Here is a 72,089-nt window from a genome sequence, read left to right as displayed (position 1 = left end):
GACGTCACAAAGAGGTGGGAAGGGAGTTTGAGGGAGGATTTTGTGGCATGTGGTCGTATATGTCACGTCTGGTTAAATATCAGCAGTTGAATCCCGCTCGAATCTCTTTCGAGCGAGACGAAATCTATATTTTGCGAAGTCTCACGTCAAAAAAAAAGTGGGTTTGTATGGAAAGAAAGAGTCGCAACAGGTCATTTCAAAAGTCCGAAGACGGTTCGTAGCTATAGTTTCAACCTTTTCCTTGGAAAACGCATCGTTGATTTTCCATTTCTTCACGATCTCTGGTTACGCGTCAAAGCAAAGCATGGATAACATTGTGCGGTATCACAGCTCGTTTCAAAATCCACCTTTTCATGTTCCCTACTGAGAAAAGACGTGTTCCTTTAGAAAAAAAAAATTGTAGATCTTTCAGAATTCATGGAAATTAGGTTTTTTTTAAAAAATCTATTTGGACAAAACTAGTCTTCTTTATCAGAACAGAATAGTGAAAAAAAAAACCTTTCGGAGGTGTCGAATTATTTTCTCAGCATTTTAAGTCCCCTTTGAATACACATACACTCACATAGGCTACAAATACACAGAATCCATCACACACTTGGACAGACGTCGCATTTTGACGAATGACATTTGATCGACTGTTGTGAAAGGCAATTCATTCGCACGACAAGTCAACATGTCGCGCTACAGCGAACATTTTCTTTATATGCGTCCACGAACTCCAGTGGTTGCTAGGCGACATGTCTACATCATTTGAGCTACTGTGTGGTGTCGCTTCCAGGGAGACTAGGGTCGGGGGCCGGGAATGGTTGTGCTAAAATATTAGGAATATTATCTTGTAACAGTTTCCTTTTTATTGGTAATTTGTAATTTGTGTGTGTATGTGTTTTGGTGGTAGGCGAAAATGGTTACTGTATTGAAAAGATGTTTTCGGGTTTTTTTTTTTATCATTTGATCATTGATGTCTTTCATGGAAGGTAGATAAAGAAATACAGTTATTGTGGTATCGAGAGGTGGAAAACGCAGAGGGAAAGATGACACAAAATTCAATCTCCACGACGCAGAATAAATTTTCAATGCGATTATAGTTATATCACTTTATTTACGCCACTTGCGTATAGTAATCGCTGATATCAAAACACGAATGTATTTTCCATAGCTAACACGATTAACCCCACCTGCGCGCCAAAACTGTGGCCTTGCTGATGGACAACCGTACCCGACGCGTTGCCATGCGAACATTCAACAACGGAACGTCACGCTCCTAAATATTCCGTTTCAACAGACGTCATAACGCCCTACGAAGTGTACATCCCCAAGCATACCTGAAGGTCGTTTGGCATGCAAACCCACGTCAACTTTAATTGATGTGGATTAGACTGTACATAACCATTTCTGACTACTTGATCTAGATATAGATTAATGGTTTATTCAACTGTAATTGTTTTTTCCTCCATTTTGCAGCACCCCCATCATAAGAATTCGCACCAGTAGTATGACCAGTAAACTAATATTGACAGACACAATCTAACATGATTATTTCACACCCAATATACATTTTAACAGCATAGCACCACGTAAATCGATGATAACGTTTCACCACCTTTCTTTCTCCCTGAATGATATTTTAAGATGAAGCACAGGCCGTTCAACCCAAATCGCAAAAGCAATCACTTATAAATGTTTGATATTCAAAAAACAAACAAACAAACAAAACCAGATATTCATTAGTAACTGCTTGAAGCACGTTTTGTCGAATAATCAAAGCATTGAATTTGTCATGATGCATTCCCATCTTCTTGAAAGAATTTTCTGGAACTCATCCACGATCGAATGATAAATGAATATTTTTGGAGAATGATAAGATTCGGCATAAATAATATTTTGCGTCCAGTTTAAGGTTTGCTGTTTATATGCTACAAACTCAACAAATGCAAAGTAGTAGGGTCTTACCATAATATATCATTTCCCGCGAAACTTACCACACAAATTATGTTAGCTTGAACTAACCTGATAATCAAATAAATATTTACCGAACACGATACTTCTCTACGACAACTGAAAGCATACAAAGTCAGATTTGTCAAGACAAAATTTTTCCCCTATAGAAATACCACCACTTGATTAAAACCCACTGTTCATGCGCATGCGCCATTATCACGTGATAACATTTGTGCGCTCATTGACTGGTATTTGATTAACCCATGTTAGTATGACGGATGTTTTACGTGGGGTTCTCGCGTAATTAGACTGAAGAGGAGACGAACATATCGTCGGCGACCATCCGAACCGTCGTATCTGTCAGCGGCGTGCGAGAACACGTTTTCGAGAAAAACGCGTTTGAAGTTTGGTGGTCCTTTGAAGTCTAGTGTAAAGAAATTTCTTGCTTTTATTCCCGATCTTTTTATATGAAAAGAAAGGCAAATTCAAGACGATTCGTATAATATATGTATTTAAAATCATGTATGAATAAAACTAATGCTACGTTCACAAAAAGAAAGGCCTCCGCACAGGAAGAGTCGAAAAACAGGTATACGACGGTTCGGAGATCGCACTCTCAGTACGCGCGGTCATCCGAACTGACGTATCGGGGTGATACGTCAGTTTGCTGAACGCGCGTACCGAAAGTGCGATCTCCGAACCGACGTATCCTATTCTTATAACACGCGCGTCTATGCGATATGCATGGTTACGTGGTATTTATCTGTAAAACGAGTGATTTCGTGCATATTTTTGTGTGAATGCAACTATTCTGTGTCATAATTTCATAAGATGTAGTACAAATATGTCCAAGGTCTAGTTTTGGCATGCATGATGAAACACTGGTAGGGGAGGGGGAGATTCCTCTGCAGATTTTTTGTTTGTTTTGTTTTGTTTTGTTTTTTTTTGACATGAATTACGCTTCAGGCATCAGACGAGAGTTCCTTTGATGTAAAAAACAAACAAACAAACAGACAGACAAACAAACAATCAAAAAACCCACTCCATGTTTAGGACACATTATCTTTGATCAGTTTGTATCTAATTTGTATCACGCAAAAAGTGGTTATACATGTATTGTGAGAGAGGTGGGGCCTATGAAATTACTGCTTTTTCATTGCAGCCTGCCTCTTCTTTTTCCTCTCATTTCATCTTCTCACTGCTCTCCTCCACCTCTTCTCTTTCCCTTGCAATGCTTTAACCCTCTCTCCCACTCTCCAATACTGTAAACAAAAACCAAAATCACACATCCAAGCCTTGCTATTCTTTGTGATAATTCATGCCGCAATCATGACTGCAATGACCTAACTTTCATTCTTTCTAAGCTGCCATGATGAATACTGTACATTTTAACCCATGAATAAAGATTTTCTTTTATAGCTTACATGCATGGCAGACATAATTCATGATCATTCAGTTGGGTAAAACTCAATTATCAGCTTGCTCATCAGAAATAACATGCAAAAAATTTACTTAGCCACACGTCTGTCTCACATTATTGTTTTTTTTAATATAATTATACATGTATATACGTTCAGGACTCTGAAACAGATGCAAATTAATTTTCTACGCAGAAACAACCACACACATAAACATGGATTGTACTTGTTCACACAAATAATAAAAGGTGTATTGTCCTACAGACTTAAATGATATTCAAGTAGTACTATGAATATCATTTCACTTCCAATTATATATGCTGACATTTTAGTGTGCATAATATTATGATTTCCTCACGATACGAGATCACAGTACATAGAAGAGAAAAACAAAACAAAACAAAGAAAGTGAGTTTTGAGACAAGGCTGCATTAAAATGCAGCAATATTTATTTCAAAATCAATCCATATCTCACATCCAAAAAGAAAAGAAAAGGAATGAACATGTCCTTAAATACAATGGTAAAATTTCATTAAAAATTTTTGAATTTACAGAATGATCAAGATGTCTGTGGTAAAATAGATATTGATTTAAATTCATTGATAATGAACATGTCCTTTAATACAATGGTTACATTTCCTCGAACATTTTTAAATGTACAAATCAAAATGTCTTTGGTTAAATAGATATTGATCTAAATCAATTGTTAAACCGATTTTAACATGAGAAACTTGTACACAATACAGTTTATATTGAAAAACATTCTGAAACATTCATCAGATGGAAATGGCTTACAGCAGAAGGCCAACTTCCTCCTAATATTAGTGAATCTCTAATAACTCAGGTCTTAGGGCTAAAAAAAAAAAGTACATTGTATGATTTGAGTTGTTATTATGTGCATGTTTGTGATTGTACTTTCATTTCGATATAACGGTAATATCTACGCAACGGTCCTACAGAAATCAAATCACATTTGGAAGGAGGAATAAAGCTGTTACATGTACATCTTTCACATGAAAAAATATGACAATTATTGTTAAAGAAATATCAAAGCTTATTATGATATCATAGAATATTTAATAGCTATAGAATAGACAAATCATAACATGGCGAATTGTGGTGGGGAGATAGCGCGGAGTGATAAATTATCAAAAATTTGAATACATAGACTAAATTGCTTTTGCATGCACAAACAACTGTAGGCACCATAGGCAAGCAATAATTAGTGAGAAGTTGGTCAGAGCTGACATTTTGCTGGGATGGATCTGATGGTGCTTCATTGTTCAATTCTGGTACAAAGTGTGTATTGGTATCTCTTGAATGCAGTCCATGTCCTTGGTGATGCCAACTGGAAATGAAGAAAACAAAAAGGAAAACAAGATACATATGGTGCATAAATATTACATTTGTTTTATCATATTTATCAAAAGACTGAATTTATCATTTCTTTGAAAGGACAAGATGTCATCCAGCTTACAACTCATGGTGGATCCATGCGAAGACATATGGGGTGTAAGATGCCCTTATTGTTTTTGTTTTTTTGAACAAAATATCAACAGAGAAAACTGGAGGACGTGCGTGTGGTCCCCCCCCCCCCCGACACACACTTTACAGAATTCCTGGACCCACCACTGACAACTGCACAAAAAAAAAATAATAATGGTACATATTAGCCAGGATGCTACATTCTATGCTTGTGTATAGTTGATGTCATTCTTTTTATTTGTTATTATATGACAGCAATAGCATCATTTATTCCGGATTACTAATGGTTATTCCAACAAGATTGAGTCAGCAATATCTGGTTGGGTTTCCCGATTAGATTAAGTGCTTTACAAACACTCACCAGTGAGAAGTTGCAGGTCAGAGATGACATTCTGCGGGATGGATCTGACGGTGCTTCATTGTTCAATACTAGCATTGGTATCTCTTGAATGCAGTCCATGTCCTTGGTGATGCCAACTGGAAATGAAGAAACAAAAAGAAAAACAAATGCATATGGTGCACAAACATTTTATTTGTTTCCATCATATTTATTGAAAGATTGACTTTATAATTTCTTTTACTAAGATTAACCTTTTAATACCACAATTTTCAGAAAGCCCTATTTAAATGTCCACAAACAAGAGGGGTTTTTTTGCCCATCAGCAGAGATCGGACAGACTGGTGATCTGCATTAATGCAAAAGTAGTCAAACGGTACATGCATCCTCATTTGAGAATTGCTCATAGATTAATTATCACTCTGCTTGGAAGGTCCAGGTACAATTTGCAGACAAGCTACATTCTCCAGTTGTGTGTTAGCCATTTGCTACACTATGACAAGAAGGATAACATGTCATCCAGATTGCAACCAGTGGTTGATTCATGTGGGGCACATCAGGTGTAAGATGCCCTTTATTTTTGTCTTTTTTTTAACAAAAGAAATAAACAGAAAAACTGGAGGACGTGCGTGTGGTCCCCCCCCCCCCCCCCCCAACTTTCACAGAATTCCTGGACCCACCCCTGACAACACAAACACTGGTACATGGTAGCCAGGATGCTACATTCTTTGCTTGTGTGTAGTTTATGTCATCCTTTTTAATTGCTATTAAAGTGTATAAGACAGCAATAGCATCATTTAATCTTAATTACTGATGGATATTCCAACAAGATTAATGCAGCAATATCTGGTTGGGTTTCCCAACAAGATTAAGGCTTTACAAATACTCACCAGTGAGAAGTTGGTCAGAGCTGACATTGCTTCGTTGTTCAATTCTGGTACTGGTATCTCGTGAATGCAGTCCATGTCCTTGGTGATGCCAACTGGAAATGGAGAAAACAAAAAGAAAAAGAAAATACACATGGTGCATAACTATTACATTTTTTTAAAAATCATATTTATTGAAAGAGGTATTGACTTTATCATTTCTTTCAAAGGACAAAATGTCATCCAGATTACAACCCATGGTGGACCCATGCGGGGACACATAGGGTTTAAGATGCCCTCCCCCCTTTTTTTAACAAAAAAATTAACAGAGAAAAACTGGAGGACATGCGTGTGGTCCCCCCCCCCCCCCAATTTGCAGAATTCCTGGACCCATCCCTGAAAACTGCAAAAAATACTGGTACATGGGAGCCAGGATGCTACATTCTATGCTTGTGTATAGTTGATGTCATTCTTTTTATTTGCTATTATATGGCAACAATAGCGTCATTTAATCCGGATTACTAAGGGATATTCCAACAGGATTGATTCAGCAATATCTGGTTGGGTTTCCCAACAAGGTTAAGGCTGTACTAACACTCACCATTGAGAAGTTGGTCAGAGCTGACATTCTGCTGGGGTGAATCTGACGGTGCTCCTTCATTGTTCAATACTAGCATTGGTATCTCAGGAAGGCAGCTGATGTCTTTTTTTATGCCAACTGTAAATGAGGAAAACAAAATATACATAGCCTATGTTTATTTTATTGTTTCTATCAGGGTTTTTTTAAGATTGAATTTATCTTTTTTATATTAAGATTAACCTTTTAATACCACAATTTTCAGAAAGCCCTATTTAAATGTCCACAAACAAGAGGGGTTTTTTTTGCCCATCAGCAGAGATCGGACAGACTGGTGATCTGCATTAATGCAAAAGTAGTCAAACGGTACATGCATCCTCATTTGAGAATTGCTCATAGATTAATTATCACTCTGCTTGGAAGGTCCAGGTACAATTTGCAGACAAGCTACATTCTCCAGTTGTGTGTTAGCCATTTGCTACACTATGACAAGAAGGATAACATGTCATCCAGATTGCAACCAGTGGTTGATTCATGTGGGGCACATCAGGTGTAAGATACCCTTTATTTTTGTCTTTGTTTTAAATAAAAGAAATGAACAGAAAAACTGGAGGACATGCGTGTGGTCCCCCCCCCCCCCCCCCAACACTTCACAGAATTCCTGGACCCAACCCTGACAACTGCAAAAAACACTGGCACATCGTAGCCAGGATACTACATTCTTTGCTTGTGTGTAGTTTATGTCATCCTTTTTAATTGCTATTAAAGTGTATAAGACAGCAATAGCATCATTTAATCTTAATCACTATTATGGATATTCCAACAAGATTAATGCAGCAATATCTGGTTGGGTTTCCCAACAAGATTAAGGCTTTACAAACACTCACCTGTGAGAAGTTGGTCATAGCTGACATTTTGCTGGGATGGATCTCCTGGTGCTTCGTTGTTCAATTCTGGTATTGGTATCTCGTGAATGCAGTCCATGTCCTTGGTGATGCCAACTGGAAATGAAGAAAACAAAAAGAAAAAGAAAATACACATGGTGCATAAATATTGCATTTTTTAAAAATCATATTTATTGAAAGATTATCTTTATCATTTCTTTGTCATCCAGATTACAACCCATGGTGGATCCGCGCAGGGACACATGGGGTTTAGGATGCCCTTTTTTTAAACAAAAAATAAACAGAGAAAAACTGGAGGATGTCCATGTGTTCCCCCCCCCCCCCCCCACCAATTTACAGAATTCCTTGACCCACCCCTGAAAACTGCAAAAAATACTGGTACATGGTAGCCAGGATGCTACAGTCTTTGCTTGTGTATAGTTGATGTCATTCTTTTTATTTGCTATTATATGACAGCAATAGCATAATTTAATCCGGATTACTAATTGATATTCCAACAAGATTGATTCAACCATATCTGCTTGGGTTTCTGAACAAGATTAAGGCTTTACAAACACTCACCATTGAGAAGTTGGTCAGAGCTGACATTCTGCTGGGATGGATCTAACGGTTCTCCTTCACTGTTCAATACTAGCATTGGTATCTCTAGAATGCAGCTGATGTCCTTTTTGATGCCAACTGTAAATGAGGAAAACAAAATATACATAGTGCATACATTTTACACTGTTACTATCCTATTTTTTTTAAGATGATTTTTTTAAAATTAAGATTAACCTTTTAATACCACATTTTCAGATAGCCCTATGTAAATGTCCACAAACAAGAGTTTTAATTTTGCCCATCAGCAGAGATCTGACAGACTGTGGTGATCTGCATTAAATGCAAAAGCAGTCAAGCGGTACATGCATCCTCTTTCCACAGTCAATTGCATGTGCTTATGAAGAATACAAAAACATTGGAAGTGAGGCACAAAAATAGCATTTGCTGATAGGCTTACAAACTCTTTTGTTACGTATAGGGCACCCGAATGGGGTCAGTAAGCCAAAATTCTTTAAACTCAGCCTTGCTGGCTACACACATAGATTTTCAGTTTTGCAGCAAAACAAGGCATTATGAAATTGGAAAAAGTAACTAACACAAAATACAAGCAGATGTGACACAGAAAAAGAAAAGAAACTGATAGAAGGTCTAATTTGTTCATTAAAGTTTTTTTTTTTGTAGGCATAACACAAATAAACATGAATTAAGGCTACACAAGTACACGCTCATGTCTTTATTGTGAAAACTTGGTATACCAGGTTGTGCTGTCTATGAGTTGACACCATGAAAACCTTATATACCAGGCACTACTTCATTGCATTCATACAGTATGGAGTAAGCTACTTCTAACATTGCAGCACAGTTATGAAGTTATTAGAGGCATTGAATAAACACACACACACTATATACTGTCCATACTTTCTACTACAAGTATGTATTCGTTTGTGTGCGCACAATCTTACCTAATATCGCCAGGTAAATGTTGTCATCGTCGTCATAATCAGAAGTATCATCTTCGTCACTGCTGTCTGCGGTTCTTGTGTTTCCATCATCGCTACTGCTTTCAGAATTCTTTCCCCCATACACAGCAGTAACTGTGCCTTTCCACAGTTTCCTGTGCCATCGCATTGACACACAAACTCCAAGTCGTGGGAAGCATGCCCTTCCTGAATTTCAGCTGATCAACAGCTACGGTATTCCTTGTACCATCTTTGTCCCAAAGGAGTTCAACATCTGTTGGTTTCCCTGAGGACAAAGAGCTGTAACAAACAAAAACAAAAACATTCACTACAAGTGTATCAAAAATATATTTTTTAATTTTAGCAGAAATGTTTTACCTCAAGCCTATCTAGTGGTCTATTTTTACATTGATCATAAAAATGCAAAAGCACAATTCAACTCATATTATAAACGGATAGAGGGCGAAGATCCCCTGTGCTTATGGCACTGCAAAACTACTCTCTAGAATGTGTGGGCACCTATAGCCTAGCTAGGCTAGATCTGACAATTGGAACATTGCATTAAGACCTCAATTTATATATTTTAATTGTAGAACATCAACGTATTACTATTAGATATCACAGGAGGGGCTTACTCAAGTACTGCCCTCTGGCCTGTATACACTAAAGCCTTCATTGCAGTGATTTCAATATTATGCCCGGAGACTTGGCACTCACAGCGACATAAAAATGCATGCGATAAAAATTCATACTCAGTACCGGTACCGTACAAAGCATTTGCAGTTGGCTAGATCTCTGAACAACACACATGTATTTATGGGCCAGCATAATTTAATCCTACTCCTAGAGTCCTAGGAATCCTAGTATCAGATGAATTTACAAACGTTGGTAATTTATAGTCGTTCATTTTACTATAGCCAGTATAGCCTATACTAGGCCCTTCTACTACTAGATCCTTGGCTTACATTGGCAAATTCACATGAGATACATTACACTTAGATTTGGGTGTTTTTCTTTGTGTGTGTTTGCAAGCTTGGGGCTCAATCGGCCATAAAAATATAAGTAAGTAGAACCTATCATCAGAACTCTCGGGTCCTACACTCAATGATGAACCAGCGATTAGCGGCTCTAAATTGTTGGCTGTGACTACGTAACTTAATTGTTAGACTCGTCTAGTAATCTCGTACTTGCGTAGTAGTATAGTCGTACTTTTTGTGGTAATTCCCAAACAACTCACCCTGAAGTGTTAACAGTTTGGCATTGCCCACACCCACTACGTATGAGGTCCATATATGGACCATAAGCACATAAAGCCAACTCAATGAGATCATTGTGAACGTTGTTTTCTTCTAGATTAGTAAGGATCTATGATTTTAAACCCTACTAGAGTATCCCTTTGTACCCACATATTTATCTATACACAGGACTACACCTAACAACATGACATTCGGTTTGGGGAAACCCACGACAATCTGCGTATTTATCTTGACAAGTGACAATCTTATGGATAGAACTTGCTCGGGTCTGTTCATTTTAATTGAAATCGCATGATTTCATAGCTACTCATAATAAAACTCACCGGTCCTGGGGAGGGCCCAGTTGACGCTCCATCGTCTGCTTCTGCCAGTTCTGGCTGATCCGGGGCGATACGACACCTTCTCTGAACGCGACTCGAAGTTTCGCGTCCACCCGAACCGACGTATAGCGATACGTCGGTTCGGATGAACGCCTTCAGCCAATTCGCGTTCAGGCAAAATGACGTATATAAAATTTCTCTGTTAAAAACACAAAATCCGGTTCCAAAATTTTGTGAGTAGAAAGAGTGTGTGCTGGGCTTTCTTAAAATGGCAAAATCTGAAATTCGAAAAATTTACCGAATTTTGACATATACGACGGTTCGGATGGTCGTCGACGATATCAACTCACACCAAACTCACTTGTTAAAGGCATTATTTACCATTTGCAGATGAACCCCCCCCCCCCAAAAAAAAAAACAGCTTTAGTGCTTTTAAATAGTCCTCAGAAGTGAGTTAGGGATAGAAATAACCAATGTTAAATGTTAATCAGTATAATCAATACAAATATGTGAACAAAAGTTATAATTAAATTGCTTCTAGAATAAACCGTCTGCAGTTATGGTTTATCGAGTAAAATAGTGATATTTACTTATATCTATTGCAAAATCGTTATATGGTATGATGTGTTGCCATACAACTGACTTATACATATGCATCAAACATGTGATATTTCGAGCAGTTTTTAAGATTACTACTCCCATTGGTAACAATATCTTGAAGCAAATGCTCGACGGCTAAACCGAACAAGGAATGAAGCGTTAGTATAATACTTCAACTTGTGTCTTACCACAGCATTATAACTTATCAAACCTATGGGCTATTCGACTCCAATACCATTTTGCGACTGGACATTGATAATCAAGATTATGAGATAGTGGATCGTTCTTGATGTTTTCCACGTGTTCTCCCCCCCCCCCCCATACCTGAAATTGATCTAGCAATGTGACATTACAAACAATGCTAAAGTCTGAGAGTCCCATAATTTGAGACACGTACAACGGAAATGTTATACACTGCACAAGCAAACAAAATTATGTACGTGAACTTGGGCCTGAAAGATTATAGAATGAAGCTTCACTGGTGATAGCTGTTAGTTTGTTGGTGATGCTGAAAAAACAAACAAACTACAAACTGGCTACCAAGAACAAATTGATGGAGAAAGTAATCTAGAAGTAGAATAATTATAACATGAGACAGGGGCGGATCCATTAATTCTGTAAAGGGGGGCGCAACCAATATTTCTGGTGCCACTTCCGGGTTTCATTTCATTTTTTTCTTTTTATTTCTTTTGTTTTCAACGAAAAATAAAGGGGGCGTGCACCGGTTGCGCCCCCCCCCCCTGGATCCGCCACTGTGAGAGATTATGACATTTTGCTGCAAAGCAGAAGATGCTAACCTGAGGCAAGGGATTTCAATCCTTACCTCCCCAACAGATTTTCAAACCCTTCAAATTATGGAACAGTCTTATGTTCCCCTCCCAAACCAGTCAATATCACAAAAATATTCTTCCCTAGAACTCTCTCTTGGCTACCATCAAAGCTTGAAATCATTCTTGCCCACGATAATTACATGCATTGTCGATAGTGTAGTGGCGGTTATTGCATTTGTTTCTTCTCTCCAACAAAAATTTGCGCATTACCAGTGACTTTGTTTAAACGCTTCAAAATCATCGCTTATGCTATGATTTGTCTGAAATTGCAATTCATGGAAATTTACTCCAATGCAAACTGAACATTTTTTTTTCACTAGGAATTTTGTCGATGAATTAGACTTACGAGCGCTGAAAACTGATTTTACGTTATAGACGTCTTCTTATTATGATAGATAGTTAAAGATACAAAAGTGGTCGTGATTTCAGTATGCATATATAGAAAACTGAGGAGTTGATAACCTATACCCACAAAATAAAGAATACGATTCCAACTTTACTCGTTTGTAAACAATTGCCTTATTTCCGAAAGCAAAAATAAGACTTACATATCATTTGTTTTATTATACAGGGATAAGATGTTATGCTTTCATTTTAACATAATGAAGCGGAAGAGACAATGAACGTGAACCCTTAGAGGAAAATGACCGCTTTACTTGGCTACAAGTATGGTAGCTTTTGGGAAATTTGGTACTTTTAGAAGCACGTCATGACGAGCATGAGTATAATTATACATAAGTATAATTATTGTCTATCATCATTCTTCCAGCTTCTTCCAGAATCCCTAAATACTCAGCCTTTTGATGATACTTCGAGGCTAAGAAATGAGACAAACGACAGCAAGAAGTAGTAAGAAAACGAATTTGTGCACCTTCGCTGATACTAATATGATAGTCTTGTCATTTCAGTCATTTGCTGTAGATTTTCTAATGATGAAACCCGTAACCGTGTCAACTGCCTATACCATTCACTGAAATTCAGGTTTACGGCTCAGGCGACGGGAGGCGAGGTACTCTCGAAAATCTTGGCGAGTCTTCGCAACTTCCGGGTCGTTCTCGGGCTCCTTGCCCTGGTCGAAGAGGTGCGCCATGGACTTCACGAGCGAATTCGCCTTCCTTACTGGCTTCTCCTTCGGAGGAGGGGAAGATGGAGGACCGTGGAGCAGTTGGTCAACGCGGTGTTCGAGCTCAATCGCCTCTTCCTCGAGCACAGTCAGGCTGTCGGCAAGGGTCTGGACCTCACCAACCGTGTTGAGTTGCTGGTCACCAATAGCATCGATACAGCTCACTTTCACTTTCAATTGCTCGGCCATTTGAGTGAGACACTCGATCATGTCCCAAAGATCTTGTTCCGCTACCGCGATCCGATGTCTGGGACAAAAGATACGTTATGATAGAAATGTATATACGTATGCATCGTGTATATTGCCTTGATATCCATCGTTTTTGTAACGGTAAATGCTTTTACACTGTAACCAAAGTAATCAACATGGGGATCAATGTCAAAACTGCAAGTTTTAGATATAACCACAAAATGCACTTTTCTTAAAGCTACAAATATACTCCACATGCATGACTAAGCCCTATGCGACTCTATTTCACTGCTTGAAGTAAATCATAATTCATTATTGTCCTGCATCATTTTACTGAATCGGAGATTATACGTTGATACTTATATGAATGGAAACAGTGTTATTTGTATATTATTTATTTGTGTTCCAATCTACCAACTATTGAAAAAGATACATCAAATTTGAAGAAAATTGCACTATATTGCTCTTTTGATTTTGCCTTTTTATTGTGAAGTATAGACACGAGAATAGTTAAATTGAAAATCGCACATAATTGCAATCTACAGGGGCTTCAAAAATATTGTCTGTTCGGATTCTATTCTCTTGATTATGTTAATGTTATAATCATTGTTCTGTGACGTCACAGTTACATCGCACAGTCATCATACTTAAAAGAGCGACTTTCTGTTGAGATAGAAACATTTATATTTGTCTTGATTAATGTTGTATATAACATAGAAGAGTCATTTCCCAGTAGGAGATAGCATAACGTGGAATAACATGGACTAAAATAGCTTTCCGATTCCTTTTTTTTTCTTGATTTTCTCTGCACATTTCGCTTCATTTCCTCATCTTCTTTTTTCTGTTTGCATAAGTGAAAGTTGTAGGCTTATGGGTTTTTGTTTGCATTTCGCTTGGAATGTGTTCACAGTAATTTCCTTTCCTTTTTACTCTTTTTCCACAACACTTTTGCCTCCTGATTAACTGAGATTCTAATTATCATTTTACTACTTTCTTCATTTTCAATCAATTTAGCCAGCTGTTCGTGTCCGTTCGCTATCTTGTTTCTACAGTATGCCATGCTTTATTCCAGTTACTGAAATAATGATGATATTCTCATTAGCGTCTTTGGAAATCGTGTTTCTTTGAAAATAACTGATATCAATTCTCAAAACAAAAATGAAATTTGTCGTGGCGTATCAAGCCATGGAGCGATCAAAGAATAATAAAAAAATGAAACAATCAAACGTATACACTTTCTTGCTGTATAAGAATCATGCACGCTTGGCACAGTATGACGCCCAAACTGACTATTTTTTATTTTGCTCCAACTGAGGACACCAACGTATGTGTGTGTGTGTTTGTGTGCGTGCGTGCGTGCGTGCATGTGTGTTTTGGTAGAAGGAGAAAGAAAGAAATAACAAATTACTGTTTTCGTACTTTTGCTTCTATACTGTACCTGAGTTCCACCCATTCATTCCTGAAGTTCAGAAGATCCACACGCGACAGCGGCAAAGCGCCCCCTACCTCCGCGTCTTGCTCAGTCCTGGACTCTCGGTATTTGATGTACCTTTCGGTCAGATTTCTATTGGTCTTCTGTTTTTTTAAAATCATTAATATAATTTGTATGGGGTGACAGTGGAAGAAATTGGAGGAAGAAATATTGTAAATGCATCAATGTTCATGATCCTCATATCCAGACCGTTTTATTATTCTAGTTTTTAAGCATCTTCAACAATTTCATGATTCTTGACATTCATTGAAAAGCTTTTCCAGTTCAGCTATAGTACGTTCCGAAGAATACTATAATTCCATGTACATCATTGTCATGTTCTTTTCTGTTCTTTTTTTTTTTTACCCTGCATAGGTGAGAAATTCTAAGTTGTTTGGATTTATTTTTTTCCTTCAATGCTAAAATGATGCTATTCATTAAAAAAAAATGATATCCTTCAAACGCCATAATGTATGTAGTGCCTTTAGGTCTATCTGATATTAAAGGAATCTAAGGTATTATGCAAAATGTCAAAGCGCTGAAGTACTCTACACAGCTGTTAGAAGCACAGCGGGTTGACTGACTAATGATTGATTATATATTCTATCTATCCATCTATCTACTAGTATCTATCTAAGCATCTATCTATCCATCTATCTATCTATTTATCTATCTATAAGGTATTATTCATTCAGTCATTCATTAATAATCTGTCTGCAGCTGATCTGGTTATATATTGCGCCACTGACACATGTTGCTACGCCACAAGCGGTTTGCAATTACACTACAAGAATTAAATTAAAAAAATGGAGAAGAGCGTTAGGGAAAGTGAACGAAACGCTACGAAAGTAAAGATGTCACGCTAACCTTAGATTCCACATATGCCTTAGGAAGTGATGTGGAACGCTGAAATTTGCAGAGAATGAACAAGAAATAAGGCGTTACAAAAGCTATTAATAAGAGATCAAAGGTTTGTCATGGAAAGCAGATTAAAGGGAAAGAATCCAAAATTTATATGTGCATTGAGTAAACGCAGGAATGTTAGTAAAACACATCAGGAAGTTTGAGGATAATCGGACAATCCGTTAAAAGGTTTTAGTTTGTGAAGTTTTGGTTGCCGCCGCCTGGATGAGAAGACTACAACACTTCGTGACGTTACTGCAGAATAACAATAAAGAATTCCCCAACATTTCTTCGTTATTTCTTTTAAGTACACAGTTCTTTGACTTTTTACTGACATTATGACGAGTAATATTATCCCCCCTGCTTTCTGAAAGATGGTCAAGTGCAAAGTGCAAATGTGTTGAATTCTTTACATCGTTTTACATAGTTGTCCTCCGATGACGTCACAAACTGTCTCCTCATTTTGCGATGATAGCACAGAAACTTTAAAATTCATTATTTTTTAACGGATTGTCCGATTACAAATCATCAAATCTCACTAATGTGTTCTACCAATAGTGTTGCATTCACTCAAATCCACATAAAAACATTGAAAGTAAAAGTATAGAAAGTAAAAATACAAAAGTTTCTCATGGCACATCCGGATCAATTCAAGAATTCTTGTAGGTAAGAGGGGAACTACTGAGAATCAACACTGAATTTGAAGAAATAAAACATCGGAGGTGTAATGACAGACTATCAAAACAGTAGGCCCTAATGTTCAGTTTACGGTCCTCGTCATTGGTGCTCGCGTAGAAAGGTCATGAACGAAATTTCTCTTTTTTTTTCATTGACCTTATGTTCTTTATTATATTATGCGGTCGACTTCGTCATAAACCCACTGCTCTCGGAAAACCTATTGTGCCATGAACATAATCAGACGTAGATAACAAAAGATTACGGAAGATTAAACTATCAGAAAAGGATGACAAGCCTGAAATTTTGTCTGGATAATTCAAAGTTTCTCCCTTTGTAAGCAATAGGTAGGTATTTACCTTTTTGCAAGCTATGCTTCCAAGTTGAGTTAAGATTTCATTCGATCATGGTACATGTATAATTCCGGAGTTAAATTGTTCCTTATTTTTTCTCTTTCCCAGTGCATATGTCTTGAAATCCCCCCTATATTTACCACTAATATTTGAATAGACTGACATCATAGTTCCTGTAAATCACACAACTTAATTCTTAAACAAGAATTTCTGCCAACCTTTGATTCCATGTATACATCCCTGAGACGTGTTCTTGGAGGCTAAAAATATGCAGAGAACAAGAAGCATAGAATGAATATGGAACTGGCAACTACACGGACGCAAAGATTAGATAAAAGCGTTGCCCTCTACGGGAGCGCGTGATGATGCTCGTAACTGTGAACTCTTGCTGTATCAGCTTCTACAAGACTGTGTTTGAATTTGAACTACTTGTTGATATGATTCTAATTGATTATAACAGATTATCATCATTATCACTTATTTCTTGAATAACACTTGCGACTGAAACATAGTTATGTTAACATCATTATTTGAAATAAGGACATGCGTGGTCTACAGTAACACAACATTCCCACCCTTCCCCTACTCCTTTTCCCATGTGTGAACGTTAATGGAAAATGCATCTATCATAGTGGTTAACAAGCAATTAATCGTCAGTGACAAAAAAGAAAGAAAGAAGAAGAAGTAGAAACAACCGATCGTTGTTGCGTGCAGTGCAGCCTACATGTACTCGCTAATATAAGAAGCAGTTATTGAGCAAGAAGAAAAAGTGAAATGAATATCTAGGGATTCTTGCGTAAAGGCTACTACTCTGACAGCGCACCAATTTCTTTTTCGGCTTGGGTTCTTTTTTCTTCTCGCTACAGCACCATTTGAAAAAGTCGTGTATCTGCTTCGTAGAGGGCAGCAGATTGAACGGTGGCGGCAGTGTGACCTCGTCCTCTTGAGAAATGTAAGACAGCCACACCTGAGATCTGGAGAACTTCCATTCCTTGTCGGCATTGGACTGTTTTTTGAAAGAAAGCGAGGAGGAAAGATTTAAGTCCAATGCAACTTCAACACTAATTTGACAAACAGTGGGAAATCAAACAAATTAGTATGCGCATGCATTTGTGAGACCTACAAAGAAGCGAGGATGAAAAATGCAAGTTCAATGCCACTTCATGCTCAACACTATTTTGACAAACAGGAGGAAAATCAAACAAAAAGATTAGTTAATTCATGCATTTGCGAGACCTACATAGTAGTAGTTTGAAAATTTAAACAATTTTGAACTGTCAATTTGAAGTCAACGTTCCCTTTAAAGGAAACGATGATTCCAAACTTCATTTACGCTGAACCATCCCAGCTCCAAGATGCTGACCACACTTGGGGATAGAGCATTTTTATTTGCTGCTCCCAAACTGTGGAATCAACTATACCAAACTCACTGCAATCAGCGACCCCTCAACGTCTTCAATAAACATAAAAAAAATTACTTGTTCTATTTATTGAGATTTGACTCTTTCCTTTAATTCAGTGCCTATCTGGCACGCGGAACTTGTGTTATAAATGTAGATGATTATTGTCATTAATATAACTATTGATTATACTACAAACATTATCATTATTACCAATATTACTATAATTATGATTATTTCGATTTCAGAGTATATGGTTTTATGTGATCTTTTTGTCTCTCTTTGTCCTTCAGTTATATGACTTGGGATTGTACTGGTTGATGCCTAAAACGTTATGCTAATCTACTCCCTCCCCTTCTCACTTCAGCCAGAGATTTGATCAAAAGACTTTGTCCTCCTTAAATCCATACTTATCATTTTTTGTTTTTGTTTTGTAAGTATCAAGAGAACGGCAAACAAACTTTTCCTTTGTATAATCTTTGATGTACAAGGATAATTTGTTGTTGTTTTAAAGAAAGAAAGAAAGAAGAGAGAGAGAAAACAAGGACAATGCTTAGAAGTAAATTGTACACAATTACCTCATGGGTGTTCTATATATATAAATCTCAACACTATTCATAATTCATGCGACAGAGTTCGATGACCGCAAAAGGTTTATTTTGGCATAAGATGTTGTTTATTCTCATTGCACTTTTTACTCATTTTTTTTCTCCATTTCTATTCATTTAATTTATTTACTCATTTATTTTTTCTTTGCGGGGGGGGGGGGGGGGGGGGAGGGGGAACGTGGGCGTGGTTCAGCTGTCAATTGGATGTAAGCTGTACCGAACAGGCAACCGGTATCAGGAAATGCATTTTCCAGGTTTAAAGAAAAAAAAAGAGAAGCACATAGAATTTTTGGAAAGACGGTGGTCGATGTTGACTCTCACCTCCACGTCGGCATAGCGTGACGACATCACGGCGATGAGGAGATTGAGCAAGACGACGACCGAGATGATCATGTAGCCGACGAAGAGGAAAGCGAACACGTAGCTCATGTAGTGGTCGTCTGGCTGCAGGTCGAGGCTGAGCTGGGGGATTGATACAAGCCCGAAGATTGTCCAAAAGAGCTGGACAATACTTCTGTCCACGCTGCAAGAAATAGCACACACCAGGGAACTTTTCTTCTGTGTATTCAGTTGACCACTGATATTCAAGCTGCACATGGTTTAAGAATTGAGGTTTATGGTGTACATAATAATTATACTTCTTCTAACACTTCATAAGATGTGCATTTTAGATGACACAATACTTGCATCACCTAACAATCCTAACATTGATTTTTGTGAATGACTTTCGCAAATGCAAGCCCCCTCTCACAAGAAGTTATCGATGCAACGTTATTATGACAAAGCCTCACTAATTTGATGCGAAGAATTCGAGATGATTTTTCTTGATTTTTCATTCGTTTTATAGCGGGAAATGAAGTGAGCACTATAGGCCGTGTTCTGGCCAATGGGATACTGTAGGGGGGCTATGCCGTCGTCACCTCATCTAACACTAATCCCGCGAGCACTCCCGAGTCATACAGCCCACGAGACCGACACCAAGCAAATAAGGTCCAGGAGCTCGACATTAGGCAAAGAAGGCCCACGAGACCGATCTGGCACTAAGCAAATAAGGCCCACAAGCTCGACACTATCCAAAAAAGGCCCACGAGACTGACACTGCGCAACTTAATTATATAATAATTATGCATTTTTCTTTTTTATGCTACCTAACTTCCTTCATCTAATTTTACGCAGCTTACCAGTGCTAGTCATGACGTAACAGAGGTTCACTTATTGTGATGTAAACTTGAGAAGCGATTAAAAATCCCAAATGTCTATCTTTGTTTCATTTCTTCTAAATTTACCTCCTGTTGTCATTTGTATTTGATTTGATTTTTGGATTATTTTTTTTTCAATTTTGAAAGCTCATTATGCCTAAACTTTTGGGTACGTCATTTTTTTTCTTCTTTTTTGTGAAACGAGCAGGAGTTAAATGGAAGTCAGAGGATGATGTCGAGTTAAGGACAAATCTTACGAGTAGGAGAATGTTGAGCGTGGGCACTCCGATACGGGGATACCCTTCACTTTACAGTCAAAGGCTGTCATTTCCCAAACGCTGCGGTACACGAACGTGATACCAAGACCAAACGCCAGCACGATGTAGATGTACATAAGACTGATGCGTATGACGTCGACCACCATGTCGACCACGGCTTTGGCGATGACGTAGATGGGGAGGCTGTTCGTGGTCAGGATGTAAAAGGTGCGAATGGTGCAGATAGTGACAACGAGGGAGTAAAGAGCGTTGGACACGACTCTTGGGTCATCCCACTGGGCAGTGACCCACTCCGGACCGAACTGCGTTGTCGGGAGCGTTGTTGGGGTCGAATTCGCAGTCCCCTGGTTGTAGTCAACGTTGCTGGAGCTGGTGGCATTAGTGGCGGGTACAATGAGTGAGGCCTCATAACGCTGAATGGTCATGTGTGTATAGTTGTCCTGATTTGTGGAAAAGATAACGCAGGATACTTGAAAAAGTTCATCGGAAATATCATGAAGCGCACAATGCAAATTATTATGCAGGTAAACGAAGTCACGAAAATGCTGAAAGTGAATAAAGTGCCAGCTAGGCACTTCCAGTGCTGGGTGTTACTTGAACAAACTGATAGAATGGATCATTTGAGGAGTAAATATCATGACTTGCATTCGGGGTAGTAATACTTACACATTCCCCACAATATTCTAAATTACACCAAAACCTTACCAGTACTTTACTAGTACATCATTTTCCCTAGTGATATCTATTCACTTCCATTCAAAAAACTATATTTTTCACATTTTCACATTATATTCATGTATGTGTGTGCGTGTGTGTGTCCTAATTATGTCCTAATGATGTCCTATCATTGATAACTTTCAGTTACTGAGTAGTAGAATAAAATTTTGTATTTACAAATTGAAATGTCACTTGAATCATCTATATTCTTTTGCAGTACTTCGCAAGGTTCTCCCAAAGGTAATAGCCCAATTTGGACTTGAGCCGTTCGTCTATTCAGGTACATGTACATTGTAGCTGTTTAGTGGCCCGGGGCCACTAAAAATTAATATCGGGCCTCTAAATTTTTCACAATTAATTCTTATGTTTCCTTGCATTTCGGGCCACCAAAATTTCAATTTGAGAGATGTAGAGGCCCGAACGGGTCACTAGAGAAAAAAAAAGTTACTGTCGAGCCCTGTATGTAAACATTATATATAATTATATGTATATTGTATATATATATATATATATATATATATATATACATGTATGTATAAATACATGTATATATAATTTATATATTGAGAACAACAGAAACAAAAATAAAGCGAAAAAAAATTAATGGTTTAATACTCACAATAAGTAGCGAAATCCAGATGGTATAGAGGGTAGTGAAACAGGTCTTGACAAGCAAACTGTCCATAAGAGACATCGGAAAGGAAAGAAACTTTTCCGGGCCCTTCCGGTAGATCATTCTCACGTGTCTGCCTGAGATTCCTGTAGGTATAGAACCATTCCGGTGGGCCAACGAAATGATTATCGGCATTCGGTGAGGAAATGCGACATCATTAGTGCCAATACCCTTCACATATAATTTATGGAGAATAAGCATTCTGTTATGATATCGGGTTGTGGATCTTATGTTCGTTTTTGCTTCTTATTTTTGGATTTACAGAGGAGATTTTGTGGTTATTTAGAAATACACACAAAAATAATTTTCGCGTTATCACCAAAGTTATACAAATAAGCTCATTGTCCTTCATATTACTGATATGAATGTGACATATTAATGGAAATAATGGTGATGGTAAATGGTATATGGTAATGGTAATGGTAATGGTAATGGTAATGGTAATGGTTTACTAAAAATTCATTTGCAGCCAGATGGCTGAAGAGCAGAAAACTTGCTTACATTTCCATCCGATAATAACTTACGTAATCATACTTCAATTCAAATACAAAACTATGCAATCATCATTATATTAAAAAAAATAAAATGACATATAGCGAACAAAATTTCAAAATGACTTAATCGTACTTGATTTTCCTTCACTTTCACTTGAAAGTCTGCCAAAAAGGAATGTATATACCAAGGCAAATGATGAAGGTGACCATTTGACACCAGAATGACACGAAAGGCGAGGAGCGATCCTCAACAGACAGGAAGATGACAAACGCCATCAACGTCAGATCTGAGCCAAGGTGCATAAACACGCTGATGTGGCTGGCCAAGGGATACATAGAACCGAAACAACGATCAAAAATAGAAATTAAATCATCAGTTAAACTTCAAAAAAATCAGATATCTTATGAATAAGTATATAATACGTATGTTCTACATTATATTCATTTATGTATTTGTTCGTCCATGCATATACATTAATTTATGTATTTGTTCGTCCATGTACTCATCTCTATCAAACAAATCAATAGTAATCAACCAGAAATTACGTACATACCGGGTATGAGAATCGATACTCAATGAATATAAATTATTTCTTATACATTATTTCTAACGATATCATTATTTTGTAATATAATGATGGTCATAAAAATCGTATCATTAGTGTTATATTGGCATTCGGTAAACAGGTGTACCATGTCTCAAATAATCTTCGTTTATACTGAAAGCTGTTTGAAGACACAAAACATAATTATGAAACACAAACTCCAGAAAGAAATACGAAAATAATATGCAGCTGATCCAATTCGGGGAAAAAAAAAGTGTTGTCCACAACACTCACAAGAAAATATGTCATGTTTTGCTTTAAATAACATAGTAGTACTCTAGCAGCAATCCAGAAGTAAACAACCAAAATCATCGCCATACTTGCAGGCTGTGAATGTGTGTTAAACTATTAAACCCCTTCTTACGAGTTTCTATCACTATAATTAGTGTATACTTACGGGATTTTGAGAAACCGATGTATGACTCCCGCTGGATAGATCAGATACAATAGGGAGAACACAGGATAACAAACAAGCGCCATCAGCGTCAGGAGCCACAGAGTCGGCCTTTTCATTCCGTCCAGCTCTGCGTAGTAATCTTGGCTCAGCGCGTTTTGCGTGAAAGGGTGTGTGACGAACTGTCGCAGCAACAACAGTTGTGTTGATGAATGAATGTTACTCGTTCTTTCTTCTTACAAGAAAAGATGGAATCTAGTATATTATGAAGCACAGTTAATAAGTATATTTTCTAACATTGACATTAATGACGTTTTAACTAAATTACATTATTGACATTGCATTGTTAATATCACAACCAGCTCATTATTGTGACGCTATTATAAAAAAAGCTAAACAAAACATAACAAAAAGGAAATGAGAAAAAAAAAAATCATTTTCAAATGAGACTTGAATTGCTTATGATAAAAGCACTGATGTCAATTTGCTTGGTTTTTGCTTCCTTTTTGTTTCTACTGTTTGGGAGCTGACTGCAAACATGACTTGAAATTCTCGCTGACAATTATAGCATTCAGTTCATACATCAATAGATGCGAACAAAATAGGTATTTACATCTCGAGCTGGGGGGGGGGGGGAGGGGTGGGGTGGTGGTGATATAATTCCTGGAGCAGCTGTTCCAAATCCTCAAAAGCCAGTTGATGTTGGCATTATCTAATCATAAGCACTTCCTGTCTAATAAGAACAATGCTTCAGTAAATGCATACGTTGATTGAATGTGTGATGTGGCTGCTTAGGTACAGCAAAATTCTGTTTACTGATACAACGATATTTGTTGTTGTTGTTGTTGCAGCAAGCCACGCCTCCACTCACCGGTTTCTGGTCAGCTGACACGCCTTGACGTATCTTAGCAACGGGATCTTCTGTCTGTTCATTTCGCGAAGTCCTATGCAAAGTTTGAAGCTTGGAAAATAAAATAAAAAGTACAAAGTAAGCAGTAGGGCTAAGTCATCCTAGTTATGCAACACTTATCAAGAATCGCAAAAGTATAAAGATGGTAAATGTTTGTTTTATTTAGTGAATCAATTCAATTCAATTCAATTCAATTCAAATGAAATGAAATTTTCAATAGCACATTTTTTTTCTTTGTTGATTATGTTCAAGGAAAACAAAAAGTACCATGTATTACAACAATGCTAAACACGACAAATTGACAGACTGAAGAAAACTCGCACCTCACTGGTATACACATACGTAAACTGTGAAACTGAATGAAACTGAAATTGGTGGGTATGGGAACACTCAGAAAGTTCCATCTGAACTTGTACCAAATCTTGAGTTTAGAGCAATATGTATATTTCGGATAACAAAAGTTATTATCATTCTGTCATATCGCATGGTTAAAACTCTATTAAGCCTTAAGGCATGCATTCAACCGAAAGATCGTCTTCGCTAGTTGGAACACTTGAGATTTTACTTTTCTGTTGTAAAAGAATTTACATTTTCGTAAGCGTCTGAGATTTATAAAGATCATTATGGATGTGTGTGTACATAATCTATGTTTCTGTAGAATGTATGTCCCGAATGTAATTTGTGCATGAAATGAAATGATGTTCTTACGTCCGAAGCCTTATTCGATTGAGCCATGAATTCCTGAGAGAAGTTTTCCACTTGTTCCGCCAGCGCCCAGAATTCCTTGTTTTGGGCTTCCCAGTGGTTTCCAAGATGGCGCAGTCGTTGGGACAGCTCGAAGGCGAAGCACGTCGGGTCGATGAAAGCTTGAGCTATGTACGCCTCGCTGGCCAGCGCTCGGTACTTGTTCATCACGCAGATACTCTCTGTGAGGTCGGAGAGGTCCTCTTCTTGTTGTGGCTGGCTCAGAGTGGCGCCCTCTTCGACCAGAATCTAGTATAGAATAAGAATAATAATACTGTAATAATAATAATAACAAATTCTTATATAGCGCATTTTAGACTTGAAAATAATTTCAAAGCGCTTTACAAACAAACAAATTATACCATAATACAAAATATAGCAACAAAAATTACAATTTACCAAACACAATGTATTACTCAACAATTACTATTTCTTAAATGTACATAAAAGGTCGTAGTTGCCAGTACTACTGAAAAAATGACTTCAAATTAACAGTCATAGGCTACTTTGTAAAGATAAGTTTTGAGTTTTTGTTTGAAATTGTCTATTGGCATCTGTCTTCTCAGTGGGTCTGGCAGAGAATTCTATAGAATAATGAATTACAAAGACTGACCGTTTCTGCAATTTTCTTTTTCTACCCGCTCACAGCCAGGTAACGAACCATTTCATTCACCCCCTCCCTCCAATTAAGTTTCTTAGGTAGAAATTCACTTATTTTTTGCAAGGTAGGGCAAGATTTGAGGTTGTTCAGAGCAGCTTCTGCGAACAAAGCATGCATGCATAGAATTTAAATACATAGCCGAAACAGTCTATTACATTGTGTATCGTTGTCTATCATGAATCGTGATAGATTGAATTGCATCACGTGACATTCATCATTTTTTTTTCTTTTATAAAAGAAAAAAAAATGGTTGGGGATCCAATGTTGTCGAATCCGTTGTGTGTGCTCTTGCATGCACTCTTCACTACACGCACATTTTCACCGGGGAAAAAACATACAGTGGTATAGTTTGTGATTTAGTTTAATACAAAAAAAAAAAAAAAATCCCGGACAGTAGTGTCTACAATGTCGTCATTTATCATTCAGAGGTCCCTGTCATAAGATTAGCCCCAGCTCTATACAAGAAAATAATTTTTCGCACTCGTAGGGATAGTCTGGGGGTAATCTGTGTAACTTACGGTCACCACTGGGAGTAAGTAGGCAGACTTAGTGGTATTATAGACGAGCCCCTGGATCCGGGCCCTGGATTCAGAGGCTCGGCAGAGCAGATCTATACGCAACCATTAATTTTGTCCGATTTCCTCCATCACGTAGATTTGAGTCACCCACCTGCACTACAGCAAAGTTGTTCCTGTGTGCTGCGGCCATGAGCGGGGTGATGTCGTGATGGTAGTCGTCGTTCTCGCAGCGGCACAGGAGAGCAGCAAGAAAAAGGGTCTGATCGGTGAAAAGTCAGCGCATGTAACAAGGAAACAAAACAAAACACACCCGATAAAAAAGATGAAAACATATAGGTACTTTCTTTCTTTCTTTCCTTTTCGTGAAAATGTAATGAAGATGTCTGATGGACATCGGAATCATAATTTGAACATGATAGAGATATTCTATCAGTTCTCGTTACACTCGATGTGTTTGGGGAAAAAAAAAGTTCCCTAGTGGTACGTGTAATAAATTATATCACACTTAAATGAGAGAGTAAACTAATCGAGTTCCAACAATACCATACCTTATTATACATTATAAGTATGATGGTAAAAATACCATTGCTCAGTTTGTATCTCATCTGTACATGAATAGGTCAGACACATTCCTAATTTACAAAGAGTACACAATAGACAGTTGTCACAAGAGTGAAGGGTTGATTAATTGCAGGGAATGCGTTACAAGGCAAATAACGATATTGGCCTTTGGTCCCCCACCACCGTTTGATAGTGCTAATAATGATTCATTCAAGTGGTACAGTGAGTCAAAAGCTAGGCACGTATTGTTATTGTTTTTTGGCAATTTCTCTATATACCCATCGTGATAACTTATCAGAATGTACGGACACAGTAGGAGACGAGGAAGGAGAGGAGAGAAAGGTCTGGTGGTGGAGGAGGAGGAGGAGGAGGGGAAGGGAAGAAGAGGAGGATGAGGAGGAAGAGGAGGAGGAGGAAGAGGAGGAGGAAGAAGAAGAGGAGGAGGAAGAGGAGGAGGAGGAGGAAGAGGAGGAGGAGGAGGAGATAGAAGAGGAGGAGGAGGAGGAAGAGGAGGAGGAGGAGGAAGAGGAGGAGAAAGGAGGAGGAAGGAGAGGAGGAGGAGGAGGAAAAGGTTTGGAGGAAGAGGACGCTGTCAGAAAGTGAAAAAGCGCCATCTATCGTCTGTCTCCAACCTTCGGCAAGCTCTGTTTGAGATGTTTGATGATGATGCGCACAATGTCTTCAAGACATGCATCGGCTGCTCGTAGCAGGGCGTCTCCGAGAGGTATTTCATGTTCTATGAACGTCGATACCATTCCTGAGCAGAAGAAAAGAAGGGCAATATTTTTGGTACATCATTGTATTGACTCAAAGCATCACATTATCATAACGCTGTGTGAGTGTGATTTTCTGTGATCTGTAGGGCCTAGAGACAATAAAATTAGTTAGCGATTCATGCCTAAAACGAAAACTAATACGAGGAGAGACTGGGTGCAAGTATGATACTTTGTAAGCGAACTTTGAATCGATGACAAAACACTCTTTATCACTAAATCTTCAGAGGCCTATGACTTGTTAATATGCTTTCTGACTTATCGTATTCCACAACATCTAAATCATAAATTTGTATTACAGACAAAGTCATCACAAGTTGTTTAAATTCGGTATAGCTACATGCGATGACGATACGCATAACGGTTCAGAATGAAAGAGATGAATGAGTAGTTGCGTGAAAACGAGCAAACAGAAATAAACAAAAGAAAACAAAATTGCACCAGAACTTCATTGTTCCACTCCGTGACAGCGCAGTTCGTTTTTTTTTTTCTCGGTATACTGATGAGACCTCATTGTTAGCAATGCAGTCCATCTGTAACATCCATATCCCTCCGAACTAACCTAACTAATCCGAAACAAAAACCCTGAACAAATCCCTACACTATAAGTCGCTGTCATGCAGGAAGACAGGAAGGACAGAGAGACGCAATGATATTGAACAATGATGTTGACGATGATGATGGTGATAACGATGGTAATGAAAATGATCAGTGATTATTGTGACAATAGTGCAATGATGATATAAGTGATAATGATATTGATGCTGAGAATATTAATTACAATGAAAATATGAAAGGTAAAGTTTCCATTTGAGTTTATATTCATTTGTTTTAATGTTCGAGTCTTCGAGATGTTCGAGATTGCAGTCTATTCGTTTTATTCGTGTTTACTTCATATTCTAAAGAAAACAATTCTATTTTTGTTGTTGTTAGTGTTGCTGTTTTCCCCGCCCTTGGTTCATATATAATACCAAAGATAACCCCTTTTACGCTTACTTGGTTGGTTAATTTTGGAGAAAATGGTTGGTATCAAATAGTATATTTATTATTTACCGCACACCCCGACTTGAATGGCATGGGCGTAGACCGATCGCCGTTCCGAGTCTCGGAAGTCCCATTCCTCACCGAAACCATCCTTCTGGGCCAACAGGGTCTGGACCTGGAGCAGGTCTAACGACTGGATCGCTGTGAACAACTCGAGTCTGCGATAAGAGACGGACGACATTCTCATATACGTGACTGCTTATGATAGACAATTATGATATACTTCAAACTGCAGCACACCAGGTCTTCAACTGGGCCATCAGAGTCCAAGCTCATTCCATGTCTTCTCATTTCATTCAGTTCAGACAGAATGACATCACAGTGACTCAATGGTGAGAGTAGAAATGGTCATCTACGAGCATTAATCCACGATGTGAAATTCCAAGCAACGCCTTCCAGATATACTGGATTTTGTCCGCAGGCATGTCCGATGAACGTGAGAGATAACAACTCGCGCATTGGTGTCGGTTTTTGAGCAGGTGTTGGTTCACCGCGTGAACTTCGTGTATTACAAAAGGTACCACCTGATTTCTGCTTTTCGCACTGAATTCACGATTTCAGCTCGTGTTGTTTACACATTCTCCTTGTTAGATCATTTCCAAGTGAACGCACAGACTGAAAAGTCAATAGTAGTGTTTCAAAGAATGTGCATTCATTAAAAAAATGGTATTATCTTTCTTTTGTTAGCAACCTGCGAACTGTGTGAACGATCGTGCCGTTGAGTGCGAGATACACATTGTAACCCTCTCAGTCGCTCGCAAATGCGTTCGATTCTGTATCATTTGGGACAGACAAAAACAGTAATGGTGTAAAGAAAATGACATTTTGACCCCAGCAACAATTTCATTCCGAAGAATTGGATTTCAAGTGACTTGATTACGAGTGACAAAGAATTAGAATGAATTAGCAGGTTTGTAACTATTATGTCTACAGAGTATCTTTATTTATTTTCGCAGTTTTTTTTTTTTTAAATTTAGTGTAGAAGACATTAGGACCAGCGAGGTCCTACAAACAAAATAAGCAGTTGATAAGGTAACCACCACCTCTACATTCTTTCCAAATTGGGGTGTAGGGTGCCATTTGTATTTTTCCTTTTACATTTTGCGTGAAAATGGAATTGAGTTAGGAAAAAAACACATCTTTTTTGGGGGGTCGCCTTTAATGTAACAGCTGCATTATTTCACAATTGGAAGCATTGCTCTTACAATAAAGTACCATTCAGAAAAGTGACGTTACACTGTCTCGAAATCGACACAAGATGACAATACGAATATGGAATTTTCAATTTCGCACGAAGTTGGCCCGAACTTGGTGAAAAGCTAATCAAGAGCCGAAGCAAATACGATGCCTATAGAACGTTACACGATTGGGGTTATCCCACAAGACCGACACCAACGAGTCATTCAGCCCACGAGTTCGACATTGAAAACAGGTCTATAAGTCATACAGCTCACGAGTCATACAGCTCACGAGTCATACAGCCCATGAGTTCGACACTAGGAAAAAAACAGCCAACGAGTTCGACAGATACATCACGGTCTCGTGAGCCTCGTTGGGTTAGTGTCGAACTAATGCGCTGTATGACTCGTGCGCTGTACAACTCATGGGCTGTATGACTTGTGAGCTGTATGACTCGTGGGTTGTATGACTCGTGGGTGTCGGTTTCGTGACGTGCACCCACATGATTACGTCAGAACTACATTAGAAGCCTAAACGGAGATTTGAATCTACAATCATTTTAATGAACATCGCAAGATCTTTGGGCTTTTTATTTGGGTTGCCAAAGATCTTGCCGCCGCTCACGATGGCTGCCGAAGTCTGTGGCACTCCATTTGCGATCATACGGTGGCTTAAGATGACCTCATGTATGACCCGAAGTTTATACGATCAAAGCCGAAGTTTATCGTTGCTCAATTTCAGGACAATGTGATATCTGCATTAACTTACTATCGCACCTTTGCCGAGTCTACTCATCTTATCGAAATTTAGTCAAAAATTCGGAATCTCCTGTGTAGTCCATTGCACTGTTGTATACATTGTTTTTGCAACTTACGCACGCAAAGAGTATACACATATCTACATTTTAAACTAGAGGAAGGAGAAGAAAAGGAGTAAATAAAAAGGAGAGAAAGCAGATTTAGGAAAGAAAGAATGATTGATGATGATGTTACCGCAGCTGATGATGATGGCGGCGATGAATTTTAGCAGTCTATCACGTAGAATAATTACCTGAATTGCGTTTAATGAATAATAATATTGTAGCCATGATGGCTACTAATACATACATACATAAAGAAAGTAGGGATAGAAAGTAAAAGAAAACAAAACACTGCAGTCGCTTTCCTAGTCACCCCGTGACGTCAACATGCTCAGTTTTTCCCCTTCTTGGAGTATATGAAATCCTTCATTTTGCTTCCAGCTGAACTGCTTTTTTTTTTTTTTGAAAATTCTCCTCTTCCAAGAAAAGTCTTTTTGTCTTAGCATGGACCCTTTAGGAATATTTATGAGTTTGATTTTGGCTACTTTTCTGCTGGTGGTGGTCAGTTCAGTTCCATGCACTCTCCATCCCCAAAGCACCACACCAAATCACGGGGACTGCCGTGTTTTTGCCCTCTGATCCCCAAACATGAATGACCCTCTTAGCTATAGAAGGTCATTCTCCTGCCAGAATTGTTCTCTCTTATTTTAGTATTGCTCAGTGGAGTGGGTCAGACGGGAATTCCAAAGACAAATCCAGGGACATCGACCCAGAACACGTTGGATGTCATAAGGACACTAGCATTCATTCGGTTTGTTATCCAAGAAACAATCAAGTCTTGACTAGTGGTTACAGAGTGAAGCTAACAAACCAATCCAATACAGTATTTATCCGCCTGTGTATAATATTGGTCGCCCCTTGAGACAGTTTTGGGTGTAGGGGTTAGATGCATTTCATAATATCATGTATTCCATTTCATAATCATATTATCATGGGCGTTGTTCATTATGGTCTGTGAGTGATGATGAAAGGGACATTTTCCATAAACATAACGTGAGTTCAGTGATTGCAAAGATATGACAATACATTAATGACGTTTTCAAAAGTTATATATATATATATATATACATATATATATATATATATATATATATATATATATATATATATGTATAAACATACACATAATATTTCAAGTTTTTATTTAATCCACGTACCGCAATTGCTGAACAAAAGACTTTTATACACAACAGTTAATGCCATAATGATCATTGATGCCACCGTATGGAGGGGAATGATACAAAGATAATGTAAAGAAAATTTTACAAAACTATTTTTTAATCGCTTGAATCTGCATAATCCTCGACTAATTATTGCTGACATAAGTTAAGGGTAATGCCCCGCCTTTTTAAGGAGCTAATATCATATGATGAGCATGCTCCTTCATATCGGCAGAAAATGAACGTGGAATTGCTTTTGTGTTATCCCGATATCGCTCCCCACTACGACATCCCACATTTTTGTACCTTGTTCGTTTATCCAGCGTTGATGGCATATGCTTTTATTAAAGGGAACGCAAACCCAAAGAACAATGTGGATTGAATAAAAGCATTCTACAATACACATTAGTAGAACGCATCAGCGAAAGTTTGAGGAAAATCGGACGATCGATGCAAAAGTTATGAATTTTTAAAGTTTTGATGTCGGAAGCGCTGGATGAGGAGACTACTAGAGGTTATGACGTATGAGTGGACAACAATATGAAGAAAATATAAAAGGAATTCCACAAAAATTTACTTTTCTAGCAAACTGAAAGAGTACTTGACAAACCACTTTCAGAAAGCAGGAGGAATAATTGCTACCCCTAACATATTATGTCAGTATCAAGTTGATGGAATGTGTAATTTCCATGAAAAATGATTTTTTATTAAATTCCCTTTATGTTTTCTTTACTCCACTCATACGTCATAACCTCTAGTAGTCTCCTTACCCAGCAGTTCCAACACCAAAACTTTAAAAATTCATAACTTTTGCATCGATTGCCCGATTTTCCTCAAACTTTCACTGATGTGTTTTACTATATATGTTACTGCATTCACTCAACCCTCATTGCTCTTTGAGTTTACGTTCCCTTTAATGTTTATTATTGGGAGCAGTGATTTCAAACGTGTTCGAGTTGGCACATTTTGATGCCTGTGTGCAGGTCAGTTGTATCACAAAACATCCTACCATATAAATAATTTCGCAATAAAGCCTAAAAAATAAGGAAATAATTGTATAGAGATATAACTATTTTTCTCAGTAACCATAACTGCAGACGTCTTATTATTGTTCACATCTTGTATATTTAATAATACTCAACATTGATTATACTGACTACCATGGTTGTTTCTATCCCTGACTCATATCTTAAAACTATTTTGAAGAATCTCTATACAGCTGAGTTTTTCTTTCATTTGTGTATATATTCATTTATAGTGTATATACCAAAGTAGGCTTTAGAATTATGCAAATCATGTTGTACTCCGGAAACCAATGATAGCTTGGTCACAGTAATGGTTCACATTTTAGTATTTTTTTTTCTTCTTGTTCTTTGTTTATCACATAGGCATACCCCGATTTTCTTATCTGGCACCATTACATCATCTGGTCTTATCTTCTATCCGTTCTCCGTTTCTTTTTCACAAACACTGATTACTCGGGGCTTACAGCCAAACAAGCAAGCTTTCATGTATAGGTCCCGTCATACTTCTCTTTGATCAACCCCATTTCGATTTCGATGTCATTACATAATAACCTGTGTTATCACCATGTATATTGTTTGTGTTCTGCACATTGTTTACAAGGTAAAAGAACTTGTTTGATATCTGTTATAATGTCCATAAATGAGAAGTATGGAAATAAAAAATGAATTGAATTGAATTGAAAATTTGCGATTGGTAAATAATGCCCTTAACCAGCAATTTGAAGATGCATAATTTTTAAACTGATTGTCTGATTTTTCTCAAATCATACTTCACTGATGCGTTCTATATACTATAATACTGCATGTATTTCTACATTCATTGAATTCACCCTTAATATGTTTGGGGTATAAATAAGGTCCCCTTTGATTATTTGTATTCCCCCCCCCCCCTCTCTCTCTCTCTCTCTCCTGCTCTCTGAGTGTTATACGCAGCTATTTTAGTCCCCATGACGTCATCAACGTCTCATTCTAGATGGATACAGGCAATGTTTATGTTTTGTTGAATCATTTTTGGAATGGAATTCTTAAAAACTACATAAGCATAGGAAAGATACGTTCACATCCCATTTTGTTTGACGTCTGTATTTAGACCAAAATAACCGTATAGGAATGATACCCAAATGTATTTATGGATTGAGTGAATGCAGCAATGATAATTATAAAAGAACACATCGTTGAGGTTTGAGGGAAATCGGACAATCCATTCCAAAGTTTCATATGTTTTAAATTTTAGTGCCACCATCGCTATGCGGATGAGAAAACTAAAATAGTTTTACAGTGACGTCACAAAAATATCTTAAAGACAATTCATTATTATAGGTTGCATTTCTATAGCATGATAAAAGAGCACTTCACTTTCCTCTTTCAAACAGCGGGGGAATAATATTATAACCCTTAACGTATATATGCCAGTAATAATTCGACGGAATTCATTATGATTACCTTTCATCAAGAAAATTAAAGTGGAATTATCTCTATAGGCCCTATTTTCTTCTATCATTTTCCTGAAGTGACGTCACGAACCTTTGAACGGATTGTCCGATTTTCTTAAAACTTTACTGATGTGTTCTAGTAATATTGATGCATTCACTCAATGCACATAATATTGGGTATTATTCCCCTACAATCTCATTTCATACAAGGTGTTGGAATAGCTGCAACTCGTGCTATAATATGCAGCAACTTCTTGTAGCAACAGCCAATAACGAAGCGAGATTCTTAAAAGGGTACACTTTTTTTCAATTCAATTCAGTGAAGGTTTATCGACAATAAAAACGAACATGCAGCTAAATAGCTGAAATTGTTCATTTTACAATTAAAACAGAAATACAACATTGTAAACAATAAATATATATATTTGTTGAAATTGGCTATCAATATGAATAATAATATAAATAATATGACGGAAACACTGTATACAAACAGATAAAACATTAATATTTCAGCCCGGCCTCAAATCCCTGAATTTTGACCTAAGACCCTAAAGTTCCCATGGAAATTATCGACAAACAGTACATGCGTAAATATTTTCTTTTTTGCTGATTAAAACCCTTGACCTCTTTACCCTCAATAAAAATGCATGTATTAAAATTATCGATAATGGTGTACAAATACTGAAAAATATTGCACATTTATAGAATCAAATGATTGTAAAAATCATTGAGTAACTGAACTGAGCACGGAATAATTAAATTTCTGAACAATAAAATAATTAAGCTTAATTATAGATACACATCATAAACAAAATCATATGAATGTAAACAAACTCAAGGGCGCCGTTATGGCACAACATGTGGTTCTCCAAACAAGTCTACAGCACATCTCAAAATATATAACACTTGCCATTGCAGCAAGAGTTGCTATCATTGCAACTTTTCATGAAATGGATTAAGATTTGATTTGATTTGATTTGATTTGATTTGAGTTATTCACAAAATGCATACATACATGCATACATTATTCACAAGATGATTGATATTACAATGGAACTGTATGGAATTTCTGACTTCCAGCAAACGGTGAATTTCATCAAAATCAATCACTTTCACGGAAGCAAAAGGCTGGCGAAACAAACTCAATTGCCGCAGATGGCGTTCTTCCTTTCTGCCCTGTCGTCTCAACAAAAACACAAGTGGGAAGCTTGCACGCGCACGTATGGCAAGCCTTTTTTACATTTAAAGTTAATTTCTGATATCACAAATTCCATTTTGTGATATCATAAAATCAAATTTTTGATATCAAGAATTCAATTTATGATATCAAGAATCAAATTTGTGATATCACAAATTCCCATAAGTGTAGCACATGAACTTAATTTGTGATATCAAGAAATCGAATTTGTGATATCACAAAATCCATTCTTGATATCACAAATTCAATTTGTGATATCAGAAATTCGAATTAGTGATATCTAAAATTCAATTTGAGATATCACTAAATGAATTTGTGATATCAGAAATTCGAATCCTTGATATCAAAAATAGGTTTCACGTGAAAAACCAATGGTGATTCGTGATATCACAAAATTATTTTTTGATATCACAAATTCGAATTTGTGATATCACGAAATAAATTTCTGATATCACTAATTTGAATTTGTGATATCAACAATTCTTATTTGTGATATCACAAATGCGAATTTCTGATATCACAAATTCTATTTTGTGATATCACGAATTGAATTATTGATATCACAAAATCGAATTTGTGATATCAGTAATTCACAGGGAATTCGAGCGTTAGTTTTGCGCTGAAATTCAACTGTGAATTCGAGCGTTAGTTGAGCGCAGAAATACACGGGGAATTCGAGCGTTAGTTCAGTGCAGTAAATCCCTGTGAATTCGAGCGTTAGTTGAGCGCAGAAATACAAAGTGAATTCGAGCGTTAGTTTTGCGCTGAAAATCAACTGTGAATTCGAGCGTTAGTTGAGCGCAGAAACACAAAGTGAATTCGAGCGTTAGTTTTGCGTTGAAATTCAACTGTGAATTCGAGCTTTAGTTGAGCGCAGAAATACACAGGGATTTCGAGCGTTAGTTCAGTGCAGTAAATCCCTGTGAATTCGAGCGTTAGTTGAGCGCAGAAATACAAAGTGAATTCGAGCGTTAGTTTTGCGCTGAAATTCAACAGTGAATTCGAGCGTTAGTTGAGCGCAGAAATACACAGGGATTTCGAGCGTTAGTTCAGTGCAGAAAATCGCTGTGAATTCGAGCATTAGTTTAGCGCAGAAATACAAAGTGAATTCGAGCGTTAGTTTTGCGCTGAAATTCACCTGTTAATTCGAGCGTTAGTTGAGCGCTGAAATACACAGGGAGTTCGAGCGTCAGTTCAGTGCAGAAAATCGCTGTGAATTCGAGCATTCGTTTAGCGCAGAAATACAAAAGGAATTCGATAGTTAGTTTTGCCCTGGAATTCAAATGTGAATTCGAGCGTTTTTTTTTCTTTTTTAGCGCAGAATACACAGGGAATTGGAACATTACTTTTGAGCTGATATTCAGATGGAAGGTATATTATACTGCTAACTTTTTTTTTTAGAACAATGTTCAAAATACAAACTATATATGAGAGATTTACACATCCATCATTCCCTAAATGATCATCAAGGTATATTCGCTGAATTATTGCTACAAATCAATTATTTTTTTGCAACATGTTATCATGAATTCAATGATACTATGTTCACTTAGGGCCTACATTTAATTCATCGTTTTGGTCCTCAAATTGTCATCTATTACTACATTATTGTTAATCATTATACATCCCTCCCCATTTTTCGTGTGGTAATCCCCTTTATATACAGTAAGACTCTTCCACCAAATCGATGATAATTATGTGTGGTTGTATGTGTATGTGTGTTATAAAAGCATACCATGACACTTGTGTTTGTATTGCGGAAGACCGACCGAGGGCAATCACCCCTCTGGTCTGTGTATGTCAGCAGCGGAGAATAAGATAGAGAGACTGTGAGTCATGCAGGGTGCGAGAGGGAGTCGTAAACTTGTCAAATGTCCACCACTGGTGTCGGCTGGTGGTCACATAAAGCAACGTGTTTCTCCTAAAGACATTTTCTCACTCCTCAAAATCAGTCCTCCAGAACAAAGGGGTGTATCCATTAAGACCAATAGTGTTGGGTGTACAGTTTGCCTGCCCCAATATGTTTATGATTTTGTAAAATAATTTAAAGTGTAATTATATAGGCAAGTTTATTCAAGAACCAAAACCGGGGAGAACAAAACTGGAATGCACAAGCCCAAAAGTCTTCAGACCAGATCAAGAAGAGTGAAGATATCCAGATCTTATGAGGATTTTATGCAGCAGTATGCATGGCAAACAAACAGTTAGAATTTGTAGTAAGAAAAAAGCAGTGGTACGAAGGACTTCAATTTTGTTAATCTGCGCAATGAGAAATCTCTCTTATTAACTCGGAGGAGTAACAGGGGGAGGTCGGGAGAGAGTATCTTTCACATGACAGAGTAAAGAGAAACGCAAACAAAAGTTGTAAGTCAACCAGTCTCTGCCATATCAGTGGCGAGAAATGGAGAAAAATAAGAATATAATAATGACTTTGAAGTAATTGACAACATAAATCAATAATGGCATTTTAGATATGTGGCTAAACGATTTATTTTCATCGATTCTTTTAAAACCAATTCCTAATCACTTTAAATGAAGACGAGTTGCCAAAGCTCTTCATTTAGGGTTTTTTGTAACTATCGTTATATACTATGTAAAGATAACACCTGAAATTCCATAGGAATATCTGCGCTAAACTAATGCTCGAATTCACAGTGTATTTCTGCGCTCAACTAACGCTCGAATTCACAGTTGAATTTCAGCGCAAAACTAACGCTCGAATTCCTTGTGTATTTCTGCGCTCAACTAACGCTCGAATTCACAGTTGGATTTCAGCGCAAAACTAATGCTCGAATTCGCTGTGTATTTCTGCGCTCAACTAACGCTCGAATTCACAGTTGAATTTCAGCGCAAAACTAATGCTCGAATTCGCTGTGTGTTTCTGCGCTCAACTAACGCTCGAATTCACAGCTGAATTTCAGCGCAAAACTAATGCTCGAAATCCCTGTGTATTTCTGCGCTCAACTAACGCTCGAATTCACAGTTGAATTTCAGCGCAAAACTAATGCTCGAATTCACTTTGTATTTCTGCGCTCAACTAACGCTCAAATTCAAGTTGGTTTTCTGCACTGAACTAAAGCTCGAATTCCCTGTGTATTTCTGCCCTCAACTAACGCTAGAATTTACGGTTGAATTTCAGCGCAAAACTAATGCTCGAAATCAGATTATTTCTTTGCGAAAGATATGTGCTGAAATTCCATGTAAATTAATGATATCACAAATTGGAATTAGTGATATCACAAAATGTATTTCTTGATATCAAGAATGTGAATTCGTGATATCTCGAATTGAATTCGTGATATCACGAATTGAATTTGTGATATCACTAATTCGATTTCATGATATCAAAAATTGGTTTTACGTGATAAACCAATGGGTATTTGTGATATCAAAAATTGAATTTGTGATATCAGAAATTCGAATTTTTGATATCACGAAAGGGAATTCGTGATATCAGAAAATCTTTTTTAAAAGTAATATGGCTTGCCATACGCACGCAATGCGATTACTGAGTACTGAGTATTCATCGCGACATGTGTTTGTCAACCAAGCGCACCGAGCTAGACCCCAGTGAAAAGAATGCAATCGTGCAATGTGCTTTGGATTGCTTGTGCAATAAACTGTGCTGCATGCGCTATGTGTATGTTGCACCAAAAGCTCAGCAGTATATTTCTCTCTAACGTGTTCTCTTATCTTCGATGCAGAAACAGTTTGAGTTACAAATTGTTCAGTGATAAACAGTAGGCCCATTGCATCGTTCGGATCAGTTTAATAACACGTTGACGATAGTGATGATGATGCTGGTGACTGGGTGAATTTTCGCTGATTTGATCGTCCAACCATTGACGTTGCGTTGTTCCTCCATTACCTGGATCGAAACCCCTCGGACTTCGACCATCACCAGTCACTGCAACTTGGCTTCTCTATGATTTTTGAAGCTCCGTTATCTGACCGGACGAAAACCAGCAAAGTGACAATCATGGCAGCCATGCAACTGTCTTCCAGATTTGGTGTTTTGAAAATCGATGGCGATGACTCGCCACCAGAGCTAGATTCTGGTGAGGAGTTGGCAATGAACCAGAGGAAAGAGAAAGAGGCGAAATTAGCGGTGGAAACAGCGAAGAAGAAGAATAAGAAAAAGAAGAAGGCGCAACAGCAGAGTTCGGCTAAAGCTGAGGTAGAGTCTAGAGACTATGCCGTCTATGGAGGATGAGTAGGAGGGTCTAGTTTACTGTGCGTGATACTGATGGGCTGAGTGGAGGGCACTTAATAAATCCCTGGTTATTATTGCTTTGTTTGGCAATCCTAACAATTACTAACAAGTCAGAATTTCTAGTTTCTGCATATGCCTACATATAGACCCTACATGTAACATGTTTGCCCGACAAGACAGGTGAATACAGGTGAACAGTGCAAGGTCCAGGAGGGACTGGCTTATGGCAGTACTCGGTAGAGTGTAGTGAATAATAGATCAGCAGCATCATGTGCTCAGTGCAAGGTGCAGTACCAGTGCAGTGGGGATTCCCCGCGGCCAATTAACAATAACATTACAATGTCAGTAACCGCAGTAAATTTACCCCATTTTTTACATTAAAATCTACATATTGTACAGTGTAGATCATCTAGTACTGCACATGTCACATTGTCATTAATACACTTTACCAAGATCAGTCTGTATTTGACCGAAAGATCGGTCTGTATTTGGTTACAGGTCGTCGGGATTATGTTCCACAGAGACTGCGTCTGGCTTCATGGAATCCCCTCCTTTCTGCCATTAACTAAAGTTGAGGCCTATGGCCTATGCCTCTACACAGGAGAGCTGATAAAGTGAAAAAAAAAAATTCCTCTAGACAGACAGATTTTTCTTTCTAACATCACACATGTCGGGCGTTATTACCAGAGCAGAGCAGAGGTCAACCTACAACTGCTACCAGGCTGAACGCGAAGCACTTTGCGTAGGAGCGCCGCAGGGTTAAAAGGTCAACCAAGTTAACCTAAAGCCTTCAATCCTGTCATCTGTCTGTTATACATTGCTTATCAAAAAAAAACCCAAAACAATCGCAGTATTCCACATGCACTATACTCATTGAAATTTGATACAAGCAAGAGTCTATTCAATTGAGATTCGACCTGTTCTGGATGAAATTCTGGAAGCACATCTAAAAATCTAGTCAAGTCGAAGCATGATACTGATAGAACGATTCCAACCTAACCACATTCTCCTTCATGACCTTTTTGGCACCTGATGGGTGTACAGTATAGCGTACAATGTATGCTGCCCATAACTGCGACTGGCAGCCCCATTCGCACACGCTATGCGTATGGAGCTGCTGGTCGTAGTTATGCTGCCCACTGCTGACAACGTCTGATATGTCGCTTAGACTTGTACCTATAATGTGCATAGACCTGCGTGTCTGTGGCCAGTCTCTGTCTCTGTCAACTGTCCTCTATGGGTGCATAGTCTTTGCCCAGACCTGCCTTTGATAGTCTAATGTCAGCTGTCATACAGCAGTGCACGTTTTCCTTTGTCAAGAAAGCCGAACAGAATAGTTATTTGTACAAGTCAGTGAAAGTGTCGTAGTTTCCCGAGAAATTGTGGGAATTACAGGTTCTGGAACTTTTATCTCTCACCCAAGTCTTTATCAATGTTCAACCCAGTCTCGCACTTATATTCATCCACATAAGAAGTCCTGTTTTTTATGCCTCCGCCACGAAGTGGTGCCGGAGGCATTATGTTTTCGGGTTGTCCGTCCGTCCGTCCGTCCGTCAGTCCGTCCGTCCGTCCGTCCGTCCGTCCTTCCGTCCGTCCTTCCGTCCGTCCGTAATGAATTTTGTGGACAGGGTAACTACCAAAACCTTTTGAGGTATCCTAATGAAACTTGGCATGTATGTGTATTAGGGGGTGAAGTTGTGCCTATCAACTTTTGGGTGCACATGCTCAAGGTCAAAGGTCAAAAGGTCAAGGTCAAATGCTTAAAATTTTATAATTTCCCCCATATCTATGCAATGCCTGAAGATATTTTCTTGAAACTTAGTGTATACATGTACTACCCAATTAAGATTCTCTGGTGAAAGTTTGGGGTCATGAGGTCAAAAGGTCAAAGGTCAAAAGGTCAAGTAAAATGTTAAAATTTCACTTTTTTCTCTGTATCTTGGAAATTGTTCAAGGGCAATTCCGCGGTTAGTAACGTTACATTTGAACAAATTTAGATATTTGTTTTTACTACTAAATTACCATTTATTCATTTCAAGCCAAAATTATGTCAAAAACATGTTCATCATTCCCAGGTTTATGATACAGAAAAGAATGAATACAATCCAAGAAATATTACAATTTTTATGGCAACTTAAAGGGCTGGTTAGTAACGTTACGAAAAAAGGACATGACAAAAAAATCAATGTCTTGTAACAAAAAGTGTGCAAAAATTCAAGTTACTTCAAACAAAGTGTTGCATTAATTTCAATTATTGCATCATGACAAATGTTCACACAATGTTTTTTAGCAGTTCGACCAATAATTTCTTAGCTAGACCCCCAAAAGCATGGTTAGTAACGTTACGGTTAGTAACGTTACATTTGTCCGGAGTAATTCCGCAGGTCTTTTCACCCTTTTGTAATTGACAAAATGTCACATGACTTCTGGAGTATTTAAATGTATTTATCTTTTACCCTTTAGCAAAACTTTGAGGAAAAAATTTCAAAGGAACCCACTGTAATTTGCATTTAAGTGAATTTCAGCATCCCCAGTCCCACATGTACATTTTAAATGATGGTTTTAGATCTCGCGAAATCAATCAATATGAAAGATAAAATCTACTGAATTTGAAAGACCTTAATGATTGGAGAACATCCATGGCATTAGTTGATACCTAGATTAAAGAGTAAGATAAAGAGGCACATTTCTTTTATCCATGTCATGTCCACGTAACTGCGGAATTGCCCTCAAGGTATCTTCATGGAACATAGTGTATATGCATCTACTGACTGGCAGTGGTTATCTAGGGAATTTAGGGTTCATGGGGTCAAAGGTCAGGGGTCAAAGGTCAAGGGCAATACTTCAAAATCTTACTATTTTCCTTATATTTATGCAATGCCAGCAGGATATTTTTTTTTTCAAAACTTGATGTATGCATGTCTAACCCAATAGAGATTCTCTGGGATTTTTTTTTTGCCAAGAAGGTCAAAGGTCAAAAGGTCAAAGATCAAGTGAAAGTGCTGAACTTACTTTTTTCTCCATATCTCGGAAGTGGCTCAAGTTATCTTGAAACTTAGTACATGCTGAATTTATGTATGTTCTGCCTGACAGTGCTTCTCTTATAAATCAAAGGCCAGATGAAAATGATAACAAATTACTGTTCAATACAGAAATTGCACTTTTTCTCCATACCTTGAAAATTACTCAGTGCATAAACTTATGAAATGGTCAAAGTCAAGCTAAAGTTCTTAAATCCCCAAGTACATGCTCTCCAATTCATCCAATTAAACATAGGTCAAGGAAGGTAAACATTCAATACATTTGTGACAAACATGTCATTTTAATATTTTGCCAATTTTGTGAAAATGTAATCACACATTGTCCACATGTACTATAGACCTATTAGGAGAATCATGCATTATGGCGGAGGCATACCAGTCGCCATAGCGACATTTCTAGTTTAATGATAAATCTTGATGGTAGATGCTTGTATAAAAAGTCTTCTTGCAGTGTTTGGAATGAAATATATCATGGTTGAAGGGGAGCATTATACTGGTGTACTTGAATATGAAGGTGAATCAACAAAGACACAAACGTGCCAACAAAGAGATGGTGGAGTGTAGAGCAGAGTTGTTTTTTTTAAGTGAATGCCGCAGAGGTTGTTCATTGAGCACAGATGTTCATTGTACCATTGAATCAGTATGAGATGTAATCTTTTTATGTCATCACAGGGTGCTACATAACATTTTTTTTACCGCTTGCCCAATTGGGCAAGCACATTTTCTAATTGTTGCAAAACACTTGCCCAAAAGTGAATTTTACTTGCCCAAAAAGAAAGTCCAAAGATATAAGAAAAGGATATAGAAAATCACTTGTAAAGTCAAGTGCTTGATAAAACACAATCATTTGAAAAAACAGCACATGTGCAGAGTAACAAACTTGGTTTGATAGAGTGTTGGTGTTGGATTGGTGAGACTTCTTCATGTAAGTGTTGGGAAGTAAAGATGGCTTAAGTGTAAAAATGCTTTGCTTGCCCAATTCAGGCAAGCATTTATTCTCATTGTTTCAAAACACTTGCCCTACTTTGATTTTACTTGCCCCGGGCAATCGGGCAAGTGCTTATGTAGCACCCTGCATCATAACCTCTTTGACATTGTTGGTTTGCATTACAGCCATTCATCAAGTGATAGTTTGTCATGGTTTGGGATGTTTTTGTATGCCCTAACAATACCACAGCTCCGAGAGATGGCCTTCACCAAGATTTCCAGTGTCCCCAAAGCTCTGGCATCAAGTCCTCCGAGTGCAAGGCCAGAAGTCCTGAAGATTGGATCTCCACCTCCAGCTAGGGACTGGGAACAGTGGCAAGATCGGGACCAAGAGGTAACTGGCACTCTTTCACTAAGTATCCCAGGAGCTGTTAACAGTACCAGTAGTCAGGAAATCAGAATTTGAACACAGTATTGTCATTTTATGTCTCACCGTTTTTCCTTCTCCATGTTGTATTTGATATAATTTCAAATCATCAAATACATTTGATCTGTGGTACATTTGTGTAATCAGAACAAGCATTCTCTGCTGCAGGGTAGCAATCAAAATTACATTTTTTCCCACCACAATTATGCCAGTATTATATTTTTGTGTAATGGACAATTTTAATCAATAATGTTTGTTTGTTGGTTGGTTTTTTGACCATTATATAGCTACAATGTACGTTTTATAACTAGATTGTAATGTTACAATATTGTATCATACATTGTACCAAACTTAATCCACAGAAATTGATCCAACTTGACCCTTTAACCCTAAAAAGACTGGGCTATTTTGGTAGCTCGAAAGACTGGGGGGGGGGGGGGGGGGGCCTAAAGGGCCCCCCCTTAAGATCTCGGCCGTGGATCGCACGATCGCTGCGGAAATTTGCACAATGGTAGTGTGCGATGTAATCTACAAGATCGTATATTTAAATATTCTAAAATAGTTTTCTTTTATTTTATTTTGATTAATTATGCTAATTCATGCGAGAAATCAGACTTTTTTATCTAAATCAGTAAATAAAGCTCCAAAAGTGCTCATTTTTGGTCTAGATATTCTTTGTGGCATTCTTAGCAAATGTAATTGAAAAAAAAATCGGTATCAAAATTAATTTCTTATCTATTTTATTGTTTTATGAATTTCTTATGTATTTCTTTGTTTTTTCTACCTTTTGTTTTTGTTGTTTTTTTCAGCAAAATTTGTCGCAGACCCTTTTTGAAGCATAATACTACTAAAACAAATTGATTTTAGCCATTGAGAGAAAAAATAAGCATATTTATATGAACCATGTGATAAAACTCAATTTGTATTGACTTTGTACACAAAATCACATTTTTGAGCCATTTTCGGTCTCACGTGCATGTATAAAAAGTTATGTAACTTCAGAACCGTACCCCCGGGCGTCACAAATTTGGTGTCAAAATGTGCGGGAAACTCGAAAGAAAAAAGTCATAGAGCATCGCGGCGAGAGCATTGCATGTTGCAGAGTAATCGCGCGAAATGTCGAGGGGGGGCCTTTTAGGCCCCCCCCCCCCAGTCTTTTTAGGGTTAATAATGTGCTTTGTTTGCTTTAAAAGTGTGCACACTGGAGTGCTTTCTTCACCTATTAACACAGCTGTCTTTGATTATAAATTGTTGGTGAATAGAGATTACCTAATCCCCCTAATCCCTATTGTGCCACCATGGCCTTCTTGTTTGGATTGAGGCATATTGCTACACTTGATTGAGCTTGCAAACTTGACAACAAGGTCAAGCTTGGATTTATTACTGAACAGTGATGAAAAGCTTGGCAAGTTAAGTGTTTGGGCACGAGGGTTAACCACCCATCTCTGGAATCTCCAGATTAGGTTCTGGTTTCTGTGAGATAATGAAATGTCACTTTATGTTACATTGGTTTACCCTTGTCTTTATGTCCGCGGTAATAGAACAGGGATTAAGAGCCTGCACAATGTTATAGAAATTTGCAAGACCATAGGTTTGTGAGGGTTTCAAGTAAATGACTTTATATAATGTGAATATTTTATTTGTAACCAAACTTCCCATACAGACATCAAATTTTAAACTGGCATCAACCAAAAGCTCAAAGTAGGGTTTACTTTAGGAGTACATACTATGAACAACTTCATGAATTTCATTTCAGAGAGAAAAAAAAAAATTATATTTCATTTACTGAAATTTAGAGTATCAATGGTTGGGTGAATGCATTTGTAATCTTACAGTGACTACACACGATTGAGCAGTCTTGGACTGTACTGAAAAAAGGTTGACACTTTTCATGGTGTGGAAATTTTTGAATATTTTCTGCAACATTAAACTGAAGCAGAGAAGTAGGCCTCCATGTGAAAGCACAAACATTTTTCACTTGTTATATCAGTATAAATTATTTTATATTTTGATTCTGCAGATTTACAATGTGAAATTCATCTGTTTCAGCGAGGTGCTTAAAAAAAATACTCAACAAATTTCCACTTTTACAGTATGTTACATTGGTGTTACTGGCAATGCTATTTTTTTGTATGCTAAATACATGTGTAGGTATTTGCCAGCGACTCCTCTGCCCTGTTTTAACAACAACAACAACAAAGCAATAAATGCAGCATGCTACCTATACAATCAACACATTATTTTTTCCAACCCAGCAAATCACCTGCTCATCCAACACAAATTCATGTATGGGACTATGCAATATGACACTGAATCATGTAATCGCACACAGAATGCTAGGTTCCGCAATTGAGTTACAACTTGTCGTTTGTCATCAGCTACTTATCACTGTTATTTCCTTGCCAATATTGAGATTAAAGAAAGTCCTACACACAAAGGGCAGGGTGAACAAATAGGTTTGCTTAGCCATAGTGACCTGCCCTGCATGCATCACACAACAGGGCTATCTTGATCTTGGATGCAATACATAGCCATCGTATAGCAAGCTATGCGACGTGTGTGAATGAAAGTTTTGTTTGTTTTAGTCGCCAATATCGGAGTGCGCGTTATATGGTGCACTGTCCTATCACTAGCGAATGTGATATGAAGGAATGTATGCTCTGTGATGTCTCCTTATGATGCCGACAAATAACTTTAGCACTTTTAGACTGCTTGCATAGTCTTCATTTAATTTGGATTTTGAAGGAGCACACAAAACTTGTGGTCATTTTGCAGTGATACCGACATGTAGCGTAGGTATTGAGAAGTACATGTAGATCCAAAATAACATGGTCTTATATTTTGTATCATAGAATGTACAAAGTGTACTTGCAAATCAGTTGAATGTGGTTTACCATCGATATGTCTCTGGATGTTCAGCATTGCCACCCTTTCCATCTCCCCAGTTCATAGATAACCAGTACCAACGGGATATACAGAGGGCCCTTCTTCAGAGCAAGATGGAGTTTGAAAGACAGAAAAAGGTAGAGGGTGTAAATACACGTATGTTAAGCATGGGAGTTTACGCACCTGTGTCGGACATTATTTATTGCGTCAGTATCAACAGAACCTTTCCAGACAATGTTTTTTTTTTTTTTTTGCTTCAATGCTGAACTACATTTGTAGGCATAACATCCCAATGTGCTTTGTGTGCAGTGGAAAATTGTGATTTGTAAACTTTACTTGGCCTGTGGTTTTCAGTTGTAACCAGTCCAAGGTATTGTCAATGAAAAGCTTTTACTGAGTTAGTGAGTATGAGCAAATCTGTTTTTCTTTTTTTTCTTTTCTTTTTTTAATTGAGTTGTATTTCAAGAGATCAGATAGCTGTCTCAAAAAAAGAACAAAATAAAATAAAACAAAAGCAACTGTAAAAACAAAGCAAAAATTTCCAGAATTTGTTTGTTGGTTTTATATGTAATGAAGATTTTTGAACTTTCATCTGCACTCCAATGTTAATATGAGATTCCCGGTATTGATTTTAAATTGCTTGAAAGAGACAAGACCTGATGGTAAACCGATTTGATGGTACACAGTTTTATGACTGGCTTGTAGATACTTCAAGAAAGAATCAAACATGCGACAACCCTGCTCCTGTGCTATATTTCTGTTATGCAGTTCATGGAGGAGGTAGGCCCCGCCATAGAGGAGGAGCCTGTCCTTGTGCAGTCAATGAATCGCAAGGAGAGGAGAAAACACCTGCAGGGCAAAGAGAAGCCACAGCCAATGACGTTGCAAGAGTTTCACAACCAGGCAGAGGAGCCTGCTAAACCATGTGGAGATGTCGGTCTGGACGTCATAGATCTCCCACGGGTGAATATTGTTGCCCCTGTATACAAAGGGGGGGGGGGGGAGGGGGAGAAAAAACAAAACATACCATATAATATTGTGATTAAGACAACCAGTCAATTTATAATAATTATAGTCAAGCCTGTTTAAAGTGTTCACACAAAAGAAACAGCAGAGTTGGTCTTTGTAGACAGGTTGCCACTATATTAAATTCACAGCTGTGTTGAGTTTTATCACTTTAATTTTTTTTTTTTTTGTAATATACATTACACTTGTCTACTGCACACAGATCAAGTTTAAATGTCCTAATGTGTTCATGTCTTATTTGAAAAAGAAGTGAATTTATTTGGAAAATTAAGATTATAATTTTCTTCTGAGTATAATGGTAATCAAAGGAAAGCTTTGATGCAAGATGAAGTTTGTTTTTGTTTTCTTTTTTTTTTACAAAGAGAAAACAAACAAACGCACAATAAACTCAGTTTACTGAACATTTGGATCAACCTAGAATCATTGGTTATATAAGACAATATTTTTCAAATTTGGTTCATGATTTGTAAAATGGTATTGACCCAAATGCTATAAAAATTAATGTTAGTTTGTAGCTACATTAAATACAACATACAATAGATGGTGTTCTTTATTGTTTCTGATGAGGTAGAATTACATTTTTATTCCCAGTGGATAGATACTATGGCTTTGATGTGTCCTATGCATGGTCAGGCAGAAAAGACGCCTCTTGCTAGTGTATGTGTTCCAACACAAGATGACAATCAGTAATTCTAGAGAAGGGGAATTCTATGAAAGGGAGGATGGAAAAAATCATACCTCATTTTCTAGACCTCCTTTCTGCCTGTTTTACAACAGTAACAGTTGTTAGATAGCTTGTAGGGGCAGAGTATCATTTTTCTTCTTGAGATGAACTGTCACTTCATTTGTGACCCCCCCCCCCCCCCCCCCCCCCACAAAAAAAAAAGAAAAAAAAAAGAAGAAGAATGTAATAAAAAATGAATTAAAAGTCACCAGACATGAAGTTCAGTCAAAGGCAGATTCTATTAAAACAGAGTAGTTTTATTACATATAGATAATGTACTGTTGTATAAATCAGTACAAATTGACTTTATGAACCTATCAAAATAATGCAAAGAAAGTACAAACTTTTGAAGAACGTTTTATGCTGAGAAAAGAGCCTTTACTGTCCAGGGTCTATACAAGAAATTATTGATCTCGCAAAGCTGTGCTCTATGTAGTGAGTGGGACAAAAATATGATGTAAAATTCCATAGCAACCAAAATGGAGGGATTATCAGATTATGCTGACATTTTGCACACTGTAAATATTCTGGTCATGACTATTACTAACTTTCAAAGCCGTGGCATCATCTTTTCAAACATTATGAGAGTTGAAAGTGAAGAGTGTGAAAAGGGTTTTTTGGAAATGATAAGGAGCACCTTAGACATACCTAATCACATTATTCTATTAAAAAAATGTTCTAGAAAACCTGCAAAAACAAAAAAAAAAACAAAAACAAAAAAGAAAAACCAACCCAACAAAACAGGCAATACACTAGATGTTCCGTTCCATTTATGATCCCAAACTGGAATTATGTAGAAGAAGAATTGCTCTTCAGCAGATATTAAAAAAAAAAAAAAATTCAAGATTGACTAGGTTGATCCAATTCACCTGTTCCGAGTCCTCGCGTAAAATCATGCGTGAAACTTTTTGTTGGGTTTTTGATGCTTGGTGACATTCAGTTACTCATAAACTTATTGATTAATCATTAACTTATAATATATAACAACTGATTGATCTATCTCTCAGCCACCCTCACCAAAAGAAAACAAAGAGATCATGTCGAGTGTCAAGGAAGAGCTGAACAGAGTCATGGCCAAAGAAAAGAAGAAGAGCAAGAAAAAGAAAGATTCTGAGTCAGAGGTATGTACATCCATATTTGTGTGTCATAAAAAAAAAATCATGAACCGGATTGCATTTCTCACCACTATTGTCCTTATGTGAGTTGGAATGAGAAACTTGAATTGGATGCAATTATATTTATGTTGAGCATGTGTTCAGTACAGTAGGGATATATCTGTTCAAGATTCTAGAATGATGTTTTGGGAAAAGAATTGAACTTTCGAATTGAATACTGATGCAAATGATCTATGTTTACACTGGTCGATGATTGGTGCAATCGTGTGACTCGTGCAGCAAGGATCAAATTTGTTATATTGCGAGCAGTGACATCAAGTCAGGTAGTATAATTCCAAAATTTGACTTACTGCCGGCCAGGCTAGAATGAAATGATGTGCATTTATATAGACTGTATAATATAACAAGTACTGCCTTGTAGTAGACGGCGAGTTGTCACAATATTTGGGCGTTCTTAAAATTTTCTGTAGAGTTTGATTTTTTGTGCTATTTCCCTTATTTTAAGGGTGCGGAAAGGGAATCCACCTGTTGCCATTTTTCTAAATGACATCTTCAGCCAATGCCATGGCAACAAATTACTTTATATAAAAGAACTTGTATTCTTCATTAAACATAAAATATGCTGTAAAAACCAAAATATGTCAGTATAAACATATCTCTTAAATTATATTAAAAATCACTATTTTCTGTTGTCATGGTTACCTCATAACAATGCATTTGCCATGATAATTAACTAATAAAAAAATGATATTTTCATGAAAAAGCATAAAAACATGACAAGATTTAGTAGCATATATATTGCAAATTACTATCATGACTATCATTTTTTCCACTATGTTCATCTCACATCATATTCATTGCTATAGCAAAAACATTAAAAAAAACCCCTGCTTTTTAAAGAAAAAGGTATGTTATTAAAAAGGTAAGAAAGAATAAAAATGAAAAAAATCAATATGTAGAGCACAAAAGTTTAGTCAGCTTTTTCAATTTCTAATCATAATATACCTTTTGAAAGTCTTTTATAATTGAAACCTTAATTATTGGTTATAATAAATATTCAGCATAATGGTTGCCATTGAATGGCTTAATGTTTAGAAAATAATATTCTAAAGAAAAAAGTCAAAAGTATGGCTCTAATTTTGAAGTATTACAAATTAACATGACTATCAGCAATATATAATTCTGTTAGTGAAACATTTCTGTTGCTATGGCAACAGCATGTTAAGGAATAGATTTTTCAGAATAGAAATGCCTGGGGGACAAAAAAAAAAAGTACAAATGTGTACACACACACAAAAAAATGTCCCAGGTTTCTGATCATGATGTGCTCTGAAAGTTTGAGTACAAAAAAATCTCAAGTCTCTGACTCACGGTTACCTCCAAAATGGAGGCTGCCATTTAATTGTCTGAAATTTCAGAAAATAATTTTCATTAAAAGCTAAAAATATGATGTAATATAAAAGTTTTGTGCAATTTAGCATGACACTCTGCAAATTTTGTTTTTGCCACGGCAGTTCAGTCCCTATAGCAACAATGCAAATTGCTCTTGGGGGAGGTATCATAGCCCTTATCAGGTTTACAAATAGACATTGAAGATGAAATGTAAAGGAATATTAATAGTTCACTATATAATCTTTTAAACAGGTTTTGTTAATCAACATGATCAATGCAATATAATCTGTTTGGAGCCAAAAGGGTGTATCACTTGAATAGAGTAAATAACTGAATGCCTTTCTTTCTCAAGAACTAGGCAAAAAAAAAAAAGTTTTACATTGCAGTAAAGACATAGGAACTACTTTATAAAGCATAGATAAGGATGATTAAATAATATGCTTGGATATATTTAGGTTAAAGATAATTTGCCAAATATCAATCAGAGAGACTGTTTTTTTTTTTTTTATCTTAAGGATGTACGTTTCACATCGTTCAAGAATACCTTAATTAAATTAAAGATGAAATGTCACTTCTGTAATCATATCCAGTTACTACAAAGAGTCTGTCTGCAAAGTTAGCCCTACCAAGTCAAATGAACTTGCTACTCATCAAACTCGCTGCTCCTACAGTCGTTTTATGCTTCCTTTTCTTCTAAGGTACAGTTGTAACTTTTATATTAAAACATAGAAGCATGTTATTTTTACAGCTGTATAATGTACAGTTCTAATCCAGATTTCTACAAGACCACCACTTCATGCAGAGTGTCTGTTTGCCAACTTTCCTGGTGCTTCACCTCCATCGCAGTAACTACACGTATGACACTGACTCTGGTGCTGGCAGTACACTCAATAACACAGGAACAAATTTGTCATTGCATTCAGACCATCCAAACTGGCAAGGGTCTGGAACTCTAGGATTCTCTTCAAGATGTTGCTGCCAGATAATTACTTGATACCTATGTGTACCTCTTTCCAGATGCTCATAACAGGCACCTAGACTAGTGAGGTTCTGCTTCTTGTCAACCTTCGTATTCTGCAAAGTTCTTGAAGAAGTTTCATAATGTCAGGTGTTCATTCTTGTAATGTTCGTATGCCCTTGGGGCAGGCAAAGTGTGGGTCAAAGGGTCTGGAACTATAAGATTCACTTCAAGATCTTGCTGCCTTTATTATAGCCTGAAATCATGCTCTTTTCAGGTGTTCATACCATGCACCTGGCGTTGGGGGCAGGTTATCGACACCCTTCAATGGGAGATTCAGGCTTCTTCCAACCTTCAGTGATTTGCTGGCTAGCTTTCATCCACTCCTGTGATTGCGCCGTTTCTCTAGGACTGCCTGCTTGTTTTGTGATCATTGGTCCGAAGATTGGTGATAAGATGTATCCAGAATTCCTACTGCGCGTGGGTTTGATTCTTTTTATCCAGATGGACTCTTTCTCTATTCTTGGCCAAAAATTCTTTTCAAAGGCTAGTATTGTTGCATTATTCCATCCAATATTGGGTTCTGTGTTGAGGGTGTCTTCAGCCAAGGCTGAATGAGAGAGGTTATTTAGCCTAAGGGTACTTTGGAGTTCCACACCCTTGTCTGCTGTGCTGTGCTTGAAGAAGTACCATCTGTGTTGTTCTGGCCTTGTGATATTTATACTCTTTCGGCAGAAGAGTCGGCACAGAAATTCCTCACAGTAATGGAAAGTGGCTGAAGGTGGCTCTTCTGAGATCCCAAATTTTGAAATTGCTTCAGTCATTTCAGGTGATGCATACATAAATGCCGTATAACAGGTACGCTAACATTTCCCAAGTTCATATAGGTACCCTGTTGTGTCGCAACCTGTCAACACATGCCATTTTAATGATGAGAGCCTTTGCCTTAGGTTTGCCCATCCAGTCATAGATCGGATTTAGATTGACTGTCTTGTGACTTTCCCCAGTTTCAGTGATGACTGACACATCACTTCCCAGTTCTGCAATCTTCCCGAGTGCCAGCAAGAAGGCATCTGTGTTATGGGAATAGTTGTTGATGGCAAAGCCTGATGTTGCCAGAGAAAGTTGGGTATCGGCTTCTTTTTGTGTATTGACTGGCGTGGTTACAGGAAATTGACTGTTATGAATTACATATTTGTGATTCACCACAACCACGTAGTCAACAGCGCTGTAAGCCAAGAGGTACTTAGACAGGTACAGTGTCAGGAAATGAGTTTCTTTCTCCTACTCGAGCAGAGGATTAAATAGCAAAAATTATCAAACTCTACAGAAAATTTTTGAAGAACATTAAAAGTCACCGTACTATTGCCTATTATTGTAATACGTAACAAGAGATTATATACTAGATGTGTGATGTGTCATCGTAAAAGCCATACAGTGTCAGGAAAATGACAAATAAATGGAAATTGCCAGGTATAAATTTGTCAGATGCTAAGCTGTAAATCAATCTAAAATTTGTTGTACTTCATGACAAGTATTATTTTTTTTTAAATAAAGAATCAAAAGTTCGAAAACTTTAACTATTACATTGCCAAGTCCACTTTAAGCACATTTTCCTTTATGATCCCTGACTTAAAATGTGTGTGGGTAAAGTGAGGACACACAGCAAATCTGTGGGGGAAAATGTCACTCCCACGGGGATGCCACATGTCTTATTACACCACTAAAAAGGCAATATCTGTGTAATGATATTCTCTCACAAGGAGTGGTATATTCTTTCTGTGGATAAGTAATTTGCCAATCTGGATCTTGAGGCATTGCATTGTCATAAGTAACCATAATTGTTAAATTTTATTTTCTGTAATTACTAGAAAGCAGCACAAGAATTAGACAGCATAAGGCAAGTCCAGTATGAAGATGAACTGGAGAAGAAGACAGCTGAAATATCACAACTCCATGAACTCATTGACAAGTTAAAGGTTTGTACAACTGTATTTATGACTCCTCCACATTTTTAAAAACATCACTCTGTTTCACCTGCTGTGTTCACATATTTCTCAGTTGCGAGCGAATCAGTATTACTCTGCTTGTGTGGTTCAAAAAAGGATTGAAAAATTGCCTATGAGATACAAATTGTACATGCACTACGTAGCTATCTTTCCTATCCATGTCAGTTTCATAGCAGCCTAATGGTATATATCATTCTACCTTTCAATAACTTTCTTTCCAATCCAGGTCAGTTTGATATCGGCAGCATGACATATAATTTTACATTTCAAGACCTTTTAGTTAGGTGTGCTTGTTAATTGTTTCATAGTTTTGTTTGAGACATGGTGACTTTTTTTGTGGGGGGGGGGGGGGGGAGTTGATTAGCCTTCTGCTCGTGTAAATATTTTGGGGAGCCTAAATACAAAAAAAAAAAAGAAGCCTGGATTTACAGTTAGTTCCAAGAGAGCACAAGAGATCACACCATTACAGGACATAAAGAAAATGACAGTGGGGTGATGATTTCGTAGTAAATCTGTGTCGAGTGTCAAAAGCTAGCCCACTTTATTGAGGATATTCCTGCCCCCCCCCCCCCCCAATCTATTAGCAGAATGTGCTGATAATTGACAGGTATTCCTGTATCAGAAGATGTCCCAGTAATACATTTTGCATTAATGATTATATTTAGGATGACCTTGAAAAGAGCAGCACTTTGCTTATTAAACTGGAATGAAAAAGAGAAAACCTTTAAAGCACATCCTAGTGCTAGAAGTGATCTTTTTTGTTGTTTTTTGTAAAGTTCTTGGTGCACTTCACGTCATACATTTACATGTATTCAATTCAAAATGATGGCAGATAAATGTCTTGTTTCATGCTTGATTCCCTCACAATTCAGGAAGAACTAGCTCAAGTGAAAAAGAGGAATAAACAGCTTTGTTTCATCATCGGGCAAGGAGAAAGTAAGTATTAAAAATAGCTTGTTGAATGTACACGATGTCACACTGATATTAAAATGATAACTGTTACTCAAATAGTTAATTTCAAGTGTTGCAGATGTATCTGTTCTTCTGTCTGTAATAAATTTTGCGGACAACATTACCTAAGAACCATTTGAGGCATACATGTATGTGTGAGTTGACAAGTTGTGCCTCTCAAATTTTGGGTGCACATGTTGAAGTTCAAAGGTTAAGGCAAAAAATTACACTATTTCCTCCATGGAAGTGACTTGATGTATGTAGTTAAGTATTCAACTTGATATAAACATGCAATTACCTCACAATGATTCTGTAAGAAAAAAATTTGGTCCTTGAGGTCAAAGGTCAATTGAAAATGCTAGAATTTCACTTTTTTGGGGATATTTTGAGTATGGCTCAAAGTATTGTTTATGAAAATTGGTGTTTATGCATCATAAAGCTTTGCCCTGTGTTTTCCTCTTTTTGTTATTTTCATTTTTGACTCTCTCCTGTCGGTTGCCACAGCCATTGTGCTTAGGGGTTTTCTATCTATCCATCTTTATGCCCCAGATCCCTTAATGGGGCATTCCAGACAAGTTTAATCATTTCACATCATGTAGTACATAAATCGACACCTCCATGTGCACATTTGTGGAATTTATTGTGGTTCTTAAGCAGAGAAACAATACTTTGAAAAACAAACAAATTACACTCAACAATGATGATGACATATTGTCGCTGGGGTGACAAGATTTTGTATCTGCAATTTTGGTGAAAATGACTTCTTTGGACTATTAGTTAAATAGTGGGTTAAGTGATGTCCTGTCCTAATCCCAACTGTCTTACTCCAAAAATGAAGCCACCACGCCATTTCAAAGGAAAGGCTATCCCATTCGCTATAGTGCTTTGACCGCCGTGTTTTATGGCTCTCCTGAACATTTGACATTTTGTAGATACGAGGTCTTGTCGCCCCAGCGACGAATGAGGCTCACATATTTCAGAAATGTAGCAGTGTAATTCCCATTATAATACTGCTAGCTTGCAAGTTCACCTATGTATAATCTATGCATGCCTTCTTCATTTGTTCTGCTTCCTTGAGCCCCAACTCATGCATTCTTATGGTGAGGCTGCCATGTCATCATCCTTGTTCATTGCAATTTGTTATGAATTTTGAAGACATTCTTATTCTCATCCTAATCATTATAAATCCTGAAACTCTGTACTCAGTTTAACTAATTTATAGTTTTTCAAATATAAAAATCTGAAAATCATCTGGAGGTCTCCTTTAAATACAATTTAAGTATATTACCCTTTGATGATGTAGTACTTGACCCAGGTGTGCTACATGACGTGTAGATGACCTGGTGAGATGATGTGCTAAAAGGTCAGAGGTCACTGAATCCATTGTCACTGAGAATTTCATTTTCCTGCCAAAACTTCAGCTAACATTTTGAATCTCCTTACTTGCCTATCAGAAATTTTGTCCTCAGCAGATGAAATTTTCCAAAAGTATGAATGTTTACAGAATGGGAGGGGTGCTACTTTACCTCTAAGTGTTTTTGACCTGTTAATGAAAGAATGATATATTTGTAAGTTCTCTCTCTTTCTTTTATCAGTGAAAGATAAGGCAGATGTTCTACTTCAAGTTGAAGATCTAACGACAGTAAAAGATGAGCTGACTGCTGAGGTCAGTAGCTTCATTTTTTGCCGCCCATTACACTGATGTGAGAGAGTGAGGGTTGCTACATCCCTCCTCCTTTTCATATTAAAGCCGTCAGTGATGTAATGGAGGAGGTTTTCAGTGTGTTGTCTTGATAAAGTCCTAGGTGTAGACAGGTTCTCTGTTCACCACACAAATGGCAGCCGGAGCATCAAATAATCTTTCTCATCCTCACTTCAAAATTGTCAATATATCGTTTTGTCAGAAAAAGTTGTTTGAACAACTTTCGTTACGAAATCAAACGAAGTCAGTAATGTGACAGACTGTGAGATTCCTGTTGTATACTGGAGAGTAGAAGAGGTAAAACTTCTTCCAAATTGAAGGAAAAGAAAAATAAATCAAGTATGAACCTACTCTGGATTGTCACATAATATAAATACCTATTCATTAAATTACACTGTTTGCCCAATATGCATTACATTAATTGCCTGAACTGCTTATGTTGGAGCAACCATATAATTAATGATTACCTATTTCTATTTCTTTTAGGAAAATGGCTACCCTCATATTGATATACATCGTGTGAAAGCTGATGCTTTTCTTCTTCTTCCTTGATACCTCTTACAGGTTGCAGAACTCTATGGTGCTTTGGAGCAGGAAAAGTCAAAAGTGTCCAGTCTAAAGTCTGAACTTCAGAGACTACAAGAGAAGAAAAAGTAGCTCAACAACTTAAAAGACACTGCTTCATGAAGGAGGGTAAAGAAAGAACCCACTCGAGAAATCCATGACGAATGGATGCGAGGACAATCGGAAGTTGCATCAATGATGCAGCCAAAAAACAATTTGCATGCTTACGACAGATGACTGACGCAAAGCAGAGGATACCATGTTATGTAATATGTTGGTGATGTCGCGAGTACAGAGCTGGTGAGGAATCTATGCCAAAATGTGAAGGTGATTTTCATGTGTGTAGCAACTGCAAGAGGGAGCGGCATCATCCACGAGAACTAGAGGAGCATCTTCCGGTGTAGCTGCATCACCAACATTCATCCACTCATCACTTGGAAGAGGAAGAGCATTTGCCCATGTTCTGGCTATGCTTGTCCTCTGAATTTCTTCAATGCTACAGTAAAGCCATTTGATGCCCTACTATTTTGATTGTCATCCCCCCCCCCCCACCCTTTTACCCGGAGACATATGTGACTGTGCATCACAAAACCAACAAAAGGTCTCATGCCCTAATATTATGTGAGGACTCAACATAGGTGAAATGAATCAGCCCAGTCAATCTTGAGTTCTTCATATTTTCTGAAAAGCAATTTTTCTGCTTATTCTAAAGTTTAGGATCAGTAAGTGATGTAGAAGGTCAGTTTTTAGCAGTTTTTTTTTTGTTTTGTTTTTTGTCAGAATAATGTGATTAGGTATGTCTTTTTATGCCCCTTTACACACTCTTCACTTTTGACTCTAATAACTTTTAAAAGGATGGTGCTATTGCTTTCGAAGTTCTATTGGTAATGGATTGCTTGTGTTAGTAAAGCATGCTCAATTTCCACTCAATCTAATAATTCTTTTATTGTTGTTTCCATGGTGTTTTACATCTTGAGTTTTTTTTTTTATACCCCCGCCAAACGAAGTTTGAAGGGGGTATATAGGAATCAGCGGACGGTCGGTCGGGCGGTCGGGCGGTCGGTTGGGCGGTCGGGCGGTCGGTCGGGCGGTCGGTCGGGCGGTCGGTCCGTTGCAAATCTTGCGTCGCGAACTACTTCCTCAGTTTTCAACCGATTCCCATAAAACTTGGCACAGATGTGTGCCTTGGGTTGTAGATGTGCAAGACGTATTTTTTGACAGTACCCAAAAGTACGTTGCCATGGTAACGGCATATTATGGGCAAAATGGGTACAAATCTTGCGTCGCGAACTCCTCCCACAGTTTTTGATCAATTTTTATGAAATTAGGTACAGATGTTCATCTGAATATGTTAATGTGCAAGACACATATTTCCGCAGTGGCAAAAAGTGTGTTGCCATGGTAACGGCATGTTATTGGTAAAATATAGGGCAAAATGCTTCATGGCAAAACTGCTTCATCAGTGTTCTTCCAATTCTCATGGAATTCATATTGAATGTTTGTCTTAGGATATAGGTCAGCATGACACATTTCTTGACAGTGACAAAAAGTATGTTGCCATGGTAACAGCTCACATATTATGAGCCAAAATGATGGAAAATTTTGTGTTGCAAACTACTTCCTCAGTTTTTGCCCAATTTCCATGAAACTTGGTACAGATGTGTGCCTTTGGTTGTAGATGTGCAAGACGCATTTTTTGACAGTACCCGAAAGTACGTTGCCATGGTAACGGCATATTAATGGCAGAAGATCAAGGAAAGATCTTGCAGATTTAACTACTTCCTCAGTTTTTTGACCAAAGCTTATGAAATGTGGCACACACAATAGTCTTGTTGGGAAGATGTGGAAGACATATTTTTCGGACGTGTCGGAAGCTGCGTTGCCATGGTAACGGCATATAAATGGCAGAAGATCAAGGAAAGATCTTGCGGATTTAACTACTTCCTCTGTATTCGACTGAAGCTCATGAAATGTGGCACACACACTGGTCTTGGTGGGAAGATGTGCAAGACATATTTTTTGGACGTGTCAGAAGCTGCGTTGCCATGGTAACGGCATATTAATGGCGGAAGATCAAGGAAAGATCTTGTGGATTGAACTACTTCCTCAGTTTTTGACAAAAGCTTATGAAATGTGGCACACACAATAGTCTTGGTGGGAAGATGTGCAAGACATATTTTTCGGACGTGTCGGAAGCTGCGTTGCCATGGTAACGGCATTTAAATGGCAGAAGATCAAGGAAAGATCATTCCTTGGGTAAGACTGTCGTCACGGGGCGGGGGTATTAATCACCTTAAGTGATATTTCTAGTTTTTTTTGTCCCATTCATTGCACAACTAGCACAGCCTGGTATAAGATGAAGTGCTTGAATAGACCAACCACTACTAGTATGTCAGAACCTCATTTTATCGGTATGCACTTTTCCAATATTCAGATGAGTTAGGAGAGCATACAGTACATCTTAAGTCTGCTCTTTCAGAATATGTCCTTCACTATAAATCCATGCCTGGCGACTTTTTTTGTTGGTTTTGTGATGCAGCCTCACGTAAACCTTTCACATGTGACATAACATATGCAATGAAATGCATAAAACTGTGTAAAATGCTTTAATAGGCTGTTATGATTTTGTGGTAAACGCCATGTTACCCAGATAAAATCACACATCTTTTAAAGCCAGGGATACTGGAAAACAAGCTGATTAATATCGCAGATGAAAAAGAATTGTGCGATATCTTCTGTAATGGAAAACTTGATAAACCTAGTTACATCCATCAAAATATCAAAATCTAAAAGTCTTACATAATTAGTAACTGGTATTCTGAAACCATATTACCATGGTACAGTACTTTAAATTCCCCAATTGTGTTCAAATGCTGAGCTTGTGCATGCTTGAATAAGTCCATTCTACAGATCCAAGTTTCTCAAGACTCTCTTGATCTGGAGACTGGCCTTGATACCATGTCTGAAATGGGGGCTGAAAAGTGTGTTGAATATGCTGTCAGTAGCAAGAGTAGATTTGCAGAATTTGGAAGTATAAAAAACAGAAAATTGATGCCTGACAACTTCATCAGGCAATCATACTGATGGGTCATACAGAGAGGCCAGCTGTTAATTTTCTTTTTCTCTTTTTTTTTTTCAGGAATCTATACTGTTGTTTTGTTTTGGGGTTTTGTTTTTGTTTTTTGCCAAAAATGCTGCTAATTTCATGGAAAATGCTAGTTTTCCCAAATTGTATTCTGTTATGTGTCTATTGTAGGAAAGATAAAAATACTGTTTTCCACCAAAAATACCCCTTTTCAGCCCTCGGAACACTGCAGTGTTGTTTACAAGGCTGGCATCCCTGGACTCGCACTATTTCAAGTTGCACCCAATGGACAAGTTTATGCTTCATATCTATGAAACAATAGATAATATGCAACAAATTGATAACCGCTCTGGGGAAATGGGACGACTATTCAAGCATTGAATGGCCAATTGATTTGACATTTATTGTTACGTTTTTTATTGTTTGTCTTTACTACATGAGTGTAACATCACTTATGTTCAAATCTTCATTTGAAAACATTTGACTTGTCCCTATTTTTTTTTTCTTTTAGTCCATTTATGATAAAATGACAAAGCCATAGATGAGCTCACACATTCTTTAAAATCCAGGGTTTGATTTTTGTTCATGTAGTCCAGAAAATCACAGATAGTGCTTACGTGTGTAAAGCAATGAAATTTTTACGCCATGGTCTTTATGAGCTCTAAATTTTATGCATCAAAATACAGATTTGAACTTGAGTCATTTAACATTTTGCTGATGAACAATGGACATCTTTTAGCATCCTTCCACTGGAAAAATTGGCCCCACTATGCGTGAAGTTGTGCAGGAAATCAACAGACTGTTGCACTTTCAGTGCGCGAAAGTCAGCTTGGAATCCCTGAGATCCCCTGGTCCCAGGCGTATGATAGATTGAATGAAGGCTACCCTTCCTGTCAAGTATGAGTTCCTCCTCTCTTCCCCAAGTGGATGCCTCAGTCAAATCATGGGCATCTAATAATAGCACAACCACGTTCTTGGTGCTAAAGAAATGATTGGTCCCTTTGAGGTTTAGGAAGAGGGTTGATTCAGGGATGCTGTCTACACTACTATATAAGCTATTATTTTCATGAGGGTTTAATTTTCGCGAATTTCACAAATCACAGTTTTACCTCGAATTGAACAGCACGCGAAAATATCGCCATGCGCTAGAGTAAAAGCGCATTTACAATAGCCTCGATGTTGAAACAACATCTTGCGAAAATGTCTGTCACTTCGTCATTTGCAAAAATATCTGTGCATGAAAATAACAGCTTATACAGTACTTGGTCTTCTGTGTTAGTTCATGTGAGCTTTCATGAATTGTTCAGTTCCTCCAACATAAAAATTCTTACATTTTTGTGTGTCAGTGTGTGTGTGTGTTGGTTTCGAATCCCATGCACATCTTATGTAAAGAATTTAGAGTTTATCCTTCACCTGGATGACTAATAATCTACTGTACATCAGTTCACTGACCTTAAACTTATCATTCTTTGTCAGTACCCAGATGTTCATTTAAGATGGCCTACTCTTATTTTGTTATAAATCTAAGCTCTTGCCTATTCTTTTTCTATGGTATCAAAGGTATCATGTCGGGAAAAAACACACAAAGATACCTTGAGTGAATGCCACTGCCGAATACATGCTGTATGTGAAAACTTATACCTACAGTATGTGTGCATTATGCTAATCTCTAAATAGTTCAATCAATCTCGCCTTAGTTGACCTTTGTAGCACAGGTTGAAAAATTATTAGGAAGACAAATTGTATCCCAGAAGGATATAAAACATGCTGATTCTGTTGTATACACGTACAAGTATAAATCCACAAAACTCAATGAATTTTGTCTTATCTCTTTTGATTTGACTTAAGGGAGGTTTAAAAAGAAAATAAAAAATCACCATATTGAACAGTACAGGTTGGTACTGGTCGACTGTACTTGCTAAAAAAGATAGGATATTCACGTGTTGCACTTTTACTTGTGGTTATGCAACTTGTGAATGGTCCTACTGTATTTGTCATGCTCTAGTGTTTACTTGAAACTACCATGGCATATTGCCTATATAATTATTGTTCAGCACAGAAGCTGCCGGTACTAGTTTCTCACAGTGTGGGTCAAAAACCATCCTACATATAGAATATGAAGGTGATAGGATTTTATAAGAATATTTTGGAGTTGAATTGAACGTGAGAAGACATTTGACTTTACCCATTAAGAGCATTATTTTGATCTTTCCTTCCTGAAGTTGGAAGGAGGTAAGGGGTGCACAAGCTGCCATGCCCTTTACTGGGACAGTAGTGTTGTAGTAGCCTTTCTGCGCAAGTACACAGAATTTTCATGCAGTGTTGTCAGCTCCTGTATTATCAGTTGCTCGTGATGTTTGCTACATGAAACGTAACGTGCGTTTTATTTGTAGCACAGTGCAGCACTGACCACTTTCTTCACCAGAAATGGTTGTCATTGAATTTGATTTTACTTCTTTACTGAAGCACTTTCTCAACCTACACAAAACAGCCCCTTTAACAGCATTTTTTTTTTTCAACTTCAGCATCATCTGTACATGAGAATTTGAAGGTAACTATTCAGAGAAAAGTATTAGGTCTGTGTATGAGAACTTTGAGGCAACTATGCAGAGAAAGGTATTACCAGGTCTGTACATATGATGACTTTGTGTCAACTATTCAGAGAAAAGTTGTACATGTAGGTTTGAAGTGGCTCTCTAGGAAGAGAAGTACATGTATGTGACATCAGTGTGAGGTTTGAAGAGAACCAGAAAGCATGATGACTTGTGTACTTGTTTCACTATGTTTGGTATGTGTTAATCCATTCCATACCAAATTCTGAACTGCCCATAGACTTAATACGCAGGCACCAGGTTCCTGTACGGACCGGGTTAATAAGAGCCAGATACAATCAGATACATGTGAACTTTACATCTACAAGTTTATTTGAGACCCTCCATTATACTTTGCAGTCAGAACTACACTGTTTTATCCAATCCTCAAGTAATGTTATTGAAAAGAAAAAAACCCAGAAAGCTCAGGTGGAGTTTTAAACAACATCTCTTCTAAATTCTTCTTGTTTTGTAAAGAGAATGAAAAAAAAAAGAGATACAAATTTTCCTTTTCAAAACCATTGATTACAAAATCAGACACCATGGACATTGCAATGAATGCACTGTCAATAGAATTGCTTGGAGGCCAAATCTTTGAGGTAGGTAGATATAAAACAAAATTTCTTTGCAGAAATTAAGATACTGTAGTGTAACATTTGTTGTCCTGCATACTTTCATCTGTGTAAGTAAGTTTAGATGACTTTATCCATACTTAAGTCCATGAAGGAGGGGAGGGGGGGGGGGAGATATTTCAACACTTTCTCTTTGCACCTAGTGACATTGCAGCTTACATTTTTTCTCTTCCCCAATCCAAGACAATGAAATTAAATTCAAGATGTTGGAAGTAAGTGCTAAATTGAAATGCATAGTCAAGAGACCCGTGAATGTTGCGTTGTGGTTCCTGTTCAATACTGGAATTTATTCCAAGTGGTCTTTGTAGATGTGTAATTTCTTTCCGATGTAACCACTGTAACAGACTGGAATATTTTTTTTTTTTTTTTCTTAAAGCAGCTGCAACCGTGAGGCGGTAAAGCAAGAGAGAGTGTGTCCTGGCATCATACTGCAAAATGAAGAATAGTTACTGTACGTGCATACCCTGGATTGTTTTGGTTGGACACAAAAGTTCACCGAAGCATGTGTGTATTAAAGTGCATTGGCATGTCTGTTCTGTTATACTGGCAAACCCCACGATATCGCAGTGTGTTCTGGTAGATACAGTATACGTCGACTTGTTTCACATAAAGTTGATTTTACTTCATCTATCCATATCAGTGTTTCAGATGAAAATTATACAATGCGTGACATAATGTCCCCACTTCGTAAAACTTATATACATGTAATGTAACTTCCCATTCGTATGAAGTTCAAGCTAAAATGTATCTATATACATAGCTAAAAGATGTCTTATTGCCGAAGACATTTTGGCACACTGACAGAAAATTGCTACTTCTGTCTGTACTACGGCCTGGCATGTCCTGTAAGTTTTGTGTAACTTCAACAGTTTGTATTCTTTGTAAATGCGTTGTTGATCGTCAAATAAAGATCACTGAATGCACTTTGCGGTAATGGTGCTGTTTCTATTAATGAGTTGAGAAATTAGAGAGAATGCGGGGGGGGGGGGGGGGGGATGGGGATGTGAGATGTCCCCATATCGTGACAATTTTACATTTTACAGGAAGACTTGATGGAACATGCCTTTTGATGGCAACACAGTCACCATATTAAAGCAAAATCTCCCTCCCCAACGTTGCTGCCATCACTGATATTAATAATGATTTTAAAAAAGGTCACAGAAATACAACTTGCATTTTTACCTGCAATGTCTTTCGTTAATCATCTTATAGTTACCCTAGATGAGCTGCATTCCAATCTTTTTTTCTTTTTTTTATATTAAAAAAGAGATACAAGAGAACGAAAACCTATATTTGCTATTTCATCCGTGTTTGTCATTCTGTTAATGAATTTGTCTTTTGTTATCATTGTAATATGAAGGGCATTTGCAAACGGAGAACAATTTTGAATGTCAATTTTTAGCTCTTATGGCTTGGAGGAAAAATGAATGTGTTCACTCATGCGTTAAATTTCCCTTTGTATATCAACCTACGTAGTTGAGATTGATAACCAATTATAAACCTTTGTTATGGTGATAAAATACATTGATTTTTAACAAAATCTTGCATTAAAGATATTTTAATTGATGAATGAAGATTGATGATTTTGTGGACAACTGAATCGGTATTTGAAGAGTTTCTCATGGTTTCGGTAGAAAATTTAATTACAGGCGAGTCTTTCCATTTGAATTGACCTACTTGGTTGTTGGTTTATTTTGAATGAGTTGTGTGATATTGTCAAGGGATATTGTCCTATTAACCTCCAAAAGCTTTTCATTGCAAGCACAAGCAAGTGCTTGTTTCCTTAAAAACGTATGCATAAACTCATCGGACATAAATGCTAGTTCTTGCTAGCAATTGCTTACGATTTTCCAAGCTCTGTAAAACCTAAAGAACTAAATTGTTTTTCATATTGTATCCACCATCATCAATGATCATTAACAAAATTTCAAGTATAACAAACGCTTTATAGGATTTTTCGCGTCTATACAAAATAATACAATGCATTGTATTATGTATGTGTATATTTCTACATCAATGCCTAAGTTTACAGCCGGAATCAAATGGAAAAACTTTTGCTCAAAGATTGGTGTCTCGAAAATATACCGAAAAGGTAGAGGTGAAAAAAGGGGATAACTTGGTATTTGGAGTTCTGTATAGTCAAGTACTGGTGCATCAAAAGAACATGCACTAATTGTTACAGTAAATAGACTCCTCGATCTACATGAATTTTCCGTGGGACTGAACATCCTATAGGAGTCAACCAGCAACGACTTGAGGTACGTTGATCAATGGAGGTCATCAGACGGTGAAGGACTCGATCCACCTACAGCCTCGGCCCAAATAGACGGGAGATGGACCGCATAGCTTCTAGTTCTGCAATACACAGATACAGAGATATAATATACTAAGACATTAAATAAGATATTCATTAGTCCTTTGGATCATATTGTAAACAGCTTCATTTTTTTCCAGTCTTGTTAATCCCTCTTTAGCCTTTTCCTCTCAAGCTTTTGAGAGTGAATCCCTCTAACTCTTTTCAACTTTATAGGGGTTGCAACTCAGGCCTCCGAAAAGGAGCTATACTGGCAGACTGGGTCAGTTCCTTCGGCGGTCTATCTGATTGCAGAGTATACGTATTCCAGATCCGTCTGACCAAGTTTTGCGGATCTCCTGAGCAATCAGTTGTCGTTACCTGAGTGGCCGGAAGGGTTTGCGTAAGTGACAGCACAACAAATATTTGTTGATTGCGAGAAGGCTAGACTCCTCCTCGACCACCTTTCTGGGCCAGCGTGGGAAGAGGCCATGCGCTTTGATAGTAGAAGAGAAGAGGCGAAAGTACTCGGAGATGGAAAGTGCGCTAAAGTTGTGTTTTGGGTTCTAAGAGACTACTCAAAGTCTCAGTAGTAAGTTCCACAACACTATCCAGCGGAAGAGGACGTTACTTTGCGACTATAGAAGGGGCTTTCTTACGCAACTATACTTCAAAATGGAGAAGGATGCCGAAACCCAATCCCAATTGTAAGCGGCTTATGTAACCGCTAGGCATACACGTACTATACGGTATATACATATTGTATAATATAATTTTGTATAGTATAATATAATTTTTATAATTATGCGTTTTCGATGTCTCAAAATGGCGGAGAGTATTGGAGAAGAGTCGTCTCCCTCCCCCTCCCCCCAACAAGTAGTCATAATGTACCGTACATGCAAGTGCTGAAACTCTGGACAATCTTCACCTCGGAACTCTTCCTTCAATGAGGGGGGAGGGGGGGGGGTAATTTTGCCATCTTCCCTTCCAAAAACCTGTGATAGGTGGTAATTTTTATGGCTTTCCTTCCAAAAGCCCGTGATAGAGGGTTACGATATCCTGACCCATTTCCATCCTTAAAGCAGCAGGTATCTCTAGGAATCTGGATCAGTGCATAAGTGTATCAACCGCAGGAGTGGCTGGCCGAGGCCGTCATTCAGTCATCCGCTACCGTCCTTCCCCTTCCTAAAATTCAATGAATTGAACCCTTGGTGTAATGGTAATGAATGCGCTTTTCATACTGAGAAAAAAAGAAGTGGTTGCTCACAATAAAGCCTTTATGTTCGTCAACAACACCCTGACCATAGCCTCTCCCCAACGCGGTCAAGAATCATATCCCCTTGTGTCTGCATTCAAACTAATCCCAATACAAGTTGTTGTCATTGTTGTTGTTTGAATTTATTTGGCGTTCATAATTCCCCTAAGAATATTTACGTCAAACCTTTCTTTATGAAATAACTTTTAATTCTAAATTTTACCCTACATTATTTATACTTTGATTATGAATAATACTATCAATATTATAACAGTCTCCCTCACTAGCCTCAGTTCGAGTTGCCCAATCGACGATCGTATTTTCTGGCCAGCCTGGTTCGGTACCTCGAGCAGGCTTCTCAGCAAGGAAACTATATAGTTTCGATTCAGAAGTATAGGGATATAACAACGAGACCAAATTGGTTAAAAATTAATTTACTATGACTAAGCTACTCATTTGGAAATGCTATCATAGCTTGATAAGCATATCTATGCCCGACAAACAAAATGACACCGAAAAGGTTTTGCCACCTCAGATGGTACCAATATCTGGTCTGGCCCATGGACTATTAAACCTCCTTGATGTAACGTTTGCTGGCTATTGCTAGTCACCTGGGGTGAACCGCGAGGGGTTGACACCATTTCGCCCGTTTACTTGTGTGGATATAGGTAGGGGACCACTTTGCCAGGTATACAGGCACTTAGACAGAAAATCCGTCTGTCCGGATGAGTTTTTTAAATCATTTTTTGACATTTACGGTTCTCTTCCGAGGAGGGGATTCCGTGAAGCCAGACATAGTCTTTGCGGAACCTATCCCGGACGACAAGATACAATGTACAAACCGATTTTTCGGTCAGGGAGGTGTTACAGAGAAGGAGAGACATCTACTGTTCTCCTTTGAAGTCATGCGCGGCACCGCCAATAAGTTATGCGTTCAACTACAGGTGTTACCCATGTGCTTTGACAAAAGAGAGCATCAGTAATAATTAATCAATAACTTGCCCCTACTGGAATTCGCTCTCTCTTTCAATGTGATTGCATCAATGAATTTGTGTACCTTGAATTGGAGCAGCGAATCAGAATGCAGTGTAAAACTGACAGTTTTAACAGCAAATAATTTAAAAGCACGCTGGAACACGCTTTAGCGGAGTACTTTATTTGAAAGATCAAATATACCAGATTTGTAATGATAGAAAACTAACATGCGGAAATGTAAGCATTATAGAAAAATGTTAGGTTTTTAAGAGGGCCTAATTTTCATTTCATTTCGATTTGCGCATTACGAAGAAAGTAGAAATACATGTTTACTATATTCAACTCTTTCCTAAACTATTCTATATCAATTCGAGTATTTCATTTAAAATTTTAGGTTGAAATAAAGCTTGTAATTCAACGAAAGGTGAAATGCGCTCTTCGTCTCCGAACTTCGTCTTGCAACTAGAGCGGTGGCGGGCATGACTTCAAAGCGTAGTGGAATGCTAGACATCCCATTGTAACGCCTTGAACCCAAACATGTGTTTGCATGAATTACGAAGAGTTGCCACTCCATCTCTGTAACACCTCCCTGTTTCGGTCAAGTTTGCACCGTGTTCTTTGCAACGAATGAATGAAGTGGAATCTTTATACGCGCGCGGGTTGTGTCCATTAAATTCACACACCTCCTTGGTTTGATTGTGCTTATGTGTACCGGGATAACTGTTTCGTACCTAACACCACCACGTTAAAAAAAAAAAAAGGTAAAACGTAATACCTTCGTGTTCTTTGTGCACTGATAGTGCTTTATTTGTATCTTTTCAGATGATGGAAAGTGGTGGCGATAGGATGTCACGGGGGGAGAGATTGTTAATCCTGTCGGGATTTTGTACTAGGTGTACTAGGTGTTACAAAAAAAAAAAGATTCCCACTTTTGATCCTTAATAGTTCAAAAACTATATATCAGATAACACTAACATTGATATGAGCAATAGCTGAATAATATAAATTTTGTTGGAGGTATATAATTTGAAAATGAAAGCGCGATTCAGTTTCATTAAATTCAACATTGATTTTTCAGTAAAAGGGATCCTACAGTTTAGATTGAGACCTAATTTCAGGTTTCTAACATTTTTGGTGAAATAATGAGAAACCTCTTATGAATATGAAAGAGCATGTAATTCTATGAGATATTCAACGTTTATTTGATGAAAATTGGTTTTGAAATGGCTGAGATATCCAAAAAAGAGTGATTCTAATAAAGTGTGGGACCCACACTTATGCCTGTACTTCAGAATATAATAGGAAGGGGAATGCAGACATGAGCTATAGGTTTGATACATTAAAAGAAAAAGAACAAAATGAAGAAAAAAGAGCAAAATCAACGATAAATAGAACAATTACGATTTTTTCATAATGTATTTCTTATTTTGTTTGTAAGATTTATTAATTTTTCTTCAACATATTTTGCTATAAATTATGAATCATAATCATTTTCAGCGTTCAGCGAAATCTCAGAAAATATCAGATTACTATGTACATGATTTAAAGGAAAAAAAAGAATGAATGTGCACAATAATTCTATTATCAAAATATATTGCATTACCAAAATTAATGTGCAAATAATTACATAAGTAAATTATGGATTTTTTTTTTGTATACCTTCTTCAATAATAACAACCAAATGATAGAGCTAGGCAAATAGTATAGTTAAGTTAGAAGCTTCATGTTAGATTATGGCGGTATCCAGGCGTGTCCATGGTAGGGGGAGGTGGAATTTTCACATTTCCAGCATCTTCTTGAAAAATATAATTGTGACATATTTATCTCAACTAAACTTAAATTTGGGAGATAGCATCCCTGGGTAAAGGAATCCCACTTTGTTTGAAGGGGCACCAAATCCAAAGACCTAAACATACGGGACTGTTTGAACAAAATACACCCAAATCTTCTCCAGAACCAGAAGTAACAGAGCTGATGCAATGCTATATTAAAAGGTGAATGTATCAATGATTTCTTTTCATTTGCTATGTCGGATGGGGGCGGGGGAGGAGGAGGGAGGCGTAATGTTCTTATTTTTGACATCTTCTTGAAAAGATTTTTACTTTACATGGCAGGTAGCATCCCCAGAGTAATTCAACACCTAACATTGTATTGTTACATAAACAATGTAACGGTTTTGTTGGCTTGTAACTCTTTTTTTGTGGACTTTTATTTGCTCAATTTTTGCCTATTATAGCACATTCCTGACTGTTTTACATCCCAAGATGAGGAAGGTCCTCTGTGGTTTTCCACTTTGAAACCCCAGATGGTGGCCACTGATGCAGCGAAGGAAAGTGATTTCATCATTTTTAATGTCTTTCTTTTTTTTCTGATCGGTGAGGTATCTACTGCTTGTATGGTAAAATCTACAATTTTATCTGGAAATGCAAACTTCATTCCCCATGCTTTCACTTTTCTTTTCATTTTATCTCTGCTTTCTTTCTTGATGATTTCCTTATTTCTCATTTGCAAAAATAGCCATTATTAATGGTAAATAAATAAGTATGTTTTCGAAGGTGTTTGTTGATACATTATACATGTACCAAACAGAAACAACAATAAATGATATGAAAAGAACTGCTCACATAGGACCTGACGTGTAGGCCTACATATTGGTATCTGCTCCACGTAATGTGCGGTTTATTGCACATGATTGTTCTCGAAAACACCCCACAAAATATCCTGCATACAGAAATGATCATCCCTGTTGTGATTATTAAGTGTACAAACATTTTACAAGTCACTATGATAAGGAAAAGTTGCTTGGTATATCAAATACTATTGTAGAGGTTTTGACATCCACAAGTATCATATTGCTGCTTAAAGTCATACAAGACACTCGCACATCACGCGTTAACAACACACTGACACGAGGCACTCACATATATCAAGTTATACATAGATTAGCTACCAAACCATATTGTGCAAATATAAAAAGTTCTGATATAAATGAGTTGGTAAGCTTTGAAAATATAACGTGATTCTGCTGACAGTCGCTTATACACACTGCACAGTATACCAAATCCTTTCCGAGCAATATAATATTAAAATGTATCTTGACATGACGTGCATCATACATAAATAAAGTTGGTCACCTCAGAGTGACAATATGTACGTTTTACAGAGTGCAATAATCTACTTTGATAGTTCAAGGGAAACATTGCACACACGTATGTTATGGAGCCCATTTCAGTCCCCTCCTGAGCATTGTTTGGGAGGGGAAGATTACCACACTATTCTTTTGAATTACACATCGACAGTATTGCGTCATATGCCATCACTGATAACGCCCTTTTCGACAATGCAATGCATATTATATGTTTCTAAATCTGCCCTCAAAGGCTCTAATGTGTAAGATTCCATTATGATTACTCAAAAGCTGAGAAAATATCTTTAGCGAATATTCATTAAGACACTGAGAACAAAAAGAGCAAAAAACCAGCCTATTACAAATTCCGAATTTGCTTGTGTCTAATGGTAACAGTGAACATTTACATACAATATTTTTGCACACAAATGCATCAAATAAAAAAAGGAATTATATGAATAAACAAATACTTGCTGATAAAAAGCTGAAATACCCGTGAAATCGTGAAATAAATGACTATAGAAATGGCAAGATTGAAACCTTGTCACACTCCCAGGTACAATGACTCTCCAAAGTAGATATTTAACAAATGTTTAAATAGAAAACTTTTCGTGGAGGATACTTTGGCAACTGAATGCAACTTACATTGTAAATTTTGACGATCATAGAATATGTACAGATTATTAGTTTATTTAGATACCGTCACACACTACTGCAACAAATACAATACTACAGCTTGGAATACCAGAATGCCGAATAGGTCAACTGGCAGTGGAATAGCTGGAATGTAATTAACATATTATACATGCATGTATACATCAGAAATGGCAAGATTGGGAGACTTGTTACAGTCCCAGTCAGAATGACTTCCAAGTCACAAAAGTTATTTGGCAACTGAAAACAACTCAAGTTGAACAATCATCGATATGATTATAGTCCTATGTACAATCCATTGCTTTTTATATCATCACACACTACTACAACAGGTACAAAAAATGAGTCTGGAATGCTAACGCCG

The 72,089-nt window shown here is 37.5% G+C and overlaps 2 protein-coding genes across 2 annotated transcripts; one reads left to right on the top strand and one right to left on the bottom strand.

The window, feature by feature from the left end:
- Positions 1-12,998: 12,998 nt before the first annotated feature.
- On the bottom strand, positions 12,999-28,505 carry LOC139721049 (short transient receptor potential channel 4-like). The gene is made up of 11 exons (XM_071632379.1): positions 28,334-28,505; positions 27,140-27,264; positions 26,098-26,205; positions 24,732-25,016; positions 23,985-24,074; positions 23,191-23,295; positions 20,210-20,670; positions 19,075-19,276; positions 17,569-17,751; positions 14,782-14,918; positions 12,999-13,401 (listed from the first exon to the last, which is right to left on the bottom strand). Exons 1-11 carry the CDS (start codon positions 28,503-28,505, stop codon positions 12,999-13,001), a joined length of 2,271 nt encoding a protein of 756 aa, XP_071488480.1.
- A 10,577-nt stretch (positions 28,506-39,082) lies between these two features.
- On the top strand, positions 39,083-57,650 carry LOC139721035 (G kinase-anchoring protein 1-like). The gene is made up of 9 exons (XM_071632365.1): positions 39,083-39,355; positions 43,610-43,753; positions 46,732-46,809; positions 47,441-47,635; positions 49,430-49,543; positions 53,759-53,866; positions 54,769-54,832; positions 56,443-56,513; positions 57,114-57,650. Exons 1-9 carry the CDS (start codon positions 39,104-39,106, stop codon positions 57,204-57,206), a joined length of 1,119 nt encoding a protein of 372 aa, XP_071488466.1. The 5' UTR covers positions 39,083-39,103; the 3' UTR covers positions 57,207-57,650.
- Positions 57,651-72,089: the final 14,439 nt, after the last annotated feature.

The sequence above is a fragment of the Diadema antillarum genome, unplaced genomic scaffold, assembly GCF_040938485.1.
Source record: "Diadema antillarum isolate AM-2024a unplaced genomic scaffold, OU_Dant_1.0 scf00000137, whole genome shotgun sequence".
Classification (NCBI taxonomy): domain Eukaryota; kingdom Metazoa; phylum Echinodermata; class Echinoidea; order Diadematoida; family Diadematidae; genus Diadema; species Diadema antillarum.
This window is presented reverse-complemented; position numbering and strand designations above follow the sequence as displayed.

Coding starts and splice junctions, on each gene's coding strand:
- LOC139721049 (XM_071632379.1), bottom strand. CDS start 28,505: ATGTCGTCCGTCTCTTATCGCAGACTCGAGTTGTTCACAGCGATCCAG. Junction 27,265..28,333: donor CATTCAAGTCGGGGTGTGCG/GTAAATAATAAA, acceptor TCTTCTGCTCAG/GAATGGTATCGACGTTCATA. Junction 13,402..14,781: donor AATGAATGGGTGGAACTCAG/GTACAGTATAGA, acceptor CTTTTGTCCCAG/ACATCGGATCGCGGTAGCGG.
- LOC139721035 (XM_071632365.1), top strand. CDS start 39,104: ATGATTTTTGAAGCTCCGTTATCTGACCGGACGAAAACCAGCAAAGTG. Junction 47,636..49,429: donor ACGTCATAGATCTCCCACGG/GTGAATATTGTT, acceptor TCTATCTCTCAG/CCACCCTCACCAAAAGAAAA. Junction 53,867..54,768: donor AACTCATTGACAAGTTAAAG/GTTTGTACAACT, acceptor CTCACAATTCAG/GAAGAACTAGCTCAAGTGAA.